Raw genomic sequence first — 70,106 nt, 5'->3', positions numbered from 1 at the left:
GTTTCTAACTCTGTGGTTTCCAAGGCGACAGGACCTTGTCCCGGGCCGCTCCCGCTTCGCTGTGAGCCAGCTGCCCCGCTGGTACCTGAGCCCGTCCTTCCCCAGCCCTGTAAGGACCCCGCCCTGCCCGCGGCCCAAGGAGCAGCAGCACTTCTGCTTGCATTTCTCCCTGGCCTGAGCCAGAGGTAAATTCAGCTCATGTTTTCCAGATCGGGTGGTCCCTGAGTTCTTCAACACCCAGGAGGTGAAAGCGGAGACAGGAGGACTTTTGGATAAAAACAGAGTTGGGATAATAACCGATCAGGTGATGAGGGAGAGAGGAAAACAACCCTCATTGAAACAAAGGACAAACTAAGGTGGAGGAATGAGGAGCCGTGTCCTGCGAGCGGAGGACTTTTCCACTCCGTGCGACTCCCTGTATCGTGGCATCGGATGGGGTAGGTTCTAGGCTCAGGTCAGTCCTTGCAAATAAGTTTTTTGGCTTCGTGAATGTCTCGCGGGACAGTGAAATGTTGTGTGGGACGTGGGACAGTTCTGTGTGCCACTGTTCTGTTCTGCCTCCCTTGTGATGACCAAGAACCCCCCCCAAACCCTGGAGCTGCCCCTCAGGGTGGTCTTTCACTTACTCACCTCTGCCACCAGGACCCTGGTTCCTAGTGAGATTTGGGGCTCACTTGTGAGTTTGCTCCCCTGTAAAGCCAGGAGAGCCACAGCGCCCACTGTGAGACAGGGCTTCAGACAGGGCTTCGTCCAGAGGCCCCCTCCCCCGCCCCCGGTCTCAGTGTCTTGCTCAAGGTGAGGCAGCTGGAGAGGGCTGAAGGACCCTCCCACGGCCTCCTGACCTCCCGTGGGGCTCACTCTAAGTCGGCACAGCTGGCCAAACACTGGCAGGTGTGTGTGGAGCACCTGCCAGGGATCCCTCCTCCCTCCCTTCCCCCTTCCCGCCTCCCCTCTCCCCTCCCTCACAGTTAGTGTCTGCTTTGGACCAGGGGACCCACAGGACCGCACCGCCTGGCCCTCTGCAAGCTCTGCGCCCTGGGGGAGGAGGGTCTGTGAGTGCAGCGCCCTCCAGAATGCCACACATGCCCCCAGTCCCCTGATTTGATCTTACTCTCTCCATAGCGTTAGTTACCACTATGGAAAGATCTTTTTTATTCGTTTACTTCTTGAGGATTTGTCCCCATAGGATGCGGTCGTTGGTTTGGTTCAGTTAGCAGTTAAGGGAGCAGGGCCTGCAGGCGCACCGAGTCCAGGCCTGGTGCCACCACTTGTTAGTTGTGTGCCCTCAGACAACTTATTTAGCTTCTCCGTGCCTCAGTGTCCTTCTGAAATGAGATTAATAATAGTGCCCACCTGGTGAGACTGTTGTGAGGATAAGAAGACCAATTCCTATACAGGCTTAGCACAGTGCCTAGAACACAGTAAGTGCTCAATAAATGTCAGCCATCACTATTATGATCGTTCCCCGTGAGGGAAGGCATCTTGTCTATCCTGCCGTTGCTGTGTCCCCAACGCCTGGCCCAGTCAGCGCTTAATAAGTGCCTAGTCGGATGCACAGAGCTGTGCTGGGGTTGCCGCTGCGCTTTCGGACGCTCTGCTCTGAGGGAGCAGAGAGCTCAACCCGGTCCCGCTCGGGTCTGTGAAGTCACTGCGCAGTCACTGAGCCAAGGAAGGCGTCCCTGCCTTGATCATGCAGGTGCTGGAAGGACCCTGGGGGAGGGTGGGCAGAGCGGGGGAGAAGGGACTTTTGGGAACCCACCGCCTGGAAAGGTCCTGTTGAACAGCACTGGGCAAGCAGCGGTGCCCCTGCCAGGCTTTGGTTGGTAGCTGGACAGCGCCTGCAGGGGGAGCCAGCTGAGACCCTCATCACCAGGTCAGCTGCACTTACCAGCACACACAGTGGTGACGACGAGCGCGGGCTGTGGCATTGGAGGGTCTGCATTGAAGTCCTAGCTTATTTGCTGTGTCTCAGGCCAAACGAGCCCCAGTTCTCATGCACCCCCAAGCCTAAAGTAACAGAAAGGGCCTGCACGGGGCCTCCGCTTTGCATCTCTCCCGCGGGTCCTCGTGGCGGTCCGCTTCCTCCACCCGCTTCTGCAGCGGCCGCAGCTCCCACATGCTCTCCAGCTGAGCCGCAGAGCCCCAGGCGGCAGGGCTAAACACCCCCCAAAGAGAAGGGCCAGGGTGAGCCCCACAGCGGCCTGGGTGCACCGGGGGTGATCCTGCTCTGCTTCAGGAGCTTGGCGAGTTGCTCGAGGTCTCTGCAGAGCTCTCAGGTCCTCACTCGCCTCCTCCTCGGGGTTCGGCTCCAGCATCTCCTTGTCGGGCTTCACGGCCCCCGGGGGGCAGCGAGGGCTGGGGGAGGCCCCTGGGAGCTGCTCCCCACCCCGGCTCCCGCCTCGCCCTCGGGCACAGGGGTCTCCAGGCCGCCTTGGGGTGCCAGCCCCACTCCAGCCCGAGGTCCACAGGAGGCCACCCCCCTGCAGAACTCATACGGCGGGGGAATGGGGGGACTCCCCACACCTCAGCCCCGGGTCCAAGCCCCGGCCTGAAGTGAGACCCACCGGGAGGGCCCGGGAGCCCAGCCAGGTCCGAGGGTGAACCCTGCCCGGCTCCGGCCCTCCCGGCCCATCGCCTCCCCCGCCCGGTGGGGGCCAGAAGGAAAGTGGGAAGCCAGGTGTCCCGCATGGGAAGGACAGCGCCCCAGCCCGGAGGCCTGGTGGAAGGAGCTCAATAAATATTTTTTTAAAAAGGGGAGAAATTAGTCTGTGGTGATGGCAGTCAGAAGAATGATTAACTTATGGCGCGTGGACAATGGCAGGAGCACTTCTGCAGTAAAGCGAATGCCTTATGTCTCGATAAGGTGATGGTTACACGTGGCTGTCATAGATCGAATGCTGTGTTCCCCCATTTCATATGTTGGAGCCCTAAACCCACGTTAAGGTGTTTGGAGGTGGGGCTTTTGGGAGATAATTGGTTTAGATGAGTCATGAGGCTGGGGCCCTACGATGGAATTAGTGCCCTGGTAAGAGGAATGAGAGACATCAGAGTTCACTCTCCCCACTACATGAGGACACAGCAGAGGGCAGCTGTTTATAAACCAGAAAGAGGCGGCTCTCTGACTGCAGAGTCCCAGCCTTCAGAGCGCTGAGGGGCACATGTCTGTTGTGTAAGCCTCCCAATCTATGGTATTTTCTTATAGCTGCCCAAACTGGCTAATACAGGGTCTCACAAAGGTAAGTTATTTGCAAGCTGTAGACTTAAAATAATTGTACTCTATGCAATTGACCTCTAGTCTGTGCTGTACTTCAAATAAAAAGGAAATCACACACACGCACACACACACACACACACACACACACACACACACACACTTCCAACAGTGCATCCCTCCCTATACTCGGTTCACCACCATCTGTCTGATACTTGGCACCAGAGCAAGAGACCAGTAAATACGTGTTGAGTGAACCAAGGGCCCATGATGCCTGTCTCCTGAAGATATTCTTTTTATCTGTATATGTGGTTATCTCTTTCCCTGAACCATGAGCTCTATGAGGCCAGGGACCATTTCCATCTTGCTTACTGAACAGCGTCCATCCATAGGGCAAGGGTTCGTCAACATTAGATGAAGTGAAAGAAACTGCAGGAATTTGCAGTGTGCAAACTTGGACTGGCTCTGAGCATCTGGTGCAAACTGGAGCCTCTCTTACCTTTAGAATGACCAGCGGGTCAAACTTTGACAGGAGATGGATAAATATGCATGCTCCTGACGTCCAGGGCTGCAGAAATGAGCCCAGACGCTCACTATCCAGGCTGTGTCTGATATGGTCCATATTAGGCCTGAGGCTGGCAGGTCCACCCAGTGGCTGAGAAAAGGGAGGAAACGCAGGGACACACGTCAGTGCCCGCGGGGGGAACGGAGCAGGAGTGTGCACGTGCGGTGGGGCAGCATGTGCGCTGGGGGGGTGCCTGAGTGTGTTTGCACACCTTCGCAGGAGTGCGCGTGAGTACAAGCTGGCAGAGGAGAGAGAGAGCTATTCCATCTACACATTCCGTTTCAAGAGGAGGAGGGCATTCGGAAGGCGTGACCCAGCTGACACGACTCAACAGACACTGTACTTGGGCCTCATCTCACTTTGTTCCTAGGACGTAGTACAGGTTTTGACATGTGGCAACCAGCCAGGAAATTTTACTCACAAGAAACATCTAAGTGGTGACTCTTGCAAGTAGCCTTGCTAAGTTCCAGTTCAGCTGAGTAGACTTTTGGTTTCCTTTTCTTGAAGCATCACAAAACGCCTAAGCTGCTTTCCTTTCTCTTTTTGGGCCACAATAGAAGGTATTAGGTCTGTCCTTTTTAAACAAATTTTTAAAAAAATCCTCCCTAAGGATATTTTTTCTGTTGCTTTTTCAGAGAGAGTGGGAGGGGGAGAGAGAGAGAAACATGGGTGTGAGAGAGACACATCGATTGGTTGCCTCCCGCACCCCTCCCGACAGGAGCCAGGGATCGAGCCTGCAACCGAGGGACGTGCCCTTGGCCGGAATCGAGTCCAGGACTCTTCAGTCCGCAGGCTGACGCTCTAACCACTGAGCCAAACCAGCTAGGGCGGTATGAGGCCTGTCTTAAAGCAGGAATGATTTAGGCTAGACACGAAAAACTTCCTTGTAGCTGGGAGTCACCGTAGTATGTGTCCCTTCCTGAAAATGATTTATACTTTCCATGCTGTAAGAACATTGGTCGTAGTCTAGCAGGAACAAATTTGGGGGATGGGGTGACAACTAATATCTTAGTTACATTTATCTTCCATATTTTAGAAACTGTATTTTACTAGAGCTCTTCTAAATTATTTCTGTTAAATAACTTAATTTTCTGGTAACACAGACTCATAGGTGGGACATTTAAATTTTTGAGGATTTTATGCATTAAATATTTTTCCAGTTGTGATAATAAAATAACCTGGTAAGCAGGACCTACTGGAAAAGACCCCAAAGACTCTTGCTCTAATTGCATGACAACCCTGGCACAGGGTTGTTTCCTGATTCCACTGATGGGGTCCGTGTAGAGTGGAAGGAAATTCTGAATTTTGACATCTGAGATCTCATTTCATCTAATTAACCCGATTATAGCTTCCACTTCAATGAATTTGAAAAGTAATTTGCTGCTGACAAAAGTGCCCCCTTGGAATGCGGGTTGTGTCAAAACAAATGACCAGCACCTCAAAGGACAAGTCATGGGTCAGCCTGGGGAAGATGCATATGAACCTTTGTTAGACAGACATGACGGGGCACGGACGATGGGCCAGGGACAGAAACTCAGGTCAACTCAGGCACAGAGACTCACAGGGCAGTGGGCCCCGGATGCCTAGCAAGGGGCAAAACTGGGAAAGCAAGGACCTTGTCCCCAGGGTAACCTATCCTCCCCGGCATGTCACTGGTCATTTGGTTTAGACCCCCTGAGCCTTTCCTTCCTAAAGACAACATCTCAGTAGTATTTCAGCTCCAGGCCCAGAAAAGCAGGGAAACCAGGCAAATGGTGCCCTGGCTGGCTCAGGACCAGCTACACTGACTTAATGACCCCCTGTCCTGGCACCGACCAATCAGTGGAGACCAGGATCCCACCCGGAAAGCTAATGAATATTCTTTGAGACACTCCTTTGAGACCTCTCCTAAGATTTCCACCCCAAGAAAGAGATAAAAAAAAGAGATAAAGGACCCAGCACGCACCCCCACCAGGGAGCATGCTGGTGCGATCTCCTTCCCCTTCTTCTCTCCAAGGGGACCCCATGAGACTTGCAACCAGGGGAGCAATGGGCAGTGGCAGCTTGTCGTGGGCTTACCCCTGAACCTGTCTCCAAGGCCCCTTCCCTCTGACTTCCCAGCGAGCCAGAGCAGCCCAGCCAGGCCCTCCCGGTACTCCTAGGCACCGTCTGGTTTCACCGTCCTGAGTATATTTTTGCTGCCATCGTGGTCTCAATACCCTTTGACTCAGCGCTGTGTGGCCCTTCCCTTCGGATATCCCCACGCCCATCCCTTCCCTAAATAAATTCAATTTTTCTTTAGTCACCCACTGAGATGGCTATTTAGCCTCCCAGCACACCATGGACCTTGACGTTTCAACTTTGTGCTAATCATTGGAACTGGCAGACTCGTGGCTCAGAGCCCTGAAGAGGTTTTGAGATTTCGCGTCATCAGACACAGAAATGTCACGCTGGAGGTCACTGATACCTGCACGCTAAGCCGTGCTCCCTCTTCCCAGCTGTCTCTCAGAAGCACCAGGTGGTAGCCGTCCCAGGAGAGCAGGGTTTGAGCTCAGAGAAGTCCCGAGGTCTGGCCCCGCAGGTCTCTGCAGAAAGCAGGGTCTTCCCACCCAGGGACCATCTCGGCCTGGAGGCCCAGGCGTGCGCGGGAGCGCTCTCCCCCTTGGGAGGGCCGGTGCTCCCACTGGTGAAGTGGGTGGCAGCTGCCTCTTGGCTTCCTGTCTCCACACAGTGGTGAGTGGTAGACGCTCCTCTGACAGAGACAGAGTGTCACCTTCTCAGGTCTGTCTCAGGTCAGATGTCCTGGTGGCCCGTCTTTCCCCCCTTCCCCCTGCTGGCAGGGGTAAGTCGGTCCACCCACTCCAGAGGGAGGCTCATCAGTGGTGAAGACCATGAGATCCTAAGTCAGTGGACTTGGGCTTGAAAGCCGCTCGGGTTGGAGACTTTGTTAACTGTGTAACTCTGGACTACTTATTCAACTCCTCTGGGCCTCACTTTCCATATCTGTGAAACGGGATCACTAATACCTGCCTCACAGTGTTACTGGGAAGGTAACTGCAGCAAAAACTCAATAAATGCTCACCTAATTGTTCTTGGGCCCCCTAGCATGACACCAGGTAAGGGGGGGTGCTCAACTAGTCCCTGGAAGCATGCGCACCTCTCTCGACGTCTCCGGTGCCCTGAATTCAAGTCTCTCGGAGCTGCTCTCACGCTGTCTGATCCTCTGCAGTTCCCTCGGGTGTCCTGAGGAACGCGTCTCCCGTTTAGGGACTTCACACGTTTCTCCCTTCCGTTCGCTCCTCCTGTATCCAGGGCATGTTACTTAAGCATACGTTGCAAGTCCACTGGATGCTCAGGCGGTTTGGCCACACTGCAGAGAATCTTCAGGTCATGAGATTCGTCAGCTCCTCTTCAAGGCGGCACAAATGCAGTTATGGTTGTTTGCTGGGGGTGGGAGGGGGCGGGAGTTCTGGGCCTATGGGACTCTGCTTGTCCCCGGAAAAGGTTCAGTGTCCCCAGAGGCTACCGCTGGTATTCCTAAACTGGGGGCACTTTTGCCCCTCCCCTTCCCCCGAGACTCTAGGCAATATCCGGAGACATTTCTGATGGTCACACCTGGTGGAGAGGACGGTGCTACTGGCATGAGCAGGTAGAGGCCAGACAGGACGCTGCTCGACAGCCTGCAGCGCACGGGACAGCCCCACGGCACAGAATGATCTGCTCCCATGACAGCTTTTGCTGGTAGTTCAAATGGAGATTTCTGCCCTAGTGCCTCTTAAGGTCTTTCTGCACAAGCATCCGATGCACAGGGTCGTGATGGGGTAAGTGGTCAGCGTCTGGGTGACGGACAAAGAGACAGCTGTCAGAAGTGGTTAATTAAAGGCCACCCCTAGGGACGACTTCTACACCCCCAGTTCCTCTGTGCCCATCTCACAGGAATAAGAAAGCAAATATTTTTAGTTGTCACTAGTGACTGTCTGTTGGGAATTCTCAAGTATGGGAAAGGATATATATGTATTTTACAGTAATAGACATACACAGTCAAATTCAACAAAAAGCGAATTGTTGAACTTGAGAACCACCCAAAGTCTGAACTGCTTTATTCTGCTTTGGGGCTGCAAATTGCCTCTCATGGTGAATTTTGAAGTACTGACAACTGGATAGTACCAACTCCGGATCCATATGCTAACCTACCCAAACCTTTCCAACCCCGTGTCTATAGAAGACATTAGTCCCTGGCGTGCACTTGACCAGGCAGGTTAAGGAGAGTGTCAGCCTGGGTTGCCACTGAGCACACTGCCAGCCTGCCAGCCCTGTGTGTTTATCAAGTGACTCCGCCTGCAGGCACCTATCCCACCCCAGCCGCAATGTGCATCCTTGCCTCTCCCCACCCAGTGGTGCCTGGTGTGCGGTAGAACAGAGGAGCACTGCTGGCACACCGAGCTGCCAGTCCCTTGCCACGCAGAGCCTCAGGAAGTGGCCGAGCCCTGGACCTGCTACTGGGGCAGCTGCACTGGGGCAGGCACAAGGCTGGTTGGGTCCCTAAAACACGGGGACCCACAGTGGAGAACAGGGCCTCTGTGTAATACCCACTCCCAGAGTCTGGGCCCCTGGCCAGAGGATCTTCAGGCTGCTTCTTCCCGGGGGGCGCTCTCCTCCTGCCACCTGCAGGGCTGTTACCAGAAAGGCACCTGGCCCTGACTGCACCTGCCTAGGGCCGACTGGCAGTGTGGGTTCCTGACTTTCTGCAAGAAAGACTTCACAACAGGTGACTTTTAGAGGATGTTTTGTAAAGCTGGCGACAGTGAAGCATGGAAGGGCCTGGGACAGGAGTAACAGGAGAGGCACTAACCGGCACCTCAGAGCGGAGACGGAGGGTCCTCCTGGGACAGGCTAGTAAGCCAGGACGAGTGAGCGGGAGACTCAGATAAACAGCCAGGGCGTTTACAACAGCTAGAGAACCGAAAAATCCTGCCTTCCCTAAGCTAGGGCACCGGCAGCAAATGGTTCACCCTTGTCCCCAACCGGAGGGTAAATAGCTTAACAAAAATAGATCACAGAGTCCAATAGGTGCTGTTTGTGCCACACACCCAAGGAGGAAAGAAGGCCACAGAACAGATCTCATCTCGGCGCATTTAGAGCTGATGGATATTCCGCTGAGCTCCCCCCTGAGCGCCCAGCCCTTAAAACCCTGGAGACGGGCTGGGCCCCCTCCCCCCGCCCTGCGGGTGCGTTTCCCTCTCCCTCCCCCAGCCCTGGGGGTGCGTTTCCCTCTCCCTCTCCCAGCCCTGGGGGTGCGTTTCCCTCTCCCTCCCCCAGCCCTGCGGGTGCCTTTCCCTCTCCCTCCCCCAGCCCTGCGGGTGCCTTTCCCTCTCCCTCCCCCAGCCCTGGGGGTGCGTTTCCCTCTCCCTCCCCCAGCCCTGGGGGTGCCTTTCCCTCTCCCTCCCCCAGCCCTGGGGGTGCGTTTCCCTCTCCCTCTCCCAGCCCTGCGGGTGCGTTTCCCTCTCCCTCCCCCAGCCCTGGGGGTGCGTTTCCCTCTCCCTCTCCCAGCCCTGGGGGTGCGTTTCCCTCTCCCTCCCCCAGCCCTGCGGGTGCCTTTCCCTCTCCCTCCCCCAGCCCTGCGGGTGCCTTTCCCTCTCCCTCCCCCAGCCCTGCGGGTGCCTTTCCCTCTCCCTCTCCCCGCCCTGCGGGTGCGTTTCCCTCTCCCTCCCCCAGCCCTGCGGGTGCGTTTCCCTCTCCCTCCCCCAGCCCTGCGGGTGCGTTTCCCTTTCCCTCTCCCAGCCCTGGGGGTGCCTTTCCCTCTCCCTCCCCCAGCCCTGGGGGTGCGTTTCCCTCTCCCTCTCCCAGCCCTGCGGGTCACCTTCGCCTGCCCCTCTCCTCAGCTCCCAGGGCCCTTTCTTTGCTTCTGTGGCTCGTTCCTGAGCCCGGCAGCCCGGCCGGCTCGCTCCTTCCTCTGTAACTTTCTAACCAATGCCGCCCACAATTTGAGCTCTTGGGTCTGAAACCTTCCTTCGCCGCCGCAAGAACCGAGGTCCAATTTCCCGCCAACTCCGCGGGCCACACTCGGTGCTGCCCACCGTCTGGGCACATTGGTCAGTTGTTGTTGTTTGTAAACAGCTCTAAAGGGCCGCGGGACCGCGCAGCCCCAGGTTAACGCCTCGGCGCCTCTGCGCGTGAGTCCTGAGCGCGGCCAGGGGCGGGAGGCCAGGGGCGGGGGCGGCAGGGGGGGGACGGAAAGGGCGGGGCGGGGACACGGGGGCCCTGGTCTGCTCTGACCCGCGCTGGGGTGTCCGCTGGTGGTCGCAGGGGCAGCGCGGGGAACTCTGAGCCGTCGCCGCCGAGCGCGGCCCGGGGCACCTGTCACGGAACCGGCCGCGCCCGCTGGGAGCCCCGCCCGCCGCGCCCCCGCTGCGCCGTGTTCCCCGTGGGGCCGCGCGGGGCGGGAAGGAAGCCCTGGCGGCGCCGTGTGCGCCCGAGCAGCTGCTCCCGCGCGGGGGCTCTGGCGACGCGGTGAACGCTCCAACCAGCGGGCGTTGGCCAGAGCGACCGGCCCCGCGCTCTTACCGGGTCCGCAGCAGGACGCGGGCCGGAGCCCGCCGCCTGTGCCCCCGGGCTGTGCTGGGGAGCGGGGGCCGGGGCCCCGCGCCGCTGCCTGCGAGCCCTTGCGGTCCAGTCCCGCAGCGCCCAGAGGTCCTCCCGACACCGCCGGAGCCCGGGGAGGGGCAGCGTGCGGAGGGCGCTGGGCGTCTGTCTCCGCTTGGTCACAGGTGACAGCCTCTGGGACACGGGCGGAGCGGGCGGTGCCTCCTCCAGACGCGTGGACGGGACAGAGGAAGGAGGGTCCAAAGGGCCACGGGGTCGGACACGGGAAGGCCAGGCCCTGGGCCAGCGCACGGACCTCCCTGGGGTGGTCCCGCATTTCCTAAACTACTTATCCACGCAGTGCCTGGCCCCGCGGCAGGCCGCGGGTGGGCTTCCACGGCTTCTTTATTAAACGCGGTGCCTGCAGTTCTGGAGAAAAGGGACCGTTGCGCTTGGTGAAACGGTTTCCGCGCGCGGGGGCGAGGCGGGGCGCCGCGGGCCTGGAGCAGCCAGCGGGCGCTTTGCGGGGCCGCCCCGCGCGCAGCCTCCTGCGCGGCCGCGCGTTTCCTCGCGGAGCCCGAGGCTCTGACTCCCCGGGGCCGCGTCGCTCGCCGAGCTGAACCCCGAGGGCTGGTGCTTCTTGCTGTGCCCGGAATCCTCATTTTCACGCAGCACCAGTGTCTCGGGGTCAGTGGGGAGCTGAGTCCCCGCCGCCAGCGGGAGGCCTTGGGTGGCCCCGCGCCGTGGGGCGCGCTCGCGGGGAGCCCACTGGGTCGGGGCGTCCCGCCGAGGCCGAGAGGGGGCGGCGGCGAGCTAAGGGAGAGGGCGCCGCGCCGCCAGCACCGCCTTCCCGCAGCCTCGCCGGGCGGCCCCGCGCGAGCGAGCGGACCCGGCCTCCGCTCCGGCCCGGCGACCGGGAGGCGGGTGGCGGCAGCTAAGGGCGCCCGCGGGGAGCGCGTCCTTGCAGGGCCGGCCCGGGGCTGCCGGGGCGCGGGGCGCACGGCCCAGGCGGCAGGGGCTTGGCGATGCCCGCGGTCCTCGGGGGCAGGGAGCGGTGCGGAGTGAGAAGGGCAGAGCTCACCCGCAGGGCGTCGTCCCTCACCGAGGCGCACGGATCCCGCACCTGCGAAGCAGGACACAAAGGACAGGTCAGGCGCCGGCTCGCTCGCGGCAGCTGGATGCCCGCCCCCAGGATCCCCACGCCCGGCGGCGCGACTCCCCGGGACCCCGAGGGCGAGCGCCTTGGGTCCTGAGTAACCCTCGCGAGCCTTTTCGTCTCAGAAACTCCCGACCCCGTGACAGCTGGGCTGGCAGGAGCCCCGTTCTTCCGTCGGGGGGGGGGGGCTCCGCATCGGCCCGGAGCTCCAGGCCACAGCCCGGGCTGTCAATTTTCCCGCCTCTGCCCGCGCCCGCGGCCCCGTCCCTCCCTCCCGGCCCCTGCGTGGTGCCCGGGGCGCCACCGTGTGGTGCGCGCGGGGAGGTGAACTGGCCGCACCTCAGCCCGCGAGCTGCGGGGCCCCGCCCGGCTCTCCCCCAGCCCCCCGCCCCCCCTCGGCGGGCGGCGGGCCCGCTCCAGGAACCCCGGCAGAGGAGCGCCTGGGCGGGGGGGAGAGGGGGGCACCGTGTGCATCTGCCAGCGGCTGCGGCGAGAAGCCCACCGCCTGCATTCAGGTGACACCGAGGAATCCCGCCAGCGCCGCCCACCCCGCGCCCAAGGCGCATTCTGACAACGCTGGAAGGCAGGAGAGCAAGGATTTTGGAGGCGCTGCACTGGGTGTATTTTATTTCATTTTCCATGGTTTAGATGCCAGTGCATTTTTTATTCCTAGGAAAAAAGAAAGAAAAAGCTACCAAAAAATATGATCGATTGCTTTTGTAAAACTCAACAAGGACCAACAGACCACCCTCCTTCCCAGTAACCAGCGACGCACTATACTGTTCGTTCTTCAAGTTCTCAGGCAGCCATAAACTTCTTTCACTCACGAAGTTACAGTTCACCCCAGGTTTTCATGTCACGTTGATAGTTTTAGACACATCAGTTAACCAGCCACAGCTCCGCCCTCGGGAGTGGACATCCCCGGGCTACGCTAACGCTGTTCAGACCACAGGTCGCTGCGGGAGTCCCAAGTTCCACTCAGGCGTCCAGGGACAGTGGGGAGGGGGCCCACCCAACGGGTGGGGGGCCTGGGGAAGATGATGAATTTTAATAGTCCAGCAGTACCTCTGCATTTTAAATGTGCTCCATTACATCAGTAATTTCTAATGAAAACACTCTTTATGCCCTGTGGTTAAGCGCCATCAAATCAGTACTGAAAAGACCTTGACCATATTTATAAGACGCGCCCTGATGAACTTTCACTGACCAAGATTTCAAAGTTGGTAATTCTCTTGACAAATCCCTGACCTATCTGTCAACTCTCAAAGTATTTAACCACAAAGTTCAAAACCATCAGATGGGTAGTCCCTCTACTTTCCTGTGATGTCATTATTGGGATCATTTTTCCTTTGGGTTTGCATTAGGAAACTCAGCCAATTTTAGTCATATATTCAACAACGGGGAAATTCAATTATCTGGGAGAGTTGTGTGAAAGCGTATGGCTTTGGTCTGTCTGTTGCCAAACAGAATAAGTGTTCAGAGGTAGAAATTATAGGAGGCGGATTTCTATTCAATACTCTTACAACTTTAAGAATAAGAAAAAAAGAAACTAAATTTAAAAAGGACTTGAGCCCTGGCTGGTTTCGCTCAGTGGGTGGAATGTCAGCCCTGGAACTGAAGGGTCGCGGATTGGATTCTGGCCGGGGGCATGTGCCTCCGTTGCAGGCTCCATTCCTGGCCCTCGTGGGGGTGCCTGTGGGAGGCAAGCAGTTAATGAGCCTCTCTCACATCGTTTCTGTCCCCCGAACTCTCTCTTCCCCCTCTCCATCTCACCCCTCTCTCTCTCCATCCCACCCTTCTCTCTTCCTCCCTCTCTAGCTCCCCCTATCTCTCCCCCTACTCTCTCTCCCCTCTCCCCCCTTTTTCTCTCTCCCTCCCTCTCTCTCCCTCCCTCTACCCCTCTCTCTCCTCCCCTCTCTCTCTCCCTCCTTGTCAGTCTCTCTCCCTCCACTCAGAAGAAGGACCCCTCGCATGGCTGGTGCAGAAGGGGGTTGCCTCCCCGCACAGGTCAGGGAGGAACCCCCATGACACCCTGACAGGAATGCTGTATGGCAGGAAAGACCACACGCTGGCTGCTCAGATTTTCTCTAAACCTAATTTCCGGGGCTGTCTAAAATCCCCCTCCTCTCCCTTTCTCTCCTTCCCACAGATGGCAGCAGGAGCCCCAAACGACCAGGGTCTAGGTGGAAGCGTCAGGTGCCGGTCCTGCTACAACCCATTGCCGCTGCTCCCAGGCGAGCCCCCCCCCCCCGTGGGAGGAAGCCCTTTCCCTGGAGCACCCCTGGGGCCCTCGCCTGCTTTAGGGACGAGCGGGGCACTGGAGGCTTCGTGCACACTGTGGGGCTTTATACAGACAGGATCTTAATACAAAGTAAACTTAGGCAGCTAGGGTAGCATTGAGTATTACACAGTTACAGCGTTTTTTATTACCAGGGAGCCCCTGAGGACTGACCAAAATACTGTGGAAGTTTTGTTTTTTTACCAAACACAGGCTTCCATATAACTATAAAAGTGGTGCATATGTACCCTGCCCCGTGCCAGTATGTGGCCCCATTATGCTGGGCAAAGCACCCCAAGTTCACCATCTTTTTACAAAGAAAATTATGGTAAATAGCTTTTGAAAAAGCATGAATGAAGAGGTGCCCTTTCAAAATACAAGGCCATGAACAAGTTATAAATTCTTGCAGAACATTTTAAAGAGGACAGACCCCAAACAGAGGCAGGATCGCTCTAAAAGCCAAAAGAACCTAAGAGCCCCTGCAGCTGCCCAGTGAGTGGAATTTGAGAACATCTGCTTTAAGGGAAGCGGAAACGGGGCCCACACAGGGCAGTATGTGGCTGTGCTGATATGTGGATTTTCAGGGGAGATTTATTACACCATTTTGGCTTCCCACTCCTACCCTGTACAGTAGGCTATTTCTTCTCTTTTTGACTCTCCCTGCATTTTCTTGTTCCAGTGGGGAGAACAGGATGGCCCAGGATGGTTGATGACTGAGCTTTGCAGCCTCCTAAGCAAACCCAATTTTCCCTTGGTGTTTAGGGTGCGAGGAGCCCAGTGCACTTGCAGCAACACCCCAGCTATTCCTAGGACTCTGCATAGAAGGTTTCCCTTCCTCTTTCCATGTCCCCCACCTCCGTTAGTGTAAAGTCCCTACCCCAACTTGAAATGTCCCTCAATCAACCCCTTTCTTGCCCAGACACTGACATACAGTCTCTCTCCATCCCTTGCATCCCATTCCTGTGACTTACCTTGAACAATAAGATGTCAAGAAAGTGACACAATGTGAATTCCAGAGCTTGGGCCTTCAGTAGCCCTGCAACAGCCACCTTGCTCTCCTAGGACCCTGAGACCAGTTGCTGGACAGAAGCCTGGTCCAGCCTGTGAGAGGGTGAAAGGCCACGTGTCTAACTAAGAATAGTGTAAATCCATAAGCATTTAAAAAAATCTATTTTAAAAATTTTCATTGAATTTATTGGGGTGACATTGGTTAATAAAATTACATAGTTGGAGTTGTACAATTCTACAATACATAATCTGCATATTGTATTGTGTGTTTACCACCCCAAGTAACGTCTCCTTCCTCGTGAAATGAGCTTGGGAGCCTTCCTTCCTCTTGAATTTTTTGGAAGAGTTTGAGAAGGACATTTGTTAGTTCTTCTTGGAATGTTTGGTAAAATTCACCTGTGAAGCCATCCAGTCCAGGACTTTTGTTTGTTGGGAGTTTTTTAAATTACTGCTTCCATTTCATTAGTTGTCATGTCTCTTCAATTTTCTAATTCTTCCTGATTCAGTTTTGGAAGATTGTATGTTTCTAGAAATTTATCCATTTTACGCAGATTTTGCAATTTGCTGGCAAATAGTTCTTCATAACATTTTCTTACAGGCCTTTGTATTTCTTTGGTGTCAGTTGTTACTTCTTTTTTATTTGTGATTTTATTTATTTGGGTCTTTTCTCTTTTTTAGTTCATGAGTCTGGTTAAAGGTTTGTCAATCTTCTTTACCTTTTCAAAGAACCAGCTCTTGGTTTTTTTGATATTTTTTTATTGTTTATGAGACTCTATTTCGTTTATTTCTGCTCTGATCTTTATTATTTTCTTCTACTCACTTTGTGCTTTGTTTGTTGTTCTTTCTCTGGTTCCTTTAGATATAAAGTGAGATTATTTATTTGAGATTTTTCTCCTTTCTTCAGGTAGGCCTGTCTGGAATGCTATGAATTTCCCTCTCAGGACTGCTTTCACTGTGTACTATAGAATTTGGGCTGTTGTGTTCTCATTCTCACTTGTTTCAAGGTATGTTTTGATTTCTTCCTTGATGCCATTGTTAACTCATTCATTGTTTAGTAACATGTTATTTAGCTTCCATGTCTTTCTGTGTGTTTTTCATGTGATTGATTTCTAGTTTCATACCATTATGGTCAGAGAAGATGCTTGATATGATTTCAATCTTCTTAAATTTATTGAGAGATTTTCTATGTTTTAAAATGTGGTCTCTCCTAGAAGATGTTCCATGTGCGCTTGAAAAGAATGAATATTCTGTTGCTTTGAGTGAAATGCTCTGAATGTATCAATTAAATCCATCTGACCTAGTGTCATTTGAGGCTGCTGTTTCCTTGTTGATTTCCTCTCTGGAAGATCTATCCATTGATGTTAATGGGGTGTTAAAATCTACTATGACTGTATTACCGTCAATCTCTCCCTTTATGTCCATCAAGATTTGCTTTACATATTTAGGTGCTTCTGTGTTGGGTGCATAAATGTTTACAGGGTTATATCCTCTTGCTGGATTGCTCCTTTTGTCATTGTGTAGTATCCTTCTTTGTCTCTTACTATAGCCTTTGCTTTAAAGTGTCGTTTGTCAGATATCTTACTACCCCAGCTTTTTTTCCCTTTCCATTCGCATGAAATATCTTTTTCCACCCCTTTAGTTTTAATCTGTGTGTATCTTTCATTTTGAGGTGTGTCTCTTGTAGACAGCATATATGCGGGTCTTGTTTTCTTACCCGTTCAGCTACCCTCTGTCTTTTGATTGGAGGATTTAAGGCAATTACAATTAAAGTGATTATTGAGAGGTCCGTATTTGTTGCCATTTTATTATTTTAACTATGTTCCTCTGTCTCCTCCTCCTCCTCCTCCTCCTCCTCCTCCTCCTCCTCCTCCTCCTCCTTCTTCTTCTTCTTCTTCTTCTTCTTCTTCTTCTTCTTCTTCTTCTTCTTCTTCATCTTTGTCTTCTTTGTCTTCAAGGCCTTTTAACATTTCTCGAAATACTCGTTAGCTGGTAACAAACTCCTTTTGCTTTTTCTTGTCTGTGAAGCTCTTTATTTCTCCTTCAATTTTATTTTATTTTTACTTTTAAAATTTATCTTTATTGTTGAAAATATTACAGGTGTCCCATTTTCCCCCCCATTGACCCCCATCCACCTTACTCTCACCCCCTCCCCAGGCCTTCACCCCATTATTGTCTGTGTGCATGGGTTATGCATATATACATATAACTTCATTAGTTAATCTCTTCCTACCCCTTTTCCCTCTTTCCTCTGAAATAAGATCGTCTGTTGAATGCGTCAGTGTCTCTGGATCTATTTAGTTCATCAGAGTCTTTTGTTCATTAGCTTCTTCTTAAAGGAGACCCTTCAACTTTTCCTGTAGTGCTGGTCTGGTGGTGATGAACTCCTTTAGCTTTTTCTTATCTGTGAAGCTCTTTATCTGACCTTCTATTCTAAATGATAGCTTTGCTGGGTAGAGTAATCTTGGTTGTAGGTTCTTGCTTTTCATCACTTTGAATATTTCTTGCCACTCCTTTCTGGCCTGCAAAGTTTTTGTTGAGAAATCAGCTAATAGTTTATGGAGCTCCCTTGTAGGTAACTAACTGCTTTTCCCTTGCTGCTTTTAAGATTCTCTGTTTGTCTTTAACCTTTGGCATTTTAATTATGATGTGTCTTGCTGTGGGCCTCTTTGGGTTAAGATAGTTTGGGACTCTCTGTGCTTCCTGGACTTGTATATCCATTTCTTTCATTAAGTTAGGGAAGTTTTCTGTCATGATTTTTTCAAATAGGTTTTGAATTTGAAGTTGTCCCAGAGGCTCCCTACACTATCTTCATTTTTTGGATTCTTTTTTCTTTTTGCTGTTCTGATTGGATGTTTTCTGCTTCCTTATATTCCAAATCACTGATTTGATTCTCAGCTTCACCTACTCTACTGTTGTTCCCTGTAAATTACTCTTGATTTCAGTTAGTGTCTCCTTCATTTCTGATCGGTTCCTTTTTATGCTGTTGAGGTTCTCACTAAGTTCATTGAGCATCATTATAGCCAGTGTTTTGAACTCTGCATCTAGTAGATTGCTTGTCTCTATTTTGCTCAGCTATTTTTCTGGAGTTTTGTTCTGTTCTTTCATTTAGGGCATGTTTCTTTGTCTCCTCATTTGGCTGCCTTCCTGTGTTTGTTTCTATGTATTAAGTAGAGATACTACATCTCCTAGACTTGGTAGAGTGGCCTAAGGTAGTAGATGTTCAGTAGGATTGAATGGCACAGCCTCCCCAAGCACCCAAGCTGGACACTCGAGGTACTCTCTGCCCCCCACGTGTACACCCTCCTCTTGTAGTTGAGCTTTGATTGCTGTTGGCACATCAAAGGGAGGGACTTACCACCAGGCTGATCATCTGTAATGACTGGCTGTGACCACCGGCCACTGACCTCCAACTATCATGGAGGATCAACTGTGTAGGGGCCTATCCTACAAAGCAGGACATATTCAGTGGGGCTCTGTTACCCACCGAGTCTGCCCTGGAGTGCATCACTTGTGGAGGTGGTTGGGTGGTGCTTTGACGTCATCTGAAGCTGTCCGCTGGGTTCACTGACTCTGAGGCTTCCCCCGAGGTGCACACCAAGGTCAGCCACTACCTGTGTTCTGCCTAGGGCTACCTGGTATGAGCTACAAAGAAATCTGCAGATTACTGCTACTTTTGCTTGGCTTGGAGATGTCCAGGCAAGGCCAAGCTGAGAACCAAGGCCAGCTGCTGCTAGTGCCAGGGTTGGGGCCACTTAGCGAGAGGTATGGAGCATGCTGAATCCAAAATCTTCTTGTTTGAGAGATTTTAGGAAAATCTGAAGTGTGAACCAAGACAGGCCATTAGTATGGAAAAGCCACTGGGAACAGCTTGGGTGGGCCTGAAAGTTGTGTGGGATGGGGCCTTGGGATCCCCAGGGCAGGACAAACAATGTGAGCCAGGTTGATGGAGTCTCAGACATGGCATCTGCTTACCAGCTCTTTCAGGGGGTAGGGGGGAGCTTATCTAAGGAACAATGGCCTCTGCCAGTACTTCTGTCTAGGAGAAAGCTGCCCCCACCCCCATATCTTGCCCTGATGCCCAACAATTCAGCTCCTCCCTGTATGTCCCTGGTGCCTTTCAAGCTGCTGCCCAGTGCTGGAGCTCAGAGGGAGTGAGTCCTGAGTAAGTCCGTGCATGGACCCTTTAAGAAGAACTCTCTGGGACCCCAGCAGCCCTTCCTCTCACTCAGCCACAATCCCTGCTGGTATTCACATCCAGAAGTTATGGGGTGTTCTCTTCCTGGCACTAGAATCCCAGGCTAGGGGTCTTGTGTGGGACTGGGACTCCTCTGCTACCTCTGTAGCTGAGATATCCCTTTCAATTTTTTCCACCACACGTGGGTGTGGGCCCAGCCTGTTCCACATCTCCGCCCTCCTACCAATCTCAATGTGGTTTCTTCTTTAAATCCCTAATTGTAGGACTTCCATTCAGCTGGAGTTCATGTGTTTCTGAATGATGATTATTCTGTAGTTTCATTGTAATTTTGATGTGGTTGTGGGAGGAGTTGAACACTGTTTACCTACGCTGCCATCTTGCCCAGGAGTCTATAATTAATTTTTGTTGGAATAATAATCCCAGTATTATTATAGTAGCATCTGAGCTGGAGGAAGGGTCGTTGGAACCTCTCATCTGTGGCCAGTTAGGAGCACAGAGACCCTAGGCTTGTGTCTGGTGTGTAAAGTGTGTGCATGTTGGGGCGAGGAGTCTTGCTGGACGGAACCATTAACCTGTGGAATCTGATGTTATCTCCAAGTAAATTGTGTCAGAATTGAGTTGATTTCTTGGCTACCCTGCTGGTGTCTGAGAATTATTTGTTGTTGTGGGGGAAGCCCACCTCCCACATGTGCAAAATTGGGTCTCTGAACAGCCATTTTCAAAGTCTTATTAAAATCTGTGGGGGGCAGCAAAATCAGTGCTTAGAGGAAAATTACAGTACTGAACATAGATCATAGGTCCAGTGACTTCAACATTTTTGCTTATTTATGATTAAAACCTATCTGTAAGGCACTTTCGTATACTCACAGCAAGGACAGTTCTTCAGGGGAAGGTGACAGATGCGGACATTTACAAGGAGGCAGTAAGGGAGGTAAGCACACACAGATTTCAAATACATCAGGTCCAGGGTCAAAATAATGAGGCAGGATATGCCATAGATGAAATGATATTGAGATAATGCGGAGCCTTAGCCACTTAAAATGCATCTGTCTCAGGGCCTCATCCTCAGAGACCAACGTCAGCCCCAGGATGTCTCCGGGATTCCTGTGTTGCTGGCAGTGTTTTAGACATTAGAAACATGGGTGTCTCTGTGTGAAGCACAGTTTCTAGTTCACTGTGGGTTCTACCCTCTCCAGTGTCTAAATCTATGTTGGAACCCCTCAGCATCACCTTCTCCCATGGGTAAGTTAATTTTTAGCACTCAAAGATTAATCTAAGTTGAGAAAATAGATGACCTTATTCAGAAATAACCAGATTTTAGCACTTAAATAAAACCAAGGTGGGGATCATGAAAATTGCACTAATAGTGTGGGGTTTCTCTAAGATCCTTGGTATTGATTCTATTAGCCTCTTCTGTGGAAGAAGACAGACTTCCACTGGGTTGAGATGATTCTGGGTAACTTGTACAGAGACTGCTCTGGATTTAACTGTATGTTCTGAAAACTCAACACCTTTTTTGGTAAACCATTAAAATTTGTTTTTCAAGGAATATTTAATAAAGTAGATAACATATGGTTTTCTAACATGTATTTTTATATCACAGAAGCCAAAGCAAAACATTTTGTGCATACTAGGTGAAAATGGCCTGCTTATTGTGCATACACTGAGTGCAATTTAAAAACTTCTGTAATTATAGCTTCAGACTTTGGAATTGGAATAGGTGGTGCCAGTGTTCTCTCCTTTCTTCATATGGGAAAAAAAAAATTCCTTTGCAAATCATTTGAAGCCAGGACAAAACTTCCATAGCTGTATTCTTAGGATCAACTCCGTAGAGTCTTCATGATTCAGGTAAACAAGTGAAGCTTGAATTAAACCTTCCAGAAGACGACATTCCAGCTCGCATGATCTCATCAACCAGGAGAATGTTGGTGGCAATCACAGTGCAGGAGTGAAGTAGCTGTTTCTTTACACAATAGTTATCCCGTACACCGACTTCTGCTGCTACCATTCATTGGCTTACCTGTGTTCAAGTCCATACCCACAAGTTGACCTGATTCTGAATGTTCTGCTCGAACTTTAACTAGTGTTTCCTGAAGATCAAAACCCGAATTCTGAGCAATAATGCGCAATGCATCAGCAAATACTTGAACTCCAACTTGGGCCCTGCCCTTTACGCTGGGCCTATATTTCATCAGGGCTTCTGCCATTGCCACTTCCACTGCACCGGCACCTGGAACTACACAGCCATCATCAATAGCATTTTTAAGAGCCCTCAAGCCATCTCTTATTGCATCTTTGATTTGAGTGTGTGTTTATTTGGTCCTTTGACCAATAATGTGACAGAGTGAGGATTGTTACATTTTTCAATGAAGGTGAACTTCTCTTCTCCCAATGTATACTCATAGACAAGTCCTGCATGTCCCAAACAATCTGGATTTAGGTCATCAAGAGAATTTAGAGCTATCCCACCACATGCAAGAGTCAGCCTTTCCATATTTCTTCTTTTCGCTCTGCGCAGAGCTACTGTGCCTTTTTTTGCAAGAGCATCTAAGGAAAATGGGTCAATTCCCTTTTGATTAATAACAAATCCTTTATTTGAGTCACCACAGACTTTCTTTTTCAGTTCTATTATTTTTTTAACTCTATCTTCAATGAATTTTCTTTCAGCTTTTACCAGTTTCTTTCTCTCTTCTGCACTCTTGTAAAAAAAGCCAGAATTCACTTCTTTTTTTTATATTCTGACGACACATTGCATGTGAGGATGTATGCATCTTCTACTCTTTTTTTCATATCAGGATTCTGTGCCCCATGGTCCAAAAAAAGACCTCTGACTAAGCTTGTATCAGTTTCAGATTTGTGTATCATCTCCATGATCTCAACCACGAAGAGGTCAAAGGTTCATTTTGTTTTCTAATGGCCAAAATGGAGTCAACTACAGCCTCTGTTAAGACATCAGCAAGTTCAGCATAAACTTTAGTACGGAGAGATGTTCTGGCCACATCTGAGTGTTTCCCTGTCCAGATCTTTGCTTACTTAGACTTGTTCCAAAAACTGAAGTGCTTTTTCCTCTGCAGCTTCAAATCCTTGTTATTACTCTGGGATGAAGACCTTCAGAAATGTAGAGATCCGCCTGTTTCAGCAGTTCCCCAATGATTAGGACATTGGAAGTGGTACCGTCACCAGTTACGTCATCCTGGGCTGTCGCTACTTTGGCTATCAAGGAGGCTGTTGGGTGTTGAATTTGCATTTCATAAAGAAGCACATTGCCATCTTTAGTAAGCCTGATGTCTCCAGCACCAGAAACAAGCATCTTTGTCATGCTCTTAGGCCCCAAGTTGGTCCTCAGCACGTCCTGCAGCCCCCAAGCCACGCTGTTGACTGCCAATGCTGCCTGGGCTCGGGCCACCTCGGCTTTGGGGTTCAGGGTCTTCACGGCCGCCATAGCTGAGCCAGCAAAAGAGGAACCCCTTAATTCTTAATATTTCCTCCAAGACAGTGAATTCATGACTCAGCATTTGTGGGAGGACTTGTTTTGCCTGGGTGCGTGTTCGTTGTGTGTGTGAATGTGCTGCCCCTTTGGGTGTTCCTGATTGTATCTGTGTCTTTGCGGTCCTCTTTGTGTCTGTCCAGTGTCCTTGTATGTCGCTGCTGGTGTGTGCATGTGTGTGTCCAGTGTGTGTGTGGTGTGCTCTGTGGGGCTGTCTCAGGTGGCCCCGAGTGTTTGTGTCCGTGCGTGTGTTCCCCTCAAGGTGTGGTTGCGGGGGTCTACAGTGTGGGTCTGTGTGAGCCTGGCTGTGAGCCCTGCGCCTGAGTGCCCAGGTGAGACTGGGGCGTCTGTGCCTGTGAGTCTCTGTGCTTGTGGTGTCTGTGTGTTTCCCTGTGAGCTTGTCTGTCTGTGCACCCTGGCAATGGGCAGCTTTAGAGGCAGTCTCCCTAAGGGTGACTTCCAGAGGTGAGGGAGAAGGGGGGGGGTGCTTCTTCCCCACTCTCCAGGCTGAGCCCCTTCTGTCCCTGCTCCTTCCAGCCTCTAGTGTCCCCCTGTAGGTCCCATCTCAAGCCCCAAGGATGGATGGGTCAGTTCATAGAACCCCAGGCCCAGGGAGAGGGGAATTGGGGAAGACTCTGATGGCAGGAAGGACTTATAGAGTGTGTCGGGGGGGTGTCTGGGGGGACTCTGGGCCCTCGGAGAGGGGCTGGAAGACCCTGGATCCTTGGGAAGGAATGAGTGGTGGGTGCACATGGGGGAAAGCTGAGGGGTAAGACTCCTGGGCCCCTGGGTCCTGCCTAGGAATGATGGACTGAGCACCTCTGGAGAAGGCTGGGAAAGTCCTCTGGGACTCGGGTCATCGAGAGCAGGTCACTCACTTGACCACAGGGAGACTAGGCTGAGCCTTAGCCAAGGCAGGTGCCTGGGGCTGCTCGGAGCATCACTCCCGGACCTTTGGGTCCTGGTCATCTCCTGGATGGGCAGGGCCACCCAGGAACACTCCGCCCTGGAGACAGAATCAGGCCCTGGGCTCTCTCCAATGGGGATTGGGGAGAGGCATGGAGGGACCGTACTTAGCACAGGGTCATGCACAAGATGAATGCGCAGTGCAGGGTCACTGCTGATGCTGATGTCAGCATTCAATACCTTCAGCCCTAATTCAAGAGCTCACCTCGGCAATCCAAAGGAGCGAGAGACTTGGAGGCAGGGGAGTGACCGATGTTAACTTTTTTCTTTTTTAAATATATTTTTTAATTGATTTCAGAGAGAGGAAGGGAGAGAGGGAGAAACATCAATAGTGAGAGACTGATTGATCGGCTGCCTCCTGCAGGCCCTCTGCTGGGGATCGAGCTGCAACCTGACTGGGAATTGAACCTTGATCTCCTGTATCATGGGTCGGTGATCAATCACTGAGCCACGCCTGCCCGGCCGATGTTAACTTAAAAGAACAGAAATGCTGGGATGCTGGAAGTCCTGTGCGCTTCCAATGAACTCTCTCAACATCCCCACCTTACCCCGCCATGTAGGGGAGCCGAGGCAGCCAGGGATTTACCCAGGTCGCACTTGGAAAGGGGTCCTGAGTTTCCTGCAGTTACACCCGGCCAAACTCCTGTCTCCGAAGTTCGCTCCTTCGGATCTTGCCAGTGATGGTTTTGGGCAGCTCGGTAACAAACTCCACCTGGCCGAGGAGAAAGCAAACCATCCTGAGTTAGTCCTGCTGTCGTTTCCCACCAACCCCCACTCCTCTCCTTTGCCCCTGAATGTTCCCCAGACAGGCTGGCACCATGCGGTGGCTCTAATGGGCCCCAGCAAGTATGTCAGGTCCTCCTCCTGAGCCCCTGAAGCTGGCTGCAGCCCTGTGACGTGCTTTGACCAATGAAATGTGGTGGGAGCAAAGCGGGTCACCTCCAACAGAAGAGTCTGGAACCACTGAGCCTGGCCACCCTCTCTGTCCATCTCTGACAGCCCCTGGCAGGTACCTACATGATGGCTGCTCCTTTATCCTGGTCCCAGGAGAACCAGGCAGGATAGGCACGTGCCATGAGCAAGGGAGATGCCTCCCTTAGAATAAGCCACACGGCTCTGGGCTGTTTGTTACCCGCAATAGCATCGAGCCCCTAACTGGTACACATCCCCTATTCTACTCTCGAGGGGGCAGCAAGCCCAGCATTAGAAGCAAGAACTTTGCTGTTAGACACATGGGTTTGAGGTCCAGCTCTGCCTTGTATTAACTCTACTCTCAGGCAATTTACGTTGAGTCTCTGAGCCTCAATTTCCTCTCCGTAAAATACTTGGTTAAACCATCTCAGGTTGCAGAGAGGATTAAATAATAATGCATGTGAAGCATTGAATCCAGGGCCTGGCACGTGTAGTAAATATTCAGTAACTGTTAGCTACATAGCTTTACAAATGCACTGACTAAAAACATTCAGACAATGTAGGAATCGTTGACTTGTTGACATACATATCCTTTCAAACTTTGTTTTTAAACAGATCCGAAAATATTATGTGTATTCTTGCTTGTCCTGCTTTTTCTCTTAATAATATATTGTCATATTTATGTTAAAAATAAAAAAAATCTACACCATTTTAAATTATAGGATAATATTAAATTTTACAAATAATTTAAGAATTTCTCTATTGGACATTTTTGTTGCTTGCGCACAACATTAAAAACAACTGTAGTAGAATACAAAGCATCGGAATGGAGTGCATGTTGTAAGGATAAATATAAATGTGTTAAAATTTGTTTATTGTGTATGTAACTAAGTATTGAGTTGCAGTATCCAATGTATTTCTTAGTATAAATCATTTAAAAATAGTTTGGAAAAAAAAATAAACAAAAATAGTTTGGGCCCAGCTGGCCTGGGTCCCCAGCTGGGGGTGTGCAGGAAGCATCCAATGACTCTCTCTCATCATTGATGTTTCTCTCCTGCTCCCTTCCTCTCTCTCTGAAATCAATAAAAATAAAAGTAAAAATAGTTTGGAAGTGACTCATTTGGATGTCTTTTTTAAATTATGAAAGATTTTAAATAATCTCTTGGATAGCCTTGGGCACTTCTCTGACTTTCTGCCCTCAGGTTAAAGTGCCAGCAGGCTTTGCAGTTTCTGACCGAGGACAGAGGTTCCGTCTCATTCGCTTGGCAGCACTGCGCCTCTAAGCCGAGCTGCTGCTCTGCAGGGAAAAATGCTCGTTCTATTGGCAGGTTAAGCGCCACCCGGCCTCCCTACCAGACCTGGGGCAACGGAGCACGGGAAGGGCACCGAGCCTCTGCCCTCACTCACCTTCCTCGGGTACTTGTACGGGGCTGTCACTGACTTCACGTGCTCCTGCAGCTCCTTGGTGAGCTGGTCCGTGTCATGGGACAGAAACTGTGGGGTCAGGACAATGAAAGCCTTCACCACCTGCAGTTCAGAACCAGAGCAGAGGCTCAGGGTGAGTGGCAACCAATTGTATGGTTTAAAAAGTAAATGTTTATGCAATGAATGGAAAAACAAGTTGACACTTGACCCTTTGGAAAAGGACAGGACCAGGTTCAAATCCAAACACTTCCAATTTCCACACTTTGCCTTGGAAAATTATTTAACCTTGAATTCCTTCTCTGCGACATGGGGACAGTGCAGGTTCGTCCCACAGTGGGCTTATGTACAGATTCCACGAGATAACACATGTAAGAGGTGCAGCTGGTTTAACTTCATTATCACCCCTCCTCAGTACCATCACCATTTTTACTCTTAACGTGTGTGCGGGTCTGTGCCTGGAGCCTTGTGGGCATTTAGTAATTGCTGGCAAGTCATGGTTTTTATATTGCTCTTTACGCCCGTTTCATTGCACAGGCCCTTGTTCATAGCGGGTGCTCAACACCCTTGTTGAATCGATGAGCGTATCGGAACCAGAGCGCTCCGGTTTCCATCCCTGAGCGGCACAATCTGGGCAAGTTACTGAACCTCCTCACGCCCGTCTGCGTCCATGAAAAGGCTGTAATAGGGGCTTTAACTCCTTAGGCGGTTGTGAGGGTTAAACGAGCTGCACATAGTAAGGGCCCACCAAGTAGGAGCTGTCATCAAATCAACACTCTTAGGGTTCTACTAAGTCACAGAGGGTGCCGCAGTGCCTCCTGCTGCCCACACGGTGCAAGTGCGCCCCACCCACCGGCTGCTCTGGAAGTTTCCCCTGCCCCAGCCTTCGGATGCCCTCAGCCACACGCCTGCCCCCCGTCCTCACCTGCCCCCTTATGGGGTCCGGGCTGCTCACCACAGCCGACTCGGCCACTGCCGGGTGCTCGGCCAGGGCGTTCTCCACCTCTGCGGGCCCGATGCGGTACCTGCGGGACCAACGGGTCCTGCTCAGAGGCTCTGAGCAGATGCCAGGGCTGGACTGACCCAGGCGCTCGTCTCATGTTTGGGAGTTTCACACCTTTCGTTGCCACAGAGGGCAACTGTCACGAGAGCCAGAGGACTGTGAAAGGGCCCTGTAGTGGGAGCAACATGCGACACCTGGGCGTTCCAGGTGTAAGAAACACCAAGCTCAGAGGCTCCCAGGGTTTCTCCCCTCACTGCATCTGGGTGTGTGTTTGGGGGGGGGGGGTAGGGGAGGGAAGCTGTCCTTCTGGGGCTATGGGGCTTGGTGCCAGGAGCTCCCCCACAGAGAGTCATACTTTGAAGTGTCAGACACTTGGGAGTCTCAAACTTTGTCTTAAACATTCAGGGAAATTCTGCCGCCTAGTCCCACTACATCGACATTTCATTTAGAAACTAAAAAAGTAAAACAAACTTAATTTCCCTGACATATCCAAGAGTTGTTACTTGTGTCACTTTCTCCCTCAATCACCTAAGCATTAGGAACAACAGTTTGGGAGCCAGAATAGCTTGGTTCGAATCTGGGCTTCACCCTGCACTATCTTGAAGTTTCAGCAATTTACTTCACTGGTCAGTGACTCAGTGTTCTCATCTGTAAAAAGGGCACAATAATGGCAGGTACTGGGTTATACAAGGCACTGAGGAGAGTACTTTCACATAGTAAGTGCTCCATAAAGTTTAGTTACTATTATGGTTGTGGTTGTTGTTTTTCGTGATGTTGTTTTTGTGACATGTGTCCCGTTAGAGGAACACAGAGAATAATTTGTCCCAACAAATGGGGACAAATAAGGGCCAAAATAAGGTCTCCCTTCCCAATCCTATACGCCTCTTTAAATGACATGATGTCTTATTGTGGTTGCAATCGCAGGCCCTCTTGAACTTAGTTTTTATGTTGGGAGAGCTGCAGAGATACCCTGGGTCAGGGCCCTGTAGACGTGGCTCTGCTCAGGAATAGGCTGAGGGTCCCATCACCCATGCACGGAGGAAAGGGGAATGGCCAGGCGAGCTAGATCCTGCCTCTCGGCTCCAGGGCAGCCACACCTACCCAGAGGCATTGATGATGTCATCATCCCTCCCCAGGAAAAAGATGTAGCCCTCTTCGTCAATAGTTGCTCTGTCCCCAGTGTTGTAAAAGTCCCCACACTCCACTTTGGCTGTCCTCACTGGGTCATTCTGCAAAGAGAACGGCAGTGAGCTTAAAGATTTTGAGCTGTGAGTTTAGAGATACTGAGCTGATACTTACGGCTCAGATCTGGGTTCGAATCCTGCTTCCCACTCTGCCAGGCACCCGTGCAATGTTTGGAATTTCTCTGAGTCTATTTTCTTTACATGCACTCAATGCACAAAATATACTGCCAATTATATTAATATAACACAGTAGCTGAACAGATGGGAGATGTCATAAATATTTGTTGAATGAATTTTCTCCCCCAAATACTATCTCATCTCATTGTCAAAGAAAGTCTATGGGGCTGGTAGTTTTTATTTTTGCCCCCCAGTGGTCCCATCTTGTGAAACTATAGCTCGATATCACAACCAGGATACTGACGTTGCTACAGGCCCCAGTCTCGCCCAGCTCTCCCCTGTTTCCTCGTATTCATTGGCTTGGGTGAGAGTGTGTCCCGTACTAGGCAATGTCACCGCCTGGGTAGGTTCAGGTATTCACCACCAGTCAGTCCCATCAGCACCAGGACCCCCCTCCCTCCGCTCCCCTCTCCCTCCTCCCCTACCTCCCTAACCCCTACGCAGCAGCTAATCTTTTCTCCAGTTTCATAATTCGGTCATTTTAAGAATGGTACTGAAGTAGAATCCTTCAGCATGTAACCTTTTGGGGCTGGCTTTTCTTTCTTAATCCTCCAGAGATTCCTCCAGGCCCTTGTGTCATCGATACGTTGACCCTGTTTATTGCTGAACAGTATTTAATGTTGCGGGGAGCCACAGTCTGTTAATTGCTCACCCACTGCAGGGCATCTGGGTTGTTGCTAGTCTTTAACTATCGTGAAGAAAGCCGCTCTGAACATTCGTGCGCAGGTTTTGTGTGAGACTGACATTTTTATAAGCCCATTTAACAGAAGAGAAAACTTATGCTCAGAGAGGCACAGTCACTTGCTCAGAGTCACTCAGCCAGTCAGTGGGAGGGTTGGCCTCTGAACCACTAAGCCATGAGTTGGGATCCTCTCTCTTGTGGAACATGAAATGATTTTACAAGGTCCCAGTAAAAAACATTAAAAAAAACCTGGAGTCACATCCCTTTTAGCTTCCCTTTCAGTTGTTCTGATTATTTCAATGAGGCTCTTCACCATGTTTTCAAAAGCTCGGGGAGCTAAGTTTCAAGATCAGAGCTTTTTGTGGGAACAGGGTTCAGCTAGAATTTAAGAAAATCATTTTGTTTGCAGTATAGCTATGCTTATACCTGCTTTGAAATAAAACTGTTTTCCACTTGCAATCCCAGATCAACTTGTTCTTTATAATTTTTTATACAAGGAATGTTTTAAAGTAAAATAATAATTATCGTGTGCATCTGTTCTAACCTGTCTGGGGACACCTGAAGGACTAAAGCCCTCATTTCACAGAAGTAAAAGTACAGGTGGGAAAAGCGGCAGGCACTGCTCATGGCAGCTACCAGGCGGACTGCAAAACCAGAGGCCTGAGGCAAGAGACCGGGTGGAGACACACAACGGACCGTGGCCTGGAGGAGAAGCTGGGGTGAGATTTTGGGCACAGGCGAGGGAATTTGGATATTCAAGTACATGGAGGAATTTAGAAAGCCACGCACAGTCACAGTCGGGGCAAGATGCGTGCTCAGCAAAGCCCTGAGAAGACCTCAAGCTTTCAGGTCAGGCTGATGGCCCCAGGCTCAGAGCAAGCCCCGCTGAGCTGAGCGGTGAGGAGGGCCCAGGGCAGAGCCCTCTGCCAGTGGCAGTTCTCTCCTTTTGTTGTTGCTGTTTCTGTCTGTTTGTTTGAGCTCCTGGCAGTCAAGGGAATCCCTGTCAAAACATTCCTGAAAGTGAGGTAAGGGATCAGAACTTCAACAATCACACATGACAAACAATAGTCTTTGCCAAAAAAAAAGAGAAAAGTCTCAAAGCAAAGGACTCCTATGACTATGGCCTTCAACGGTCAAACAAACAAACAAACACATACAAAAATACCCCCACTAGCAATCTCAGCCCTAGGGACGTGGCAGAGTCTGATTTCTAGAGTTATCACATTATAATAGTGAAAAGCCCAATTTGCAACCAATAAAAAATGTCACAGAACATAGAAAGAAAACAGGAAACATGGCTCATTCAAAGAAACAAAAATAATTGACTGGGGTGGTGGTTGTGGTGGTGGTGGAGGAGAGGATCAATGGGGAGAAGAAGGGGAATATCTGTAATACTTTCAACAATAGAGATAAATTAAAAAAAAAAAAATAGACAGAAACCACCCCTGAGGAAGCCCAGACATCAGACTTACTAGAAAACATCATTTAAATCAAAAGTGTTACTAGACTTCGTGTGGTGATCATATAGTAAGGTAATCAAGGTTGAATCACTATATTCTATACCTGAAACTAATATAATATTGTACACCAACTACACATAAATTAAGAAATAAAAAATAATAAAATGGTTTTCACTGCTGAAAAAAACAAAAGTTAAATATGGCCAAAGAGCTAAGAGAAAAAATTGACAAAGAACTAAATGAAGGCAGTAATATTCTATATGAACAAAGAAAAGAAAACCATTCTATTGACAGTAGCATCAAAGAGAATAAGTACTAAAAATAAATTTAGTCACGAAAGTGAAAGGCTTCTATACTGAAAATTAACAATCGTTGCCCAGACAAATTAAAGAAGACAAATCAATGGAAAGGTTTCCATTCTTAATGATTGGAGACTTAATATTATTAAGATAGCAATACTATCCAAAGCTATCTACAGTTTCAGTGCAATCCCTATCAGAATCTCTGTGGTGTTTTTTTCAGAACTAGAAAAATCCATCCGAAAATTCATATAAAATATAAAGGGATCTCAAGTATCCAGAGCAGTATTTTAAAAGGAGAAGAAATTTCAAGGATTTATACTCCTGATTTCAAAATTTACTGCAAAGACACAGTAATCAAAACAGCATGGTACTGGCATAAAACCAGCCATATAGACAATTGGAGTAGAATACAGAGCCCAGTAGGAAACCCTCACATACATTTTCAATTGATCTTAGACAAGAGTGCCAAGACCATTCAGTGGGAAAGGATGGTCTTTTCAACTGATGATGCTGGTAAACTTGCATGTCCACATGCTTTTGCCTTATATATACAAAAATTAACTCAAAATAGATCCAAAACAGATACAAGAGCTGAAATGATAAAACTTTTTGAAGACAACATAGGGGAAAATCTTCATGACTTTGATTTGGCAATGATTTATTAAATATAATACCAAAAGGACATGAAACAAAAGAAAAATAGATTAAATGTTCTGTATCAAATTAAAAATCTTTGTACATCAATGGATACTATCAAGAGAATGCAAAGGCAGCCCACTGAATGGGAGAAAATATTTGTAAAGCATATATCTGAGAAGAGATTTATACCCAAAATAAAGAACTCTTACAACTTAATAACAAAACAAATAACCCAACTAAAACTAGGCAAAAGAAGCTTCCAGTCAAGATGGCAGACTAGGCATATGCCAAAGTCACATTCCCCACCAACCACATGAAAATTACAGCTAAACTACGGAATAACTATCATTCAGAACTGCTTGAAATCTATTTGAACAGAAGTCTTTTTACTAAAGATGTAAAAGAGAATTCACACTGAGACTGGTAGGATGGGCAGAGAGAGAGAACCCCGCACCCACATATGACAGTTAAAAATCAGGAGGGATATCTCAGCCTCAAAGGTCTCCCCTGGGGAACATGGGGTCCCAACCCCCAAAAGTGGGATATCCCCCATCCCCACCCAGGGTTCCAGTGCTAGGAAGAGAAGTCCTCATAACTTCTAGATTTAAAAACCAGTGGGGATTGTGGCTAAGTGAGGGGGGCTGCTGCTGGAGACCCACGCATTCATCTTAAATGAATGCATGGGTCTAAGCATGGACTAAGTTGGGGTCACTTGCTCTGAGCTCCAGAGCTGGGGCAGCAGCTGAAAAGGCACCAGGGACATACAGCAAGGAAATGAATCATCTGGCTTCACGGTGAGGGCTAGAGGGGCAGCTTTCTCCCAGAAGGAAATGCTGGAAGAGGCTATTATTCCCCCCACCCCCACCCCAAGAGCCATATCTCAGTCTCCATCAACCTGGCTAACACCATTTGGCCGCGCTGGTGATTCCCTGAGATCGCTCCCCACACAATTTATGGGCCCACCTAAGCTGTTTCCAGTGGTTTTCCATACAAATGGCCTGTCTTGGCTCATACATCAGATTTTCCTAAAATCTCCCAAAGATTCACAAACCCCAAACAAGCAGCATATGTCCTCCACATGCCCTGTACGTCTTACTAAGTGGCCCCAAGCATGGCACTAATGGTACTAATGGCACTAGTGGCAGCTGGCATTGGTTCGCACTTTGGCCTTTCCTGGGCCACTCCAAGCCCAGCACAAGTACGAGCCATGTGGAGATTGCTTTGTAATTCATGCCCAGTGGACCTGGGCAAGGCACCAGGGACCGCTGAACTTGACCTACACTTCCAGGGAGACCCCAAGTAAGCACACTCATGGACAGCTTTAGACCAAGTCAGAACAGCACCCAACCACCTCCACAAACAAACCAGTCAAGGGGTAGACTCATTGGGCACCAGAGCCCTTCTGAAGCAGGTCTTGCTCCCTAGGTTAGGCCCCTGCACAGCATTCCTCCATGGTAGTCGAGGCCAGTCCTTGCAGCTGATTGGCCTGCAGGTCAATCCCTTCCATTGACATGACAACAGCAATCAAGGCCCAGCTACAAAAGAAGGATGCACATAGCCCACACAGGGAGTGCACTGGGAAAGCCCAGCTTGGGTACTGGGAGGTTGTGCCACAAGGCTCCACAGGACACCCATGACATAAAGCCACTCTACCAAGACTGGGAGATGAACAAGTTCTATCTAATATATAGAACAAACATAGGGAGGCAGCCAAAATGAGGAGACAAAGGAACACATCTCACATGAAAAAACAGAAAAAAACTCCAGCAAAAGAACTAAGCAAAATGGAGACAAGCAATCTACCATATGCAGAGTTCAAAATGTTGGTCATAAGCATGCTCAAAGATCTGAGTGAGATCTTCAACACAGAGACAGGAAACATAAAAATGAAGATAGAAAACATTTAAAAGAACCAGTCTAAAATGGAGAATACGTGAACTGAAATGGACAATTATTCCAAGGAATCAACAGTAGAGTAGATGAAGCAGAGCATCAGATCAGCCATTTGGAAGACAAGGAGTAGAAAACACCCACTCAGAACAGCAAACAGAAAAAAGAATCCAAAAATGTGAGGATAGTTTAAGGAGCCTCTGGGACAGCTTCAAGTCAAGATTTGCATCATGGGGGTACTGGAAAGAGAAGAGAGAGAACAAGGAATTGAAAACCTATTTGAGAAAATAATTATGAAAAACTTCTGTAACTTGGTGAAGGAAATAGACATACAAGTCCAGGAAGCACACAGAGTCCCAAACAAGAAGAACCCAAAGGGGCCCACACCAGGACACATAATTAAAATGCCAAAGGTTAAAGACAAAGAGAGAATCTTAAAAGCAGCAAGAGAAAAGCAATTAGTTATGTACAAGGGAGCTCCCATAAGACTGTCAGCTGATTTCTCAACAGAAACTTTGCAGGCCAGAAGGAATTGGCAAGGAATATTTGAAGTGATGAAGAGCAAGGACCCACAACCACGATTACTCTACCCAGCAAAGCTATCATAGAATCAAAAGATAGAAAAAGAGCTTCCTAGATAAGAGAAAGCTAAAGGACTTTATCACTACCAAACCAGTACTACAAAAAAATGGTAAAGGGTCTTCTTTAAGAAGAAGAAAAAAAAGATTAAAGTTTAAAAAGATGAATAATAAAATGGCAATAACTACATATCTATCAACAATTACTTCAAATGCAAATGGATTAAATGCTCCAATCAAAAGACATATGTGGTTGAAAAGATAACAAAACAAGACCCTTCTATATGCTGTCTATGAGAGACTTACTTCAGATGGAAAGGCACACACAGGCTGAAAGGAAAGGGACGGAAAAACATATTTCATGAAAATGGAAAAAAAACAACAACCAAAGGGAAGTTCAGGTAGCAATACTTATTCCAGATAAAATTAAGTTTAAAACAAAGGCTATATAAAAGAGACAAAGAAGGACCCAGAAATTCCACTTCTGAAGCAACCCAAAAGACGAAATTGAAAAGGCATTTGTATCCCTATGTTCATGGGAACTTTATTTACAGGAGCCAAGATATGGGTGTGAACTAAGTGTCCATCAGGAGATGAAAGGAAGTTCGATTGTTAGTGGGAGTGGAGAGCAGACCCTAAAGATACCTGAGCAGCCTCACCACCTCCAATGACAGTCTAGTTATCATCCCACCCCTGGAGGAGCTGCAGCTGCTGCACCTGGTGCAAGGACCCCAGTCTGCATCACCAAAACCATGAGCAGTGAGGCCAAGACCCAGCAGCTGAAGTTCTAGAAGAATACCTAAGCTATGGGGGATCCCCTGAGAACTCTGGGGTCTAAACCCAAAGCTGGGCATCCTAGCTCAGAGCACCAGGATTGAGAAAGGTGCCCATATAACATCTCTCTGTGAAAAGCAGCAGGGTTTCTGTTTGCCAGGGAGAGGAGGCTAGAAATGCAGTCATTCTCTTAAAGGGCCAATGCACAAAGATTTGTGTGCAGCCACTGAGCTTGGGCTCCAGCAGAGAGGGCAGAGTGGACTATAGCTGTGTGAGGAGAATCTAAGGTTTCAGGCTCTGGAGATAGAGCTCAGAGGGTGTGCATCTGGATTCCTGTGCTGAGTGATTTCCCTAAACAGCAGAGGACATCTTTTGCAGGCAGACATTTAGCATCCAGGCAGCTTTTGCCTGGGGGGAAGCAATTACCCACCTGTTGAAAACCTCTCACCCCACCCTGTGGAGTTTATGCCTTGCTGTGGGCTACAGCCTGAAGCTCGTTAAGAGCCTTTAAATAACAATCAGCCTCAGGGTACCTTGAGTCTTTGCCTGATCTTCTTCTGGACCCAGGACTTGGAAAAGCAGACTTTGGTGTGCATCTTGGTCCTGTCCAAACACACCCTGCCTCAGCACAGGGAGCCACAAACTGTGGATTGCTGAAAGCTTCAGACAGGGTACTACTCAAGGCCAGTCACAAACAGTGTCTGACATTGGCACGTACCAGAGACCATCCAAAAGACTCAGAGTCCTATCAGATCTTACCTAATACATAGAAACAAACCCAAACAGGCAGCCAAAATGGGGAGATAAAATAACAAGCCCCAAATGAAAAAACAAAAGAATTATCCAGAAGAAGAGATTAATGAAATGGAGATAAGTAATCTTAAGATAGAGTTCAGAGTACTGATCATAAGGATTCTAACAGCATGAGGAAAGATACAGAAACTATGAAGGAAATCAATAATGACATAGTAGATATCAAATATACATTGGAAGGAATAAACAGCAGAGTAGGGAAGCTAAGGATTGGACTAGCAAATTAGAAGGCAGGGTAGAAAAACATCACTCAATCAGAGAACCAAAAAGGAAAACAATTTAAAACAGGACAGTTTACGGGAGCTGTGGGATAACATGAAACGTAACAATATTCACGTCATAGGGGTGCCAGAAGAGGTCAAAAGGAAGAAGGGTTAGAGAACGTGCTTGAAGAAATAATAGCAGAAAACTTCCCTAACCTGGTGATGGAAAAAGTCACACACGTTCAGGAGGCACAGAGAGTCCCAAACAAGAAGAACCCAAAGAGGCCCACACAACGACACATCATAATTAAAATGCCAATAATTCAAGACAAAGAGATAATCTTAAAGGCAGCTAGAGAAAAGCAAGCTGTTTCCTACAAAGAAGCTCCCATAATGCTGTCAGCTGACTTCTTATCAGAAACTGTACAGGCCAGAAGGGAATGGCATGAAGTATTCAAGGTAATGCAAAACAAGGATCTGAAACCAAGACTACTCTATCCATCAAGGCTATCATTCAAAATAGATGGTGAAATAAAGAGCTTTGCAGACTACAAAAGGCAAGGGTGGGCATATGTGAGGACACTTTACAAAATAAAAGTCATGCCCAGTAAAAATAAATATCATTGTTCTGGACCACCCCAGTTCAATTTAACCAAAATCTCTGTGGTTGAATCCAATCATTAATGTTTTTTAGAAGAAGCTCCCCAGATGACTCTAATGTGCAGGCAGGGCTGAGAACCACTGATCTGTATACATGTTAGTCTGTGTTTGTTTTCTCTTGTATCCAAGCTTCAACTTGTGCTCCAGAGAAGCTAAGGCTGCCTGTTTGCTTTAGGATGATAGTATCACATGAGGAGCAGCGCCCCCTGGAGGCCAGAGTGATGAGGACAGTGACAGGGAGAGAGTCTCAGGTGGCTGTTCTTTTAGAGAAAGGAAATGGGTATGAGGTCAACTTCAGGTTTGCCCACTCTTCTATGGCCAATCTTGGGAGCTGAGAATTTCCTCCTAGTGGCCTCTACTACCCTGGGAGGGGTAGGGTTTGTCTGGTCAAGAGTTTCAGTAGGTTTCCTTCCAGCCTATCAGAGGTTTCCCTAATCCCTGGATTTCTCATTTAGCTTTGGGGCCCAAAAGACGTGGGTTTGAATCTTAGACGTGCCATTTATTTGACATGGGGAAGACATATAACTCTTCCAGTCTGCAGTTTTTTTCTCTGTGAAGTGGGGATAGGGGAATGCCTGTTGGTAAGTTGGATGATAGGATTTGAACCCAGCAAAGCCTGTATTCTTAGCTACAGGAAGTCATCGGCCCCCAAGTCTGATGACTCTGAAGCCAGGGTTCCTTCTGTCTTGTCAGTGCCACATGGGTTAGGATAGCACAGGCTGTGGGACACACTGTGAGCTTTGTGATTAATTAGAACAGGCTTCATTGAGTTGGAGCAAATAAAGGGAGAAGTGAAGAAGTCTCAGGATGCAGAGTTGGGTCCACTCCTTATCACTGCAGGGACTCTTGGGCCAGGGAGGGGCAGACAGGGTGCCCTACCTCATAGCACATGAACAGGCCAATGGGCTTGCTGGGCTTGATCCTGATGGCAAGGTTGCCTTCAGTGTTGGGCGGCAGGATGTTGCCCTTGTCGTCGATGATCTGGAACAAAAGGTCTGTGAATCCCACCCTGCAGGGCTCCCCAACACTCCTGTCCCACCCAAACACAGCCTGGTTCATTCATGTGACACCAGTGGGGGTCACTGGGGAGGGACCCTGTCAGAAAATAGAATAAGCCCATCAAGGCTTTGAAATCAGCACGTCACTCTGTCAGGTCAAGAGTTTCAGTGAGTTTCCCTACAGCCTATCACAATTTTCTGTAATCCCTGGATTTCTCATTTAGGCTTTGGGGCCCAAAAGACATGGGGTTGATCTTAGACCCGCCATTTATTTGACACGGGGGGGACACATGCCAAATGTGTCTTAGTATATGGATATTGCAAATGTGTCTTCAAGCTAGAAAACAGGGATCAGGAAAAGCTAAGAGCACCAGCTGGTGGACAGAGCTGCCAGTGCTCCTCACAGCTACTGTGTGCCAACTGCTGTGTGTGAGGCCTCTGGCTGGCACTGGGAGCTGCATTCATGTCCACAATACTGAAACCCCAGGAAATCAGAGGGAAAATAGGAGGAGAGGAGGAAGGACAGCTCAGGCAGGGGGCACGGCTGCTTCTGCAGCCTGGTGTCACACAAAGGTCCAATCCCAGCTGAGCCCTCAGTGCTCCATGACCATGCCCTTAGGACCAAACCTGGGTGTCGAAGGGTGGGACGGTTTTCCCCATCGAGTTGGGCTTGACCTGCATTCCCCGGGCAGTGCCACAAGAAATTCCCTGTGCACAGAAGAAAGAGAATGCCAGTTGTCAAAGGGCCCAGACTGATCGCAAAGCAGCAAGAATCATACACAGCATCCCTGCTCCCAGATGTCATTTGACGCTGCTCACGGAGCCTGTGGGGGAGCTCGAAGGCCTGGACTGTAGGCTCAAGGCATTGACCCAGCTCTTCAGCAGACATTCACTGCGCCTGACGGTGCTGGGCCAGTGCTGGCTGCCGGGGCTACAGGGTCCGGTGCGGGAGGCCAAGAAAGGAGCAAAGGGCTGGGCTCTGGGCTGAGGGCATGTGTTGTGGGTAGTGGAGTTCCCAGTGCATGCCTGGCATGTGCCCATTTGGCAGGGGAAGGTCATGAGCCCATTTGACAAACACTTACTCGGGATTGTTAAACAGCGATAGGAATCCCGCCTCAGCCGCTTCTCGGGGCTGTGTTGAAATCACTGAGGCTGTCCCTTCTGCTCCCACTGCCCCGTCAGCATTTGGCCTCCTGATGAACCTATGCCCCCTTCACGGTTCCCTGAAATGCCTTCTTTCTAATGCTAAGCGCTTTACAGTCAGACTGACCAGGGTGTGACTCTTGACAAGTTAATGCCCCTGGATCTCCTCTGTCAAAGGGGCATGACCCAGCGCTCCCTTCTCAGAGAGCCTGCGAGTGCTGGAAGCTGCACGGTGCCCACACACACCAAGTGACTTCAACTGGCTACTGGTCAGCCAGCGTCACCCAGGCCCCATGAGAAGTCAGCTGGGAGATTCTCCTTCTGTCGTATTTTCCCCACATTTCTATTGTCACTGACAGGGCCTTATACTGATTTTTGCGTGTCTGTTTTCCTCAGTAGATAACAAGCACCTGGGCGTAGAGACAGCCCCATTCGGCTCCGGAGACCTGACATCTGGGAGACCACCTCCCGACATCCGGTGGGGACAGCAGTGTGGGCACTGTGGACACCTGCAGGGCTGGGCCCCACACCGCAGCTTTACACCTTTCCTTTCATTCTCCTCCTCACCATACACAAGATTCTGCTTCCCATTTTGGAGACAGGGAAGTTGAGCTTCTGGAAGGTTCTGTGGTATGCCTATAGTCTTGAAGCCTGTCACTGGCAATGCTGAGACAACTGAGGCCTGAGCTCCTAGGAGAGGACGGTCGTCCTCTGCCAGGCTGTTGCTCACACATCAGGCACATGGGGACATCCACAGATGAGGGAGCAGGTTTGAAGGTCTTTGAGATTAAAGCGCCACTCAGGGAAAAGGAGTATCCTGTTGTTTCAAATAGTCAGTGCAAAGGGACAGGGTTATGGGTGTAGTGTGTGGTTGTCTTTGTCCAAAAATGAACTGGGAGCCATGCAAGAACAGGCCTAGAATCTTAACATTTCTCAGGCCTGGAAGCAGACCACTTAACTGATTAAAATAAGAATTTTTTTTTTTTTTGGGGGGGGGGGGGAAGTCAGACAAATATGTGAATTAGGACTAAAACAGCCATTTACAGGTCCTGAGGTGGCAGTCAGCTCCGACAGGATGATGGGAGGCTGGGGAAGTGGCTCTGTCACCATCAGAGGTGGACTGAGAATGTGCTGGAAGAGAGGCGGCTCCTCATAGGATGACGGATGAAGTCCCTGACGTTCCAGGCAGGCACCTGCTCTCATGCTGTGCCCCCTGCCTGCTCGGAGACACCCTTTGCATCAGAGTGTGTGTGTGTGTGTGTGTGTCTGTGTGTGTGTCTGTGTGTGATGTTTCTGCTCCCTCCTCTACTCCTGCTCAGGCCCCACAATCAAACCTGCGTGCCTACCTCATAAACACCCAGAAATGAACTTTTGGGGCCAGCTGCTGTCCGGCCTCTGGTTACTGCTCTAGGCAGGATGGTGACAGGGACAGGACTTGCTGGTGGGGCCTCTGTGTTGCAGGAGAGGGTCTCCATTTCCATAGTTCCTTCAGCTCCCTGATCACAGGGACATAGTTCTTACACCCTTTCCTAAATTTTTGTCCAATAGTTTTCAGCACACTGGTGTCCTGACAAGTCGATGAGCTGTGTGTGAATGGTCTTTCTGCAAACTGATTTAGAGCAAATTAGCCTAGAACTCTGAATCATCCCGTCTGCTGGCTGTGCACACAGTAGGGCCTTTGTACACAGTCCTGGCATGATTCAGGTCACCTGCTGGGCTCGGTGGCTGAGCACATCCTGGCTGGCCCAGAGGGGCCCGTCCACCTACCGTTTCTGACTGTCCGTAGAGCTGGTGGAGCATAAGGCCCGTCTGCTGTTTCCACTTCTCTTGCTCCTCGGGAAGCAGGGCCTCCCCACCGGTAGCACAGTGCTCCAGGGTGGGGAACCTGAGGCTTAGGGGGAGACGAGGTATAAACAGACAGTCAGAGCAGGCCCTGGATGCTCCGACCCAGGCCCAGGAGTCAGGAGCTCATTCACCCTTCTGCTACCTCACTTTCATGCCTGCCTTCCGGGTGGATGTCACTCACTCCCCGTCAGTCCCTATTAGCTCTTCCACAGGTGTGTGTGTGATGAGGCTAATGGGTCAGTTAGGGATCAAATTAAATGTGGACGTTGAGACCTTGTGTAAGGGAAGCATTCTTGTGTGTGTGTATGTGTGTGTGTGTGTGTGTGCGCGTGTGAACCCTCACTCGAGGATATTTTTCCACTAATTTTTTAGAGAGTGTGGAAGGGATTGGGAGAGACAGAGAGAGAAAAACATCAATGTGGGAGAGACACATCGACTGGTTGCCTCCCACATGCACGGCGACAGGGGCCCAGCCTGCAAAAGAGGCATGTGCCTTTGACCGGAATCAAACCCGAGACTCCTCAGTCTGTGGGCCAACACTCTAACCACTGAGCTCAACCGGCCAGGGCGAGAGATGCTTTTGGAAACCACAAAGGGGTGAAGGCCAGAACTCCAAGGACATGCCAGGTTGGTAGTCGGACTGTGCTTCCTGCCTTCTGGGGAGAGGCGTTATGTGCCCCGAAGGGCCTTTGTGCTTCTGAGTGGGGAATGCAAGTTAGTGGTTGGGAATTAATTGCTCAGGACACAAGGAAGATTGGGCTGGGTGTTAGAAAAGAGGGCGGGGTCACAGGTAACAGTCCTGAGAGAAGGGATTTTGGAGAGAACAGAAGTCTGCTGTGATTGCGTAGTAGGTATATCATGTACTAGGCATGTCGTGTGCTGCAGATCCTCTCCTCCACTTTTCCCATGAAAATTTCCATAAATAATATAAAAACAATCACACAATCATGATGGAATCCCTGAAGGAAATGGGGAGAAGTGACTGAGGGCTGACTACCACTGGGCTCAGCAGGTCAGCTCTTGGGGATGACGGAGGTGACAGACATCTGGCTCACCTTCCCTGTGTTCCCTGTCACCCTCTCCTGGTACACACAGAGTCAGGAGTGGACAGGGGGGACGGTTTCGTTAAAAGTGTCTTCCTCATTCACCTGGAGCTTTCTCCGAAGCAGGTAAAATGAGCAGTCTCCAGTGGAGTCATTAGTTATACCCTGGTGGGACCTTTACTGGAATTGAACAAAGTTCATCATCTGAGGAATGTTGCAGAAAGTGGCTGCAGTAGGAGCTTTCAAATACAGATAGAGACAGAGTCCAGCCAGTTGGAGGCCTCATGAATAAAATCAAGTTGTAGTTCAGAGTTAGCTTCGTAAGGGTAGTTGCTGAACTCCTTGATATTTTAACTCTGTATCTAAAACTTGTTAGCTCTGACTTTTGAAGCAGCCATGCCCATTTAGAATCTCTAAAATATACATAAATGCCCATTTGGTTCAAAGACGAGATTTCAGTTTAGATAAAAATCAATCTACAAATACAGGGAAAAGCAAAAATAAAACTATAGCAAAATAAAACTATGCATCCATCAGACTGGCAAAAATGAAAAACTTTGACAAAAACAAATATTGCCAAAGATGTGGAACAATGGAAATTCTTCCTACCCTGCCAGTGGGAGCATAAATTGATTTGATACTTTGGAGAAACTGGTCGGAGGATACAGTGCCACATAGCAATTGTCTCCTGGAAAACCCTGCATAAATGAGTGGTTACGTGAACCAGGGCAAATGTGCAGGAATTCAATGCAGTATTAATCATCAATAGCCCTAAAATGAAAATTACCCAAATGTCCACTAATGGTAGAACTTATAAGGACAGGAAACAGGCCTCTCTTTTTGTCTGCTGTGGCCTTCCACAATTTATGAGAAACACCTGGTGATTAAATCCCAAGGTTGTTGGCCCCTTTGTTCAAACTGTGGGACAAGATCAGCTACTGTCAAGGCTCCACTCTTGTACCCCCTCCTCCTGCTCTTTTCCCGACTCGGGTAATTGGAAGCAAGGAACGTGTAGTTAGTAGGAAGTTCCCTCTCTGCCCCTCAAACAGGCCACCTTTGAACTCTTTGTAACTTCTGCTCTGAGCATGTTTAGAGGCCTGGGAAACATACTGACAAGACCCCTCCCTGGGACACCTGCGGGACTGTCTCCTGGAAAGTAAACAAACTGTAACTTTTCAAGACAACCTCTGTGGAATCTGATCAACTTCAAGACAACCTCCCTCCCTTCCTTGTTGCTTAGCAACAGCCACTGCTTAAAAGAGAAGGCCACCCTTTGTTCCCTGCCCCATATTGGCTAGCAATACACTGGCCCTTCCTCCCTTGGAAAGTAAAATAAACTTCCTCTCTGCATCTCTTCTTTTAGTTGTGAATTCTTTCATAGCCTGCGTCACCAGCCAAACCTAATGGAACTGATAAAAAATGTGGACTTTTCATAAAATAGGATATTATACAGCAATAAAAATTAGCAACAGCAATGTAATGCAACATGGACACATCTTAGAAATATAACATTGAAAGAGAAGCCAGATATTACAGAATAAAATATTATTACAAGGCTCAAAACAAGTAAAATAGAATGATTTGTTTCAGGATATTTCCTTAGGATGTAAACGACAAGAGAACATAAAGAAATGAGAAAAAAAGAGAAATGAACACCATAAAAGTCAAGATAGTGGGTTCCTTTTGGGGAGATGGAGAGGTATGAGTGGGTCACTTGGGGGCTGGCTATGTTCTCTTTTTGTGACTTGAACGAGTGGTTACATAGGTGTTTAAGTTTCAACAATTTCTTAATCTGCAAATTTATGTCTTTCGTGTTTTTCTGTATGTTTGTTATTTCACAATAAAAATGTTTAAAAAAGGAAAAACCCCACAATGATGCAAGGGTCACTGAGTGTTCCATTTGGATCTCTGAGCCTTGCTTAATAAATCAATTAGACTGGCTGATAATTATCACTACCTACAGTTCACACAGACACACACTCACACACTACCCTCAAAGAACCAGAATTAAAACAGTGAGACTGCTACTGTCGATGGCTAGTTATTGAAAGAAAGAGAGCAAGGGGAGTCAGACATTGTTGAGCACGGTCAGCTGGGGAGCAGAGGCCTGTTTGCTTCACCAGGAAGCTACAGCTTCACACCCCAAGAAATTGCAGCATGGTCCCTCCAAGGGGATCAACACCCCTCCGTCCCCCCACCCCCGGTTGCTGATTGCATGTGTTGGAAGGCGGAGCAGGGGGAGATCAGGACATGCACAATAAAGTCAAAATGGTGCATGGTGGGGGTCCTGGACCATAAAGGCCTGTCAGTCTCACCTGGGAAAAAGATGGTTGGCTTAGGGGGTAGCCCCTGAAATCTTTGGAAGTTAATTGGTTGTTTTGAAAAAGCTACTAGTTAAAACCCCACAAGAACAAAATGCTCTCTCTCGCTCTCTCTCTCCTCCCCCCCCTTCAGGACCCCACTCAACCCATTTGTTCCTGTTCTTTCCTGCCTGGAGCACACAACCATGCAGGTCTAGTGGCCACTTGGGAACCAAGCAAGACTGCACAGGCCCAGAGGATTATGAAGCAGAAACTCTGGGCATTGGCCTTTCCGTTGGCCTTATTGAAGATGAGATTGGACTTTTTCCGTGGCAGGATGGAGAGAGATGGGACATTGGGAAGCCAGAAGGAGAACTCTTTTGATATTATATAACAAATAAACCACATGGCCACATCATAATCTCCCGTGTGTGATTCCTTGGAATTCTGTCCTCGCAATTCTGTGGAAGAGCCTCTTTCCCACCAACACCACCACCCCAGTGAATCAGACTCCTTAAAATCCTACCCAAAGATTGTTATTACAATCAGCTACTCTACCATACCTGGTGAAATTCTGATGCAGAATCATTCGATACACGGAGGGTGCAGCAATGCATTGGGTGATGGGGTATTTGGAGAGTGTCTACAAAGTGAGGAGAGAAAAGTTTTATTTTTATCGTTAAATTAAAAATATTGACCACTTAGCATTTTAATTCTGATCGTCCCTCTAGGAGAGCCCATTTATTCATTTGTTAATTCTTCCCATATACATATATTGAATGTGAATGTGATTTTGGACTGAAGGAGTAGAGTTGATGAAAAGTGAGAGACTGATAATACAGAAGAAAAGGTGCAATGGATTAGAGATGAGTAGAGAGGGGCTCCAACAGAAGAGCCTGGAGAAGACCTGGACCCACAGCTAGGCGGCGTGGGGCTTGGACTTTGAGAGGTGGAAGGCAGGTCTGCAGCAAGAAAGCAAGGGTGTGGCAAGTGGACACACAAACAGCTTTTTCAGGTGCAGAGAAGTAATTTGAAGGGGTTTATGCAGGCAACTTCAGCTGTCACCATGACGTACACAGCTGCTAGCAATTACTGAGTGTTTTTAGGTGCAGGCCTCAGGGCTAAGCACTTTACACACTTTGCCTGTATCATCTCAATATTCCCAACAAGTGTATGAGGTAGTAACTATTAAACTCCCATCTTACAGTTGAGAAGACTGAGGTTCAGAGAGGTAAGTAGACCACTAATAAATGGTAAATGTGTGAAAAGAAACTAGAACCATCACATTCCAAGGGCTCTATTTTTAAACATTTCATTAAATTCATATCCCCCGCCCCCAAATACCAGCTACCTGGCCCTAGAGGAGCCCTGAGACCTGAGCCTGTTCTGGTTGCTTTAATTTCTCAAAATGTATATTCCTGGTGATTCTGATACAAGGACTGATTCAGCACCTCACATTTTGAGGAACCCAGAACCCAAGTTATATTATACTAATGGGCCTCTTTGCCATATAAACAATTTCTCAGCAAGGTCCAGCTTTTAAGCTTGAAACAGGAGTTTCTTCTAAGAGTTTGTTGATACTAAAAGGTTAGTCTTCTTACCTGTACAATGATCTTAGGATCAAACTGGGACAGGTAATGGATGAAGACTGTAGACCCTGCTGTCCATGGTTCAAACAGGGCCCCCACGGCAGCCACAATCCAGCCTGGATCTGACAGGCACCAGAGGACATCACTCATCTTCAGCTGCAGTAATTTCCTGCTAACTCCAAAATACAGTGGCCTCAGCTTTGTAACCACGGGAAGATGGGATCAAGGGCTGGGGAATCTGGTCCTCAGATAGAGACCCGCCTTTCTCACTCTCAGTTGCTGTGGTTTCGGTGGGGCTCCAGACTCACTCCCACCCCAGGTCCTAAAGGTAGGTCAAATCCTATTTCCTGGTCACGTGCCACTTCTGGTTCAACCATAATGAGGCTTAAGGCTGGGGATACTGGGATGAAGCCTGTGCCTGGTATAGTCTTGGGCAATGCTGGCAGCCACTGGGATAATAAGGGCTGGGCCTTTCTGAGAACAGCCTCAAAACCTAACAGAAATAGCTGGTGGGTGGAGAGAAGAAAATGTCTGGAGTGTTTTTCCCCCCTCCTTTGACTGCTCCTGAGGGGCCTCTGTGTGCGTAACTCCTTGAGGAAACTCAACTCCCCCATGAGCAGGCTCCTGCTCTGAGGAGCTTTTCTATGAGCAGAGGGACCTGGAGAGGCAGCCACCCCCTCATCCCCTCTGTCTTGGGGCTATGGCACTCCCACAAGACATTAATGGCTAGGGGCCTCTGTTTTGAGCTTCTGACCCAACTTCCCACTCAACATCCTTCTGGGATGTCTCTCAGGCACCTCAAGCCCCAAGCACCCTAATCTCTCCTGTCTTCCTGGACTAAGAATTCTCCAGTGTTCTCTGTGAGTCAGGGTCATTCTGTTCAAACCTGGGAGTCCACCTTGCCTCCCCCACCTTCCTGTCTCCCATCCAGCCAGCACTCACTGCCCATTCTGTCTCCTAAAACCTCAAACTTGTTAAATTCCTTCATGCCCCAGCACCTTGTCCAAGCCACCACCATCTGGCACCTAAATTATCCTAAGACCCTCTAGCTGGTGTTTTTAAAACTTTTTCCCCCAACCCATTCTTCATCCTGCAGCCACAGTGATCTTTTCAAAACACAAATCTGATCAGGTCTCTCCCTTGCTAACAACCTTTCAATACCTCTCATGGTTTTCCCAATAAGCTCCAATCCCTACCCCACAGTCCACCCGACCCCAGGCGATCTGGGCCCCGCTCACTTTCCCAGCTCCTCTGCCTTTCACTCCCTGACACCCTGAGCAGCAGCTCTTCTCAATCTCTGTAGTTCTATGGATGCTACTTTTCATATGTTTGTGCCTTTGCTTGTTTCTTCTGACTACACAGAAAGCCCTCCCCTTCCTTCCACCCCAATTCCTCCAGGGTTTTGCTGATCAAGATCATCGTTAGCACAGGTACCCAGTGTCCACAAGACACCCTCCTGCCCCCTGGTCTGGTAATAAGGTGGAAAATATATAGAACTTGGTCTGGTCTAAATATTGCTAGTTGGGGAGGAGGGAGTGGGAGGGAGAAGATGCTTGGTTTAAATTTGATTAAATGATTAGCCCAAGGCCATGGCTTCAGCCTCTACAATTATTCATTTTAGGTTAAAGGCAGTGGCTTGGCTCCAGGTATTTACTTCCCCTAACAGTTCTTGATTGTGAAACTCCAAGTTTGACTGGCTGATAATGACAGAGAGAAGAGGACTTGTCACCTCTGGTCACATAGCTAGAACATTCTGTCTTCCTCCCACCAAACCCTGGAACCAGTGCAACAACACAAGGCTTGTCATTGTGCAGCTTGTACAATGCCTGCTGCCTCCACCTGTGTTTCCTCCACAGCTGTGAAGGCGCTCAGGCAGGACCCCCTTTGTCATTGGGAGGCTTCTGTCCACAAACGCTTAGGAGTCCAGGCTTTTGCCTCTCAGCCCCTGGGTGGTCTGAGCCGACGAGAGCAGAAGGGAGAAGCAGGAAGGACTCGGTTATACCTGGAGCACCTTTCCCAACGCACACACCCCTAGCCCCAGATGGTGACCCAGCCTCTAAGTTGGTGCCCTCTTTCCTACCATGAAGGGAAGGAGGAGCGTAGGGAGAGTCCATGGCTGTGTTTTGCCATCTTGGGGAAGCCGGAAGTCCCACTGGTAAAGAAGATGACCATTGGGTCCGTGGTCTTCGACTTAATACAGGTGTGGTCTGGGGATGCTGATCTAGAAAGGGATTCAGTAGAAAGGGAGAGAAGTCAAGTCTCCTGGCTCAGGGTAAGCAAAGGAAACATCATGAGGCTCGAGGTCAGAAAATTGGTTTGCTTGTTTGTATTGAGTTTAGGGAGAGAGGAAGGGGGGGAGAGAGAGAGAGAGAGAGAGAAACATCGATTTCTTGTTCCACTAACTTATGCATCATTGGTTGATTCTTGTATGTGCCCTGACCCCACAACCTGGGCGTATGGGAACCACACTACTCTAGGCAACTGAGCTACGGGCCAGGGCAGAAAACTGGCGTTTTGCAACACTGGTTCTCTGGCGCATCAAACGGAGTTTATGGGGGCCTTGGAGAAGACGACTGACATCCCTTCATTTAAAACATGGGGAAAACACAGCTGATTAATTTTTTTGTTAACAAATATTGAACTAGAACTTACTGTTTCAGAAAATGGTCTGAATGATTTATCAATAAGAACTCACTCGATGGAGAAACAAGATGGCGGCGCAGGTAACAGCTGCCCCCGCCGCCTCCCGCAACCACATCAAAATTACAACTAAAATACAGAACCACCAGCACTCAGAGCTCCTGAGATCTGGCTGCACAGAAGCCCCACAACCAGGGAGCTGAAGAAGCACCGAGACCTGGAGGAGGGGCGGAGATGCGAGCGGGTCCGGGCTGAATGGCGGAGAAGTGGCCGCGGGCCCACCCCCGGTGCCCCGGGTTAAACCCGAGAGGGAATCTCCGGGCAGAGGTTTCCCGGAGGAGTGAGGGGCCCCAGCCCCACAGCAGGCCCCAGCCCAGGGCTCCAGGGCCCGGAAGAGACGCCCCCACAACTCCGGGCCCTGAAACCAGCGGGGGCTGTGGCTGAAGGTCGCGGAGGCCGCGGGAGCCCCAGCAGCTCCTCTAAAGGGCCCGGCACGGACTCACTCGGACGCTCCCTCTGAGCCCAGCGCCGGGCAGCAGCCTGAGAGGACCCGGGACACTCGGGGAGGAACTAACCTGCCTGAGATCCGGGCGAGAGGCGGAGGGCGGCTTCCTCCCACGCAGAGGGACTGGCGGAGGCCATGGCTCCTTCGGGGAGTCCTCCCCGCACAGCCGGCAGGCAGGCGCCATATTTGAGTCGCCAGCACCTGACTCTCACCTTTGGCCTTGCCCGGTGATTCCCGGAGGCCCCGCCCCTCCCCACCTGCAGCTCATCCAGGCCATTTCCAGGGGCTTTTCTGTGCAAGTGGCCTCTCCAGCCTCATGCTTAGGACATTCCTGAAGTCTCTCAAACAAGCAGCAGGTGCCCCATAAAGCCTGATAAGCGGCCCCAGGCCTGGCACTAGCTGCAGCCTGCATTGGCTCATAGCTGGGCCTCTCCTGGACACCGCCAAGCCCAGCACAAGGAGCAGCCAACTACGGTTTGCTGAGTAGTTCATGCTGGGTAGCCCTGGGCAAGGCACAGGCAGAGGCTGACTTTGCACCTCCCCAGAGGCCCCAGAGACAGTGCACCTGGTGATCAGACTCGACCATGCTGGATTACAGCCCCACCACATCCATGAGTGACACACCCAGGGGGGACACCTGATGAACACCAAAGCTCCACTGAAGTAAATCCTGCTCCATAGGGGTGTCTCCAGCACAGCAGCTCTTTGGCTATAGCTGCAGCTGGTCCTCACAGCCGATTGGCCTGGGGGTCAATTCCTCCCAGTGAGGCCAACAGCAATTAAGGCTCAACTACAACAGGACAGTGCACACAGCCCACACAGGGGAGCACCTAGAAGGCCCAGCTCAGGTGAATGGGGAAGCTGAGTCAGTCACTGGACCCTACAGGACACCTACTACACAAAGCCACTCTACAAATTCCAGGAGACAGAGCAGCTCTACCTAATACGTAGAAACAAAACCTGGAAGCAGCCAAAATGAGGAGGCAAAGAAACATGTCACAAAGAAAAGAACAGAAAATTTCTCCAGAAAAGGAACTAAATGAAATAGAACCAAGCAAGCTAACAGATAGAGAGTTCAGAATTTTGGTTATAAGGATGGTCAAGGATATTACTGAGACTATTACAAAAACAAGTGAGACCATTGATGACCTAATAAAATACCTTTTAGAAATGAAGGCTACATGAACTGAAATAAAAAATAATTTACAGGGACTCAACAGTAGAGTAGAGGATGCTGAGAATCAAATCAGCAATTTGGAACATGAGGAAACAAAAAACACCCAACCAGAAGAGCAAAAAGAAAATCCAGAAATATGAAGTAGTTTAAGGAGTCTCTGGGAAAACTTCAAGCAGCCCAACATTCATATTATTGAGGTGCCAGAAGGAGAAAAAAGAGAGTAAGAACTTGAGAACCTATTTGAAAAAATAATTACAGAAAACTTCCCCTACCTGGGGAACGAAATAGACTTACCAGTCCAGGAAGCACAGAGAGTCCCAAACAACAGGAATCCAAAGAAGCCCATAGCAAGACACATCATAATTAAAATGCCAAAGGTTAAAGACAAAGAGAGAATCTTAAAAGCAGCAAGAGAAAAGCAGTTAGTTACCTACAAGGGAGCACCCATAAGACTTGTCAGCTGACTTCTCAACAGAAACCTTGCAGGCCAGAAGGGAGTGGAAAGAAATATTGAAAGTGATGAAAAACATGGAACTACATCCAAGATTGCTCTACCCAGCAAAGCTATCATGTAGAATTGAAGGTCAGATAAAGAGTTTCTCAGTCAAGGAAAAGCTAAAGGAGTTCATCACCATCAGACCAGTACTATGTGAAATGCTGAAGGGTCTTTTTAAAGAAGCTAATGAACAAAAGAATCTGACAAACTAAATGGATCCAGAGATATTGACGTATGCAACAGATGATCATATTTCAGAGGGAAGAGGGAAGCGGGGTGGAGGGTGGGAGGAGATTGACCAAGGAAGTTATATGCATATATGCATAATCCATGGACATGGACAATGACTGGGTGAAGGCCTGGGGAGGGGGTGGGAGTGAGGTGGAGGAGGTCAATTGGGGGGCAAAAATAGGACACCTGTAGTGCTTTCAACAATAAAAAAAAAAAAAAAAAAAAAGAACTCAATCTTCAGAGCAATCCTAAGAGGTGAGTATGCCCACTTTGTCACACTTCCTTTGTGGATGAGGAAACTGAGGCTCAGAGAGATCAGGTAACTTCCCTGAAGACATACAGCCAGCGTGGCAGAGCCAGCGTTCAAACCCAGCCTGATCGATGGAGCGTGCTCTTAATCACAATGCTAAGCTTGTTTTTCACACAAACTAAGTTTACAGAAATTTAACTCCATGTCTTTGGTTATAAGGGGTGGGGAAGAGAAATGGAGGGAGAGGGAGAGTGAAAGAAATATATGTGTACATTGGCCTTGATTCTTGGAAGCTTCTAGACTCAGTCTCCTGGGCCTGCGATGATTGGATGTACAAATTTCCCGTAGTATTAAAAAAAACTGTGAATCACCCAAATGCTGGAGGGAACACTGGCTCTTGCTGAGAAATGGTACCATCCTGACTCTGGGCAATTGAAAGGATTTTTAAACAGCATTATTTAGTTAAGTTTATTTTTAACTTTCTGAGTTCATTTATTTGTTTTTTCAAATTATAAGAGAGTTTATTTAGAAAGTTACAGAGGTAGTAGAAGTGAGCCAGCTGGGCTGCATGGGCTCAGGAAACATGTTAGAGGCTGAAGAAGGGCCCTTGGAGCTTAGAAGAGAGGAAGGCAAAGGTAATGCCTTGAGAGAAAGAGAAGGAGAGGGTCTGCTCCCTGGAGGGAGACCACTAAGTCTCTCACCTTAGAATCTATAGCATAAGATATGGCTTGGCTGTAGTGTTTGCCTTTTGCGGTTGAAGGAACTTTTTTTTTAATACTCACCCGAGGATATTTTTTCCATTGGTTTTCAGAGAGAGTGTAAAGGAGAGAGAGGGAGAGAAACATGGATGTGAGAGGCACATCAACTGGTTGCCTCCCACATGTGCCCCCGCCTGGGCCAGGGATGGAGCCTGTAACCGAGGTGTGTGCCCTTGGCCAGAGTCAAACCCAGAACCCTTCAGTCCGTGGGCTGATGCTCTAACCACTGACCAAACCAGCTAGGGCTGAAGTAACTTTTTACTTTAGAAACAGAGGGTTCCTTCAAAAAAACAAACCCTATAAAACTAATATAATGTTTTAAACCAATGTTGCCTCAATAAAATAAAATAAAAGAAAGGAAAATATAAACACAGCCTGGCTTGTGTTGTGGGTGGAGAAAGGGGTTCTATGGAACTAACCTCACGGGTGATCTGATCCGAAATCCCTGCCTGGGCAGGTCGTGGTGCGCAGTCAGGCCCAGGCCTATGACTTCCTCAGTGAAAGGTTTGAAACAGCCCTGCCCATTGTTCCAGTGCACCTGGGTTAACACCCCCTTGAAGCAGGTAAAGTAATACTCCCTGAAGGGGCATTAGCCCTCAAGGGAGCACCGAATCTTCACTATCCTGCAGTCTGACCCCCGCCTGGCCTTCTCCCCCTTCCTGTAATCTTTCTTAGTCCCTCCTTAATTTCAAACGCACAAAAGAAGCTGCACAACTGCCACTCTCTGGAGCATTTCGGATCCTGCTCCCCAGCGTATATTGTCAGTTTGACTCAAACTCTTACAAAATTTCTCTACAGGTTTGGAAGTTTCTTATGTCAACAGGGTAAACAATGCTGAAAGCTTACAGAATTAGAGTTTTGGAGGTGGAAAGGGTCTTTCTTACCTCCCAACATTTCCCTAGCTTTTCCTGCAAAGTATCCCTTACAGGACCCAGCCCCTGGAAGGTGTCGGCTCCCAAAACTCCCTGGCAGCCACAGCCTCAATTTTTCTTGCTGTGTCAAGTTTCACCTTAAACATCCATTTTCAATCTCTCCTTCAACTTATTCACATACAGGGTTCCCAAAAGATGTACACATGCTTTAACAGCCGAGTGCTCAATTTTGCAAATGAAATGTATTGTAGTAAACACTGCCCCTATGATTATTCAAAGTGTGTATATACATTTTGGGGGATATTTATATTTATGTGAATAATATTTTAGATTCCTCACCTACAAGATGGTTGAAACACAGTAATCATCTGACATTATACATCTTTTTTTCAAAGTTGTAGTGAGAGAAACATAAAAGTGCAATGTCCTTATATTACAGACAAAGCAACCTTAGCTAAGAGAAGGGAAGGAACTAGCCCAGGGTCACGCAGCAGGCCAGTGACATAGCTGGGAAGAGTTTTCCGGAGTCAGACCTGGTGAGCTTCATACCACTCGCTGCTTGTCTACCAGTGCTTGGGCACCGATGGCCTCCCACCATTCCTCAGGAGCACATTTATTGGACCGGAAACTCACTTGACCAGAGATCGGAAGTCCTGCCACCCTTTACGGCTGTGGTCAGACACCAGGAGCTTGGTTTTCAGAGCGGGACACTTAGAAGCCACAGAGTCCACCTCCGGGACAAGGGCATCTGTGGTGACGATGCTCTTGGCGTTAGACTCCTTTAGTCGGTAGAGAATGTCATTGGCTTTCATCTGGGTCGTCCCTGGCATGAAGATGATCCCTGGGGACAAGAAAGAACCTAATTGCTTCATTTTCTCTCTCACAGCCATGGGCTCCAGGCCTGGCTTATGTGCATAGAAACCCCCCAACCTCTTGCTCTGCAAAGACCAGCAGCAGCAGCAGCACCGGGGCTAGGAATCCCACCCCCCCAAAACCTACTGAATCAGAACCTGCATCTTAACGACACCTCCAAGTGAGTCCCATGCAGGTTACAATTTGAAACCCTTGCCCTAAACTGTTCTACTCTGGGTGGATGCGGCCCGCAGACAGGTGGGCCCCGCTTCGCACAAGTTTGCATGGGACATGGGAACAGAGAGGCCAGGGGGACGGTCTCTGACATCGGGAAGAGCTGCGGCCCTACCCCCTTCCTCCTCCCACTCCCTCTGTGCCAGGCCCCTGGCATTGTGCACCCCCCTTCCCTCAGGCCTCACACCCAAATCTACCCACGCTGTCCCTTGAACTCTCCGGCCTCCCCTTCCGTCCTCTGTGGCCAACAGTGAGCTCAGGTCTTCGCGTGCCTAGTGGATTCTAATCTCCCTGCCAGGTGCCTTGCCCTGAGTCGTCCATGTCATTAGCTGCTCACGCTCCACAGAGCACCCACTTTCCCCCGTCCCGTTTCTTCTCTTCACGAACACCCGTGCCCTGTCTCCAGGAAAGCGCCACACTGCCCACCTGACACTGAGGACGCGCCCACTCTCCACCTTTCTCTCCCACTCCTCTAAGCTCTGTCTCGAAATGGCCATTGTCACCTGGGCTGCTCCCGCCTCCGAGCCCAGTGTGTGCTCTGACCTCTTGGGAGTCCCTTCCTTTGCGTCTACCCTCTTAACTGTGCTTGTCCCCAAGGGCTCAGCTCGGCTTTGTCATGGGCCATCTTAGCTCCACAGGTGACATGGCTTCTTTATGATACCTCTGCTGTTGCTGTTAACCTTGATTCCATGTGACCTTGATGAATTAACCAACTATTTAATGAGAGAGAGAGAGAGAGAGAGAATATAAGCAAAAGATGAACAGACTGATGTGTGAACATGTGATTCAACTGAAGTGATTCAACAGAAATCCACGAGTCCCATACTGATTCTAAATTAGATAGATAGATAGATAGATAGATAGATAGATAGATAGATAGATAGATAGATGATAGATAGATAGATAGATAGATAGATACATGACAGATAGATGATAGATAGATGGTAGATAGATGATAGGTAAAAGATAGATAATAGAGAGATGATAGAGACATGATCGATAGACAGATGATAGATAGATAGATAGACAGACAGATAGATATAGATAGATGATAGATAGGCAATTAAATGGGAAATCTCTGCAGAAGAATGCTAACTAATAAATGTGGGGGGGGGTATAAACAGAAAATCCTGATATAAAACCACCATAATAATATGCAAGTCACTCAAGAATCACCAGTGGGTGCTCCAACCAGAGGGTGGAAGGCAATGGGGAAGCAGGATATTCACTTGGCCTCATAAATGTTACACCACAGACCACTTACTACCGATGAGGGGAAATGGTGCCTTCGCAAAGACGAATGCCACCTTCCTAACGAGATAAAACAACATCGCTGATGACAGGGCAAAACAAGTGCATGTGCCACTAACATGATGCACCCCAAAAGACACGGCATTGCCCTCCAGTACCCCTGCTAAAGATGCTTAACCTGAATATAATCATGAAGCAAGAGTCAGAAATGCAATTCTGGATGGACCTCCTGCAAAGCAACTGGCTTAGACACTTCAACAATGTCACTGTCACGCAGAAAAGGCTGGGGAACCATTCTAGATTAAAGGACACTGGGAAGACATGACAACTAAATCAACTAAATGCAAAGCATGACCCTCAGCTGGATTTTGGACTTAAAGAAAGGAATGGCTCTCAAGGACATTATTAAGGCAGCTGAGGAATTTCCACTATGGATATGCACCAGGTAACTGCATTGTACCGATGTCAGGCTTCTTGTGTGACAAGTCTGTTGCTATGTGAAGGAAGTGTCTGGGGCCCAGTGTTTATGGGTATTTACATGGTATTTATGGGTGTCACAGTGTCTGCAACTGATTCTTAAATAACTCAGTGGGATGTTCAAATATGACAAAAGGTTAGCAATTGATGAATCTTTAAGAAGTGATAATGTCTGGGGCTGTGCAAGAGGCAGTGGTGAGTGTGAGCGTGTGCGTGCGTGTGAATGAAGGAGAACCATGGCGCTGTGTCTGAGCGAATGTGACTTGAGGGAGAGAGTAGGTGGGAAGGGGTGAAAAGCATTTGAGGGAGTTTGGGAAAGAGAAAGACCGTGAAGAAGAAAGAAGGTAGGGAGAGAAGGCACCTACTATCCCAAGACCAGGCGGCTCTGCCCATCCCTAAGTCTCTAGGGGTCCCTCGGAGTCACTGACCTGTTCGGATGCAGCCCAGGGCCACCAGCCACCACTCGGGCACTCGAGGCAGAATCAAGGCGAGGCGGTCTCCCTGCTGCAGGCCGCAGGTCTGTGTGAGGACGTTGGCTGTGCGGCAGGTTAAGTCTGTCACCTCTCGGAAACTCCACTTCACTTCGTCTCCTTCGTTACTCACCCACCACAGGGCTGGGTTTGGGCCTCTTTTGCCTTCCTGGTCAAGATCATACAGCGTGTGTGACCTCCTGCCTCCTAGGAACAGTGCACGGATTTCCCCACCCACTGTCATAGACACAGTCCAGGGAGCAAGGCTCAGGGACCGAGACCCCATTTTAAATCATTTCAAGAGCCAACAGAAGTTAGGGGTGAGGTCTGATCCAGCCAACTTCTGCTCTACTGTAGCCACCTCCTCTCCAGTCACATGAAACCATGAACAGCCTCATGTCACCAATTGAAGACTTAAAGCTCCATTCCCCATGTGTCTGTCTTAGTTCCATAAAGACAGTGGGCTCCTCTTTGTGCCTCAGTTTCCTCATCTATGAAGTGGGGACAATAATATTACCTAGAAGGTCGTAAAGTCTAAATGAGCTATTTAAGCGAGTAAAGTGTACATAATTGTGCCTGACATTGTAGGTGCTCGATAAATATTACTATTAATATAATTGCTACATAATAAAAGAGGCTAATTTAGGTTCTGAATATTTGGAGGAATTTATTTTTAAAATTAAATTACCTCTAAAGGTGAAATTCTCAAGAAGCAGACTGGGAAGCTCCAGGCCCCCATTCCTTCAGGGATAGATCAAGTAAACAACAGACTAAAATAGCTCTGTGGGACCTCTTGAAACAGTCAAGGATCTGCAGCAACCAGCAAATTAAAGCCATACTCAGAACAGTAGGACATTTTGTGATGTTTTTCTCCCTTTCGCACCACCCCTTGTCTGATGTGGTGCCCCATGGTTGGGAGGAAGTCACCCGATTCCTATCCCCTCTTTGGGATGAAGGAAAAGAGTGAAATTTGTTTGCAACATTCAGTGGGGTGAGATGTAGCTGGAAAGGGATAGGGCTTTTATATGCCATTGAAATTAAGTTGTTATTAGTTTAAAACAGATTATTATAACTTTTAGACATTCTGTGTAATATACACAATTCACAGAATATACACAGACAGAAGTGAGAAGTGAATCAAAACATATCACTACAGAAAAGTAAACCAAACACAGAAGAAAGCTGTAAAAGAGGAAATGAGGGACAAAAATAAAAGCTGTGACATCAAGAAAACAGTCAACAAAATGGCAGGAGTAAGTCCTTCCCTATCAGTAATTACTTTAAATGTAAGTGAACTAAATTTCCCAATTGAAAGACAAAGATTGGCAGCATCTAAGGATATGCTGTCTCCAAAATTCTAGAACCAATAACAAAATTCAGATTTTTTGCAATAAAATGCTAACAATATAATATTAATTTATAGAAGCAAAGTCATATTTACATTATAATCCAAATTCAATAACAATTACTCACTTATTCATTCAATATTACTAAGTTATTATTATTTCTTAGGCACTGTTCTTAGGCCAAAAAGATAAAATGTTAAACAAGACACACATATATGCACATATGTAAATGGTTTTAAATATTTATGGCCAATTTTCTTGTTTAAATCACCTGTCTTATTTTCCCCAAGTTTTCTATATTGAGCATGGTTTTTCCCCAAACAATTTTATTCCTCAAACAAAACATGTTCAGGGTAAACATTCAGGCAATACAGAAACTTATGAGCAGAAAAGATTCTTGTAAACCAAAGAATTTCTTCAAATTTCTCATCACATTTTTACGCCCTGAATGTTAGTACTGAAAATGGTTTAGTGTATATTTTTCCAGCAATATTTTCCCCCACAGACACAAAAACATGATCCTATTGCTACTTTTACTCAGATGATTGGAACCAAAGAGGGTATCTCATCTGAGATAAGATTAATGTATGTGCATATACATATATGTATCTTTTTAGCTATAAAAAAATCAGTGCTTTGAAAAAAATTCTTGCCTAGCAGATTAAAGGATATTAAGAAGCATTTACAAGTCGTGACTGCTTATGTAAGGGGAGCATAGTATTACTATTTCTGTAGGGGTTTACAAAATGATGGGAAAGCTAGTGGATCGAGGCAGAAAACAATTGTTCAGAATTCAGACAGTGCGTTAGATCCTAATACTTGCACCTTGACAAAGATATCACTTAAGTACTTATGGATTTTTGTGCTAAGGATTAATTTAATATATTGGCAAAAGCTGTTTTCAAGAAGATAAAACACAACCCTTAAGCTGGATTTGAAATTTAAACTTTTATGAGGTGAGCTTTGAAACCAAGAGATATTGAGAAATAGTTTTGAAAGATTAAACACTAAGTAACTCAGCAGTAAAAAGAAATGAACAGCCCTGGCTCAGTGGTTAGAGCGTCAGCCCACACTCTGAACGGTCTCGGGTTTGATTCCCCCGTTTGCTTTCCTGTTAAGGGCTCATACCTGGGTTGCAGGTTTGATCCCAGCCCTGTATCAACCAATTAATGCTTCTCTCTCACGTCAATGCTTCTTTCTGTCTCTCTCTCTCTCACCCCCGTTTCCTCCCTCCCATTCTCTCTAAAAATAAATCAATGGACAAAATATCCCCCAGTGAGGGTTAGCAAAAAAAAAAAAAAGGAACTGACAACTAGTCCACAAAAAACATTTTGCTGAGTCAAAGAAACCAGACACAAAAGGGTGCAACAGCAGGTCAGTGGTTGCCTGGGGTCAGGGTGGGGGTGGGTGGGGATTGGCTGAGAAAAGACAAAAGAAAACTTTTGGGCTGATAGAAATAATCTAAAACTCGTTAAACTTCATACTGAAAATGTGTGCATTTTATTCTATGTAAAATATACACCAATATAGTTGTTTTAAATAAACAAAAACACACACATCTACTCCTTGCTAAGAAAACTGGAAAGTAGATCAATTACTTGGGTGATTCATGAATGAGATGATTCTTTCTGAATATGAAAAATATACGAATTTCAGGTGTACAACTTAATGATTAGACATTTATATAACTTATGAATATAATATGTCAATTGTAATGGAAAATGTTTTAAAATTATGGAAAAAGACATCTAAGTCACAATAAAACAAACAGAACCCCCACACAGGAGTCTATTGCTTATAGAAAGGTTTGCCTCAGTATTTAAAAAATTTTTTTTATTGATTTACTGATTTTTAGAGAGAGAGAAGGAAGGGAGAGAGGGAGAGAGAGAAACATCGATTTGCTTTTTCTACTTATTTATGCATCATTGGTTGATTCTTGTATGTGCCCTGACCAGGGATTGAACCCACAACCTTGGCGGGTTGGGACAATGCTCTAACTAACTGAGCTACCTGGCTAGGGCCACGAGGCACTTTCTTTTGTTTTATAATGAATTCTTTGCCAACACTTACACTCCCACACCCACACACAACTAGAAGAGTGCACATAAAAATGCTGGATTTCTATTAAGACTGTTATATTGCATGGGAGATTCAGAGAGCAGAGTGGAACTCAGTGGTGTGCCCTCTGCAGAGTCTTTAACAGGAGCAGCACCAAGACCTATGGACTGTAAGGCAGGTTTCAAAATTAATTTATTCCGCCAGGGAAGAGTGGCTCAGTGGTTGAGCATGGACCTATAATCCGGGAGATTCCCAGTCAGGGCACATGCCTGAGTTGCATTAAAAAAGAAGAAGAAGAAGAAAAAAAAAAATATATATATATATATATATATATACACACACAGATAGATAGATAGCTAGATAGACAGATATAGATATCTATATATAGATATCTTTATTGATTTTAGAGAGAGGAAGGGTGAAGGAGAGGGAGAGATAGAAACATCAATGATGAGAGAGTCATTGATCGGCTGCCTCCTGCACGCCCCCGACTGGGGATGGAGCCCGCAACCCGGGCATGTGCCCTGACTGGGAACTGAACTCCAACCGCCTGGATCCTAGGTCGATGCTCAACCGCTGAGCCATGCCCGGCTGGGCAAGATATATATTTTAAAAATTAATTTATTCCACAATTGCTTACTGAGAAACTGCTAGGTGTCAAACACCACGCATCACTAGAGAGACACTGATCCTGGTTAAGGAACTTGGAAAAGTGGAAAGAGATCAGAAGTGTTGTGAGAATGAAAGTCAATGGGATGAGGGTGCTCGGGGTGGGAGATGTTGGGAGATACAGAGGAGCTGACAGTGACTGATGATGATATAAAACCCAGCAAAAACTGACATTCCAGGGGGGAATACTATTTACTTGATGGCTATCTCCATGGGGTGATGCATGAACGAAGCAGCAAGAATCATATAAAGATAAATTTGGGAAAAGTGATGGGCTCATTTCCTCCCCTCTACCTCTTCCCTCTCTAGCCCATCTCTTGGTCCAAAGGGTCTTCATCAGATTTTTGGTCTGGGCAGTAATGAAAGTCAATTTTTAGTCTGAAGGAACAGATGTTTTGGTGTCATCAGATCATGAGACTAGGTTAAATAATGAATTTTAGGATTAGATAACCTGCACCCAAATTCTGCCCTTTAACTTAGTATGTATGTAATTTCCATAGGCTATTTAAAACCCTTGGAACCTCAGTTTTCTCATCTGTAAAATGGGGATAATAAAAGTCCCCATCTAATCAGACCATTAAATGCAAAGTGCTTGACATGGCATATAAAGAATGCTCTTCATAACCCAAGGCTCCATTTTCCCTGGAGTTATTATGAAAATTAAGAGAAAGGAAAAAGAAAGAGGCAGGAGAAAGCCTCATGAAAGGCATGTAAGCCTTGACTACTAACACATGAATGCGTGTTCATGGGAAGCAAAAATTCTATCAACTCTGACTCCATTGCAGGTGAATTCTCACTTTGTATGAAGATAATGTTGGGTAACTTTGCACGCTGTGAATGTCATCAGCTGGGACTTAGCTGGAACACCACCCATTGTCTACCCCAACCCCTGGTGCCAGCACTGCTCTTTTTTTGGTCTGTTTCTTAGGAAAAAACAAACCAAGCACTTGGTTTTCTCTGAGGAGTCATGTGAACTCTAGAGGCCACAGGGACTGGTTTCTCTGGATATACCCAATGCCACGCCCAAGTAGATAGTTGATAGAGGACTCCAGCCTGGCTTGCTATCCTCATAGGAAGACTGATGACATGGCTTAGCAATATGTGTCAGATGTGCATTGTGCAATCAGGTGATCTGTCCCACCCCTCTGGGTGTAACATGAAGTTAAGCCCAAGTTTGATGAGATGAATTCCAGTTAGACTCAGTCCCGTTAGTTGAAGGTCAGAATTCAGGCTAAAGTCAACTTGCTGACCTTGCAAGTTGAGGTTTGCATTTGGTCACAGTTATCTGACTGTGTGCCAGACACTTTTACCTGCTGTCCTGTTTCTTAAATGAGATTATCCCTGCCCAGCTGAGCGTGGCTCAGCGGTTGAGCATCGACTTGGGATCCAGGCGATCAGGGTTCGATTCCTGGCCAGGGCACATGCCCGGGTTGTGGGCTCGATCTCCAGTCGGGGGCATGCAGGAGGGAGCCGATCAATGACTCTCTCATCATTGATGTTTCTCTCTCTCTCTCTCCCCGTCTCCTTTCCTCTCTCTGAAATCAATAAAGAAATTTTTTTTTTTAAAAAAAAGAGATTACCCCTGTGTCACAGATAAAACCACTGAGGCTCAGAGAAGTGTAGAAGTGGTCAGGCTGAGAACTGAACCCCCAAACATAAGCTTTTCCCATGACACTGGTAAGATGAGGCAGGACCCACACTGGTTCTGTGCCCTTCAGCCCGCTAGGAGCAAGGTAAGCCGGGGAGGCCACGCCTGTCCTCACCCCCAGCGCAGGTGCCTCCTCACCTTCTCCATTTGAGCCCAGTAGTCCATGACATCACTTGCAAAGTTGAATTCCTCGGGTGTATCATGGTCATTCCATCTCGGGGCTCCAGTTGCTGATAAAGGCTGGTAGCGCAAGTGCCAAGGGGCAGGGCGGAAGCCGTGGCAGAATTTGTGGGCGCCCCAAAGGGCCCGGATCCTCATCAGCCCCCGCATGGCAGAGCAGCTCTCAGAAGCAGGCGCGGAGTTCTCAGGTCAGCACCTGCCTTGGGAAGAGATGGCCAATAGGTCGGTCATGGAGCAGGACTTTCCTCCACAAGACGCAGGCACCTTTCCGGCTAATGGCTAGTTTTGCTTCAGCTGATCAATTTGGAAGGCAGACCTCATGGACTTGGGGGTTAGCGCTTCTCTTCCCAGCTTAGGAACCACAGGCAGACAGTTATGGGGAGGGATTAGAGCGACCAGACGAGGTTGGTACACATCCCCCAGGGCCTTCTCCTTCTCTTTCACCCCTGGGATTTGGGCTCAGGCTGGCAGCCCCGTGGCAGCCCCTGTGGGGGAAACTGTCATCTGCATGTCCTGTGCTGCACGCTAGCCTCGCTCTGGACGCCTCTCTTCCCGCCCAGCCCAACTGTGCAGCTCTCATGAAAGCTGCTGTACTTTCAGATGACCCCAGCCCCTGCCAGAGTGGACTGGTGCAGGGTTGAGCAATCATTCCTCAGGATTTTTAAATCCAGAGTGGGCTACTCATAATCCCTCTCCCAGATCCTGTGTGCCTGCCTGTTACCCAAGAGTGGAAAGGCCTCTCTCCGGGGAGCAGGGGCGCGCATCTGAGGCCCCGGGGGTGTGTGGGGGGTGGTTCTGAGCCCTGTCCCGCAGCCGCACCTGCTCTGCGTGAGAGAAGAAGACTGAGGGGCAGAGCCGGACCTGAGGGCCGAGGGCATCTCGGAGCCACTCAAGCTGCCGGTTCCTGTTCTTCCTCAGGCCCATCTGCATCTCCACCCCTCTTGTTAATACCCTGCCCTGGATTCTCTGAGCCAACGATTTTTCCTGCCTGGCCTTAGGTTTCCGTCACTTGAGACTATAAGGATACGGACAAACATGCGCGGCCTTGCTCAGGACAGAGGAGGCTCGGACCGCAGCGCCCTCCCTGGACTGGGTCTAGCCTCAGGGTCTTCCCCAGGACAGGGTTCCGGCAGCTGTTACCAATCCATCCAGTTGACCCACGAGACTTCTTTGCCACTCCAGATCCCAACAAATGCCCCTAAAATGGGAGCAAAACTCTCATTTATTAGGGCTCTTCTTGAAGTTTGAGTAAAAATTGGCTTAAGCTAGAATGATCTTTCCAGGAGACCGCTGACTGGGAGAAAGCTGCCTCAGGAACAGCTCTGAGTTTCAAGCACTTTGTCACTGCAAACACTCAGGCCTGCTCCCCTCCGTTTCAGCAATAAGATCCTACTGTTTGACAGGAGACCCATAGAAAGATCAATAAAACTCAGTTTATTTTCAGGTCCTTTCGACCCATAATAACCTAACGTCGATTAACTTTGATGCTGCCCCCACCCACAACCCTGCTATACATTCCCAGTAGGAAAAACACACCTAAATACTCAATTGGCTTACTGTCTGCAGAAAGGAGCATGGGGATGTGAGAAGTTTCCTCGTCAGCGTGGGTCCTTAGGCCACAGGACCTACAATATGCCTCTTCCTTTCTAGTGCCTGCCCATCAAGTCACCGTCTCTCATTTAGTCAGAGCGCTGCTGGGAAAGAAAGGCCCTGAGCTGTCAGCTGGTCCAGACCTGGCCCTCAGGCATATTTTCTTTGGCCCTTCGTCTTTGGAGGAAATTTTGCTCCAATTACATAGGATGTTCTCCAACTTTCCTGGGTTTCCACCACTCCTCATTTTGCCACACCTCCTGTTTCTACACTTACTGTACCTGTTCAGCCTCTGTGGACATTGGAGCTTAAAAGCCCCAATCTAGGCCAACACCCCGAGAGGACAGGGATTTCTCCAAGGTTGTAAGGCAAGTTTAGTAGCAGAGCTGGTTCTAGAAGCCGGCATCCTTGCTTTTCCAACAACACGTACCTCCCCCCACAGGCACCAACTGATTTAGAGCAATACCAGACTCAGCTGCTATTTTCACACACAGGTGTATAAATGGCCTCAGAAGCTTCCTTAAAACACCCTCAGGACCGTTCCAACAGCCCCTTAACACAAAAGGGAGAGAAAGAACGAGGACATTAATTAATCCTTCATTATGGGCTAAATTGCATCCCGTCGAAATCCACAAATTCATGTCCTAACCTTCGGTACCTCAGAATAAGACTGTGTTTGGAGGAAGAATCTTTAGAGAGGTGATCAGGTTAAAATGAGGTCATTAGATGGGCCCTAACCCAGCATGACTGACGTCCTTATAAGAGGAGATCAGGACACAGACACGGAGAGGGGGACGCCATGTGAACATGGAGACGCCGCCTTCAATCCAAGGAGCTACCCCCAGAAGAGACCAATCCTGCCACCGCCTTGATCTCAGACTTCTTGCCCCCTGAGCTGTGAGAAAGAAGTTTCTGAGGTTTAGGCCCCAGTCTGTGGTACTTTGTCATGGCAGCCCCAGCAACCTAATACACCTCTTAATCGAATGAAAAAGAACTGACTTTGGCATTCTCTCACACTGTAAATGTGTTTGAAATTCTGGTTTAACCTCCTCATGTGACTGGGCCCAACACCACAGGCAGCCAGCTGGGGGGACTGTGGGAGCTGAGAGCGTGTCCTCAGGAGCCAAACAGCGCAGGGTCAGGTCCCAGCCCCTCCACTCATCAGCTACACAGCCTTGGGCAATTTTCTTAACCTCTCTGTAAAATATGGAAACGCTGGCGACACCTGTTTCCTGAGTGGGGGAGCGAAGGGAGGACACCCTGTGTAAAGCACGTAGGCACAGAGCACAGGCGAGCACCCGGACTCGGGAGTGCCTGGCGACAAACGCTCTCTGCGGAAACTCACTGAATAATTAGGCTTCGAGAGAAGCGGCCGCTGGACCTGCGGAATTAGAGCCCAGGGACAGGGACAGGGAGCGTTCCTGACGCGGACCCCGCAGCGTCCAGCTTCCGCATCGACACGTCGGGGGCCTGCCCGCGGCGAGTTAGGAAGACCGACCGCCAGAGACGTCGGTGCTTCTGGCTCCGCCTGCCCGCGTGCCTGTCTTCAGAACTGCCGGCTCCCACCCCTGTCATCCTGCCAGTGTCCGCTCTCCCCTCGGGGTCTGTAACCACATCACACCTGCATCTGCAGCTGCCTCTCATCCATGTCTCTAACGATATTGCTAAGGACACGTCTGGCATTATGTATCACTACAGTAAATGCAGCGCTCCGTCTTTCTGTATCTATAACTGTTTGTACATGTGTACAGACTCCTCACCAGGCCTGACACATGAGGACTCAACACAATGCTAGATTTTTCCCGTTTTGTCCTAATTCAGAAAACTAAAACTTGAAAATTGGGGAGAGAAAATCCAGTGTGCTACAGAATGTCTGAAAGACAGATGAACATATTTTTCAGTCATCAAATATTTACTGTGCCAATATGGTTTTAGATACTGTCAGAGATTACTGAGGCTGCCCGAGGTCCTACCCTCTTGGACTTTAGAGTCTAAGGCAGCGATTTTCAACCGGCGTGCCACAAGATTTTAAAACATGCAGTACCTGACTGTTTAGTCAGGGGCACTGATCTCTTTTCCCTTAGATTGTCAATTTAAGAAATGACAACAGCCAACACAACAATACTGGCCGGTGTGGATGAGTCAAAATTATACCAATTTTTGGTCAGATTGGCAAAGAATATGATATACTTCTTGGTGTGCTGAAGAATTTTAGTAATTAGCTTATGTGTGCCATGAGAGGAAAATGGCTGGAAATCGCTTGTCTAAGGACATCTTACAAAATAGTTTCAAAGGGCAATCTTTCGAAATGCTTTCAGGTGGCTTTTGAAGGCCGTTTGGCCCTGTGGCTTTCAGGGGTGGCTCAGCTCACTGCTACATGCCCAGGCCCACGGTGCCTCGAAGAGTTCCAGCTACAGAGCTCTGGTTTCACGAGACTTTGGACTGATAATGCTATTTATTTTATAAAACAACAGACTCGGTGTGTCACAGGGGATCTTGGAGTTACACAGCCAGGCAGTTCCACTGCCTATCAGCCAGGTGGTTTTGGCCACTATTTATGTCTCTGAAATCGAGAGCACAGCAACAATATCTACCACCCAGCTTCCCGCAGGATTAGTAACATAATCTAGAAAAACACCTTTGCCAGCAGTGTGTCTAATAAGGGTAAGGCTCAGTAAATGCTGAGGTGTCCAGTAACACCCAGCAAATTCTAAAGCCAACCCCCCAGTTAGATATGAGAGTTTTTTAGAAAATGAAAGGCATGCCCTTCTGTAACGTGACCCACTGCTGCCTAGTGGAGTCTTTCACGGGTTCACCTTCTGGGCCTCTTTCACGCCCCTCGGCACCCCCACCCCATGCAGAGCGGCCGAACATTAAACTGATCACCTGCTGTGTGCCAGCCGCCGTGCGAGGCACATCCGTGCACACTCCCACTCAGCCCCCTCCTCACTATCGCCCCCTCCATGTTGCAGGTGAGGGAATGAAGTACCAGGGAGGGTGGGAGGCTTGCCCGGGGCCAGCCGGCCTGTAAGCGGCATTGCCAGACTCGAGTAAGGCTCTCAGACGGTAGGGTCAGGACTCTGTAGATACTTGCTGCCCCCAGACAGACAGACAGACACACACACACACACACACACACACACACACACACACACACACACACACACACAGAAGCTGTCACTCACCTCTCATTCCTTCTGTCTCTCCTTCACCTCCATTCCCTCCATCTCTCCTTCACCTCTCATTCCCTCCGTCTCCTTCACCTCTCATTCCCTCCATCTCCTTCACATCCATTCCCTCCGTCTCCTTCACCTCTCATTCCTTTCATCTCCTTCACCTCCATTCCCTTCGTCTCCTTCACCTCCATTCCCTTCGTCTCCTTCACCTCCATTCCCTTCGTCTCCTTCACCTCCATTCCCTCCGTCTCCTTCACCTCTCATTCCCTCCGTCTCCTTCACATCTCATTCCCTTCGTCTTCTTTACCTCCATTCCCTCCGTCTCCTTCACCTCTCATTCCCTTCATCTCCTTCACATCCATTCCCTCCGTCGCCTTCAACTCCATTCTCTCCATCTCACGTTCACCTCCAATCCCTTCATCTCTCCTTTACCTCTCATTCCCTCCATCTCCTTCACCTCCAATCCCTCCATCTCACCTTCACCTCTCATTCCCTCCATCTCACCTTCACCTCTCATTCGCTTCTGTCTTACCTGGGATTGGGGACTGTCTAGAAAACAGGTAGGCCAGGTCTTGGGTTGGTAGGGAACAGGGAACTTGCACCTGTGCTTCTCTCTGATCAGCAGTTTAAGGGAATGTGTACATAACTGAACTTAGCTCCGGGCCAGACAGCGTGGAAAACTTGGCAGGAATTGGATGACTCAGAGGAAGATGATACCTGAGTAGAATAGGACAGAGGGCAATCATAGGCCTCATGGGGAGACAATCATTAGAAAAACTAACCATGTGGGTGGGAGCAGGGTGGAGGGGGTCAGTGGAGAATAAAAGGGGACATCTGTAATACTTTCAACAATAAAGATAAATTTTTTATAAAAAGAAAGAAAAGCCAGCCATATGAAGTCACCTGCAATTCTTGTTGGATGACTTGCAGTGTGAATGAACAAAGAAAGTCAAACGGAACACTCTCACTGTTGTCTGTGGCTAACTTGCTCCCCTTTGCCACTCCTGTACCTCCAATGTTTTCATTTAAATGAGAGCCAAATGGCTAGTCTGGTGGATAAAGTCAGTGCTCTGGAGGCAGAGATTTACGTTTAAGCCTCAGGTTTGCCATTTACCATTTCTTTGACCTTCACTGACCTCTTTTCTCTAAGCTTTAGTTTCCTTCTTGTAAAATGGGGGTAACAACAGTGACACCTATTTCCTATGTTGTTGTTTTTTATTGATTTGGGGGGTGAAGGGAGAGAGAGAGAGAGAGAAGCATTGATTTGTTGTTCCACTTTTTTATACATTCATTGGTTGCTTCCTGTGTGTGCTCTGACTGGGGATGGAATCCACAACCTTGGCATATCAGGACGATGTTCTAACCAACTGAACCACCCAGCCAGGTATGGTTGTTTTTCTGTGGTTCGCATTAGATGAAATAATTTGTGGAAGCATATAGCACAGTGCTTGGCATAATCAATGTTGGTTGATTTTATTAATTTGGGATTCTAAGTTTAAGGTTGGCGTACTAGCAAAATGCAGGGTCTTTGGAATCCCAAAGTCTTGAGCTTCAATTCTGGCTCAGCCACTTATAAGATGGCCATCGGCTATTCTGACCTTGGTCGTCTTGTCTGAAAAATGGAGGCTGGGGGTTGTTGATCAGATGTGTCCCCTAGGATCTCTGAAAGGCATACATGATGTAACGCCAGGGAAGAGCCTGGCCCAGGCGTTCAGATGCTGAGTAGATATTGAGGCTGCACTGAATAAGCCTGGGTTGTCACAGGTAGTGGCTTGAACTGTTAGTTGTCTACTAAAGCCATTTTGAGGGTGTTGTTGGGGGATAGGAGCTTCTTCAGGACTCTGACCCAACTTTCCCATACATTTTAACTCTCAACCTCCATTGAACCAGGAGAGAAATATCACCATCCAAAGTCACCACCAAAGATTGCTGGAAACATCTAGAACATCCCTGCCTGACTGAGGGGAAACCTGGCTCTTCCTGACTGATTCATTCGTTAGGGTGAATTTTCAGCTCGGGACAGGCATTTATTTCATGGAGATGAGAGAGTGAGAAGGCAGCGCTATTTGACGGGCCACAGTAAGCTAAAGGTTAAACACCAAAAGAATCAAAGTATAAAAAGCCCTGTTATTCAGGCAGAAGGAGCAGCCACTCAGTCACTTTTGAGAAGGAATGGGCACAGGAAGGAAAGTCTTTGGGACCCTCCCTGGATCTCAGTGGATCTCCTGTGTGGAGCTGTAACACCAGTGATGGGGTCAAGAAGACAGGCTCTGGGGCCAGGAAGCCTGCGTTTCAGTCTAGCTTTTGCCAGTTGCCACTTCTGTGACACTGAGAAGGTTTCTTATCCCTGGGTGCCTCAGTTTTCTCCCGTCTAACATGGGTATATGGTAGAGTGAGTACAACTCTGTGAAGATAGTGTGGGCACTTTCTTTCATTGCCAAGCCTCTCTTGTAGTTAGAATGAGGCCCCCGAACCCCAGTTCTGGTCAGTGAACCCCAGATGGAAGTGACACAAGTCACTCCTGGTCTAGAGCATTTCAGAGCAGGTCTGAGTCCCTGATACTCTCTTCCCCTGACTCACTGGTCCTGGAAACCGCGTGTGGAGATGGTAACATCAAAATACGGCAGAGACTCTATCAGCCGAGCCCTCTGAGTGGCTGTAGCCAAGTGTCCTGTCAACCTGAATACCTCACACCCATTGCCTTCCTTAGCCTCACAGCAAACCCATGGTGCTTTCATTCACCCAGTAGATATTCAATGGCACCCTCTAGGCTGGATAGAGCTTTGGACTGTCAGACAGGTTACTGCTCTCAAGGAGCTTATACGCCCAGGACAGAGAGGCAGGAGACTGCAAAGAAACAGTCAGTTACATTGACAAGAGAACCCCAAAGGTAACCGGTGCCCAGAAGAAAGTAGAACAAGGTAATAAAACAGTGGGACTGGGGCGGGGGGATGACAATGTCCTCTCTGAGGAAGTGACACTTTGAGACCCGAAGGAGAAGGAGCCAGCCATGGGAGGACCAGGGGAAAGCGGGGCAGGCCGGGGGCGCAGCAGGTGCCGAGCTGGAGGCTGAGCTTCTCCAGGATCCGCCGAGGCAGGTGCGGCAGGCGGCTGGGTTGGGGAGAGGAGCTCGGGTTTTGTGTGAAGAGGGGTGGGGAGTGTTGAGAGGATTTTAAGACAAAGAGACATGATTTAAGTTTCAACGAAGTCACTGATTTCCTTGGCGACTTAATTTTGAAATAAAATAGCCCGGGAAAGTGGATAATTCGGAAGGAAACGGTCGGGTTTGCGCCGTGGAGAGCTCACGGGTGCCCAGGGGAAGGGCTTCTCGGGGCGGGCACAGCTGCGGGCTGCGGTGCGGAGGCTGCTGCGGTGCCCGAGCCCTGAGGGCCTGGGCAAGCTTCTCACAGTGAGGCTGGAGCAGGCAGGTGCGGGGGGGAGCTTTGAGATACCTTTTGGAGGGCTTGCTGATGGGTTTGTTTGGTTAATCCTCAGCAGGTGATATATATATTTTGTTAATTCTCATTGAAGATACTTTTTCCATTGCTTTTTAGAGAGAGTGGAAGGGAGAGAGAGAGATAGGGAAACATCGATGTGAGAAAGACACATCGATTGATTGCCTCCCGCACATGGGGATCGAGCCTGCAACAGAAGTACGTGCCCTTGGCTGGAATCGAACCCAGGACCCTTCTGTGTGTGGGCTGATGTTCTAACCACTTAGCTACACCCGCCAGGGCAGAAAGAGAGGAATTAAGGGTGACTCTGGCTTTCGGTTTTGGCAATGACACTTGTAGTCGGTCATGTTGTATCTCTGCAGAAGGTGAGGAGATTATCTAACATGCCCAAGGTCCCAAAGGCTCGAGAAGGCCAGAAAAGGACCTGAGGCCTGGTTTTCTTTAAGGCAGTGTGCCCTGCTCAAGCCTCCCGACAGTATTCTACTTCTATCCTACCTGCCACACTTCTCCATCTCTGATTTCTGGCGTCTTCCACCAAAAAGATAGATATGAGTTATTCAGCTGAGAAACTGGGTACTGGATGGGAGGGACTCCCACTCTCTTTACATTACCTGGTCAACCCTGGTAACAACAAAAAAAATTCTTTGGTTCTGGAATTAATCTATTCATCTCCCAATGAAAAGAAAAACACTTACCTCAGTGTGTTTTTATCTTTGGCCAAGCCATC

The 70,106-nt window shown here is 48.7% G+C and overlaps 1 protein-coding gene, 1 long non-coding RNA gene and 1 pseudogene across 9 annotated transcripts; all 3 read right to left on the bottom strand.

Annotated features, from left to right (window-relative positions):
• Window positions 1–1,136: 1,136 nt before the first annotated feature.
• On the bottom strand, window positions 1,137–7,559 carry LOC308555139. 3 transcript variants are annotated; one of them, XR_013998489.1, is made up of 4 exons: window positions 6,838–7,559; window positions 3,711–3,866; window positions 1,760–1,838; window positions 1,137–1,325 (listed from the first exon to the last, which is right to left on the bottom strand). It is a non-coding gene; the product is annotated as an uncharacterized lncRNA (long non-coding RNA). The 3 variants fall into 3 exon arrangements; XR_013998490.1 differs by having other exon boundaries at window positions 6,913–7,559; XR_013998491.1 differs by lacking the exon at window positions 1,760–1,838 and having other exon boundaries at window positions 6,913–7,559.
• A 13,044-nt stretch (window positions 7,560–20,603) lies between these two features.
• LOC308555133 (T-complex protein 1 subunit zeta pseudogene) lies at window positions 20,604–22,416 on the bottom strand (annotated as a pseudogene). The gene has a single exon. The product of its transcript is annotated as a T-complex protein 1 subunit zeta pseudogene (transcript).
• Window positions 22,417–23,688: 1,272 nt separating this feature from the next.
• Window positions 23,689–66,593, bottom strand: LOC308555131 (acyl-coenzyme A synthetase ACSM1, mitochondrial-like). 5 transcript variants are annotated; one of them, XM_081133003.1, is made up of 15 exons: window positions 66,457–66,593; window positions 61,117–61,358; window positions 55,216–55,426; window positions 52,607–52,814; window positions 47,125–47,265; window positions 45,057–45,216; window positions 44,019–44,098; window positions 40,035–40,158; window positions 37,752–37,832; window positions 37,006–37,107; window positions 27,866–27,993; window positions 26,687–26,786; window positions 25,747–25,866; window positions 24,014–24,139; window positions 23,701–23,899 (listed from the first exon to the last, which is right to left on the bottom strand). In XM_081133003.1, the coding sequence occupies exons 2-14, from the start codon at window positions 61,306–61,308 to the stop codon at window positions 24,053–24,055; spliced, it is 1,734 nt and encodes a 577-aa protein (XP_080989129.1). In that variant the 5' UTR covers window positions 61,309–61,358; window positions 66,457–66,593; the 3' UTR covers window positions 23,701–23,899; window positions 24,014–24,052. The 5 variants fall into 5 exon arrangements, with proteins under 5 accessions (XP_080989130.1, XP_080989128.1, XP_080989131.1 ...); XM_081133004.1 differs by having other exon boundaries at window positions 23,689–24,139; window positions 61,117–61,354; XM_081133002.1 differs by having other exon boundaries at window positions 23,689–24,139; window positions 66,457–66,592.
• Window positions 66,594–70,106: the final 3,513 nt, after the last annotated feature.

This window comes from Miniopterus schreibersii (assembly GCF_964146895.1).
Source record: "Miniopterus schreibersii genome assembly, chromosome: 3".
In the NCBI taxonomy this organism is placed as follows: Eukaryota; Metazoa; Chordata; class Mammalia; order Chiroptera; family Miniopteridae; genus Miniopterus; species Miniopterus schreibersii.
The sequence above is the reverse complement of the archived record's forward strand: the minus strand, read 5'-3'. Positions and strand labels throughout refer to the sequence as shown.

Excerpts from the sequence above, each read along its gene's own strand:
- LOC308555131 (XM_081133004.1), bottom strand. The coding sequence starts at position 61,308 with ATGCGGGGGCTGATGAGGATCCGGGCCCTTTGGGGCGCCCACAAATTC. Across the intron at positions 52,815-55,215 it reads CCTGGGCTGCATCCGAACAG|GGATCATCTTCATGCCAGGG; the intron begins GTCAGTGACTCC and ends TCTTGTCCCCAG. Across the intron at positions 45,217-47,124 it reads CGCTCCTCCTTCCCTTCATG|CAGGAAATTACTGCAGCTGA; the intron begins GTAGGAAAGAGG and ends TTTTGGAGTTAG.